We start from the raw sequence: 70,998 nt of genomic DNA, 5'->3' as shown, positions 1-70,998 counted from the left end.
GTGGTGCCCCAGCTCACCGCAGCCTTGACTTTCCAGGCTCAAGCAATCCTCCTGCCTCAGCCTCCAAAGTAGCTGGGACTACCAGCTCACACCACCATGCCTGGTTAATTTAGGGGGGAGTATTTTTGGTAGAGATGGGCAACCATGTTGCCCAGGCTGGTCTCAAACTCCTGGGCTCAAGCAATCCACCCACCTCGACTTCTCAAAGTGCTAAGATTACAGGCATGAGCCACCCAGCCTGGCTGCCTCCCTTAATTCTTACAAGGAATCATGACATAGGACTGTTATACATCAGTCAGAACGAATCTAACAGCAGATCACAGATCATGCATTAAGTGGATTGAACAATAAAGACAATGTATCTTCTCCCAGAATGTGATGTCCGGTGTCCATGCAGTCCCAGCTGAGACCAGTGTCCCCATAAACTCTTCAGGGACCCAGGCTCTTTCCATCTCTGTGCTCCCCCATCTATGCCTCCAACTGGAGCCCTCGTGGTAACAGGGTGCTGCTGCAGCTCCAGGTATCGCATGCAGTCTGAATGACATGCTGGTGGAAGGTGTCTGCTCCTGGACGTCTGTTTCTTAGGGAGTGAGCTTTTCTCTGAAGCCCATGGTACACAGGCCGTCAGGTCTCATCTGCTAGGATTGGGGCATACGCCTCGACTCGGCCTTACAGTTCACTAGAAAGAAATTAGCCAGAGCACTCATTTTCCATGGTGGGAGTTGGACTGACTTTGCAGGCGAAAAAAGAATGGGGAAAGGCAGCAGTGGGCTACTTTTCCAAAATGCACACCCACATTTTACCAGTTGAAGCACAGGGATGAAGAGTATGCCCAGCATAACACTGCCGCAGGTGGCAGCTGGAGTGACTCACAGCCGGAACACACAGCCTGACCACTATCGTCCTCACCTTTCCTACCTGGAGTATTTACGAAATCCTTCTCTCCCCGAAAGTCATATGCCAACATTTTCGTTTTTGAAGTTTTGGTTTTCATCCATAGAAGAAATCCTTCCTTCCCCAAGAGTCATATTTTCCAACATGTTCTTTTTGAAGTTTTGGTTTTCATACACAGGTGTTTAATCCATCCTGAATTGAGTGTTGGGCATGATATACGGCTGGAATCAATTTTTTTAAGGTATGGAGAAATAGTTGTCCCAGCATTATTTTTTGAATGACCCATTCTTTACCCTTGTCTTCAAGGCCACCTGAGTCATGGAGCAAGTTTCCATTCTGTTTCATTCATCTATTTCTCTATCACTATTTCAATATCGGCCTCTCTCAATAACTAGAGCTTTGTGAACAACTCGATGTCTGGCATGCCTTCCCTACATATTCTTCTTAGACAAATATTCTTTGGAATAATTGTCTAAATTATTCTTCGTCTCTATTTTTCCATATGAGTTTTGGAATCGGTTTGTTAAGTTTCACTAGGAATGCAACATCCTGGCTGGCCCAGGATGTGCCATGGTGTTTACAACTAATTGATCACAGCTGGTTACAGATTTATGTGTTCCTTCCCCACTCCCACTGCTTCACTTGACTGGACTTAAAAAGAGAAATGCAACATCCAAAAGTAATTGTTGCAATTTCACTGAACTTCAGTAAATGTGAATACATTCTTATCTTTATAATATTGAGTCTTACATCCATGAATATAGACACATAGCTCCATTTATTCTGATCTTCTTTCATGTCCTTAACTAACATTTCATGATTCCTTCGATACAGGTGTCATCAATATTTTCTTAGCTATGTTCCAAAGACCCATATTGGCTTGAACAGGACCTTAACAACTGTGTGATCCAATGGTCCTACTTACAGGTGGGAGACCTAGACAGCAGTTGGCTCTCAGTAGAAGATTCCATCCAAGTGCACACAGGAATGGTGGTGAGTCACTGGGAGCTGTGGGCATGAGAGGCAGGGGTGGTGAGGGTGCAGAGGACCTCATAGACGAAGTCATCCCCAGGAATGAGCAACACCCATCAGGGCAGAGGATGGGAGGAGGCATTCGAGGTGAGGGTGCAAGGGCCTGGCGTGGGAGATCACAGGCAATGGATGAAATGAAATAAAACTGTGGCATTCTCAAATTCTAGGGAGGCAAAACTGAGTTGACAGTTAAAATCCAGGATTGTGAAAGGGGGTGAATGTAACCTTTGGCCAATACAGCCAGATCTTTTTATCAAATTGATGGAAATGGACAGAGAAAAGATGTGAACAGAGTTTGAGCATGTAATTATAATGACAAACATTGTCATCACTACTGAAAGACAAAAACCAATAATAATAATAATATGAATAGCAATCATGATGGCTAATGTTTATGAGCACTTAATATGTGCTAGGCCCTGTTCTAAGCTTCTTGCATGTATGAACTCACTTAGTCCTCATAATAATCTTGAGGTGGGTACCTTACCATCAGCATCTTACAGAGAAACTGAGACCCAAGAAGATGGAGAACATGCCCAAGGCTACCAGCTAGTAAGAGGCAGAACTCAGGTGTGAATCAGGCACACTAGCTGCAGATTCTATGCCATTAACCACCAGGAACCAAAGTGAGCTGTCTGTAACTGGGAATGGGAGTTAATCTCAGGGACTCTGTTCATGACTGCTGGTCTCGTCTGCTGGGATTGGGGCATATGGGATTGAGGCCCAAACCAATCTTTTGAAAGACATGTCAAACTGACTCCCCATCAAACATGGTAGAAATAAAAGCAAGTGATCACTGGAAACCCAGTGATTGTGGGACAGTCATCCCAGAGGTCTCCAACAGAGGTTTGGTGACTGCTTCTGTCTGCCTGCTATTTTCTTTCCAGAAGTTACCCTGTCTCAACAAGATGCTAATGAGTTAACTGAGGTCTGAATTGCTGACTTTTGGCTCTCCTTCCAGACACCTGTGACTTGTTTTGGCCAAGAAAATGTGCATGGAAGTGACAGGTGTCACTGTGTGACTTACCACACTCCCTTTCCCCTAATGCTGTGACTGCAAAAGTACAAATAGAAGTGGAGGCTGCCTCAGCCTGGGTGTCAGAGCTGACAGTGCTTCTTAAACTACTTGCTTGATAGAAGAGCTGGGACTAGCAGACAAACCCGAGTGACAGGAAACGTGCAGGGATGCAGAGTGGCATTGGGATAATCGAGTTCAAAGGGTTGCCCAGCTGCCAGCACCACCTCTACATGTAGGGCTAATAAAATAATTACAAAGTACGTGGATATGGTTTTCAAGGTAGTCAGAAGAAAGCAGTATGGGTGATGAAAAGGACACTGCTACCTCCAAACAGAAGCTCAGGCAATGATTCCCACCTGTGCCACTAAATCAGGCAGCACTGAACTTTATTTAAAGACCGGTGGGCTGAGCACTTGCATAGGGCACACAGAGGGAAATTCACAGTCCTTACAACAAGACCATAACCAAACCTACCAGACCCACTGAACTCTGTTTTTATTCAGCAGCAAATCAGGAGTTCCAAAGACACCAGTAATGAGGGTTTCTACTTTGAGAACGCCCGAACTCTTTGAAGATGAGTCAAGGAAAGTGGGAAACAAAGTCATAGACATACAAAGTTCCTTGCAGACCCCATTACATGAAGCTCACACCTCTTTTGCTTCTCCTGATTACAAAACAACCTCTACCTTATAAAATAATTTAAATATTTCAGAAATATGTAATGCAGAAGGCGAAGTCCCCAAAATCTAACCTACTAATGTGGTGTGTGACACAACTGCCTTTTTCAGCCAAAGTCCCCTCAGGCAATACAGTGGTTTTGTTACCAGCCGTAGAGTTTTCCATTGCAGACACAGAGAATTGATTGAGTCAATTTTGTACTGTATTGGCGAATAACTGTTTGCAATTTTTTTGCTTTTCCAAATAGTGAGGCATGAACAATATTGTGCCAACTTTGATGGACCTCAAACACTTCAGAAGAGATGTTTGGCGCCACCAGAGTCCTCAGAAATGATGGTTTCTCCCACTGATGGAGCACTCAATGCATGTCTTTACATAGTTGATGCATTTAGCCCTCAACCCTATGAGTTAGGAATGGTCATTATTCCCATTTCACAGATGAGAAAACTGAGGCTCAGAAAGGCTGAGAAAGATGCTCTGGGGCACAGAGCCAGTAAGTGGTGGGGCTGAGACCCGAACCCAGGCATCTGTGGAGGAATCCCCTGCACTCTTCTATGTGATTGTTGCAGCAATTCAGAGAAAAGGCAAGGAGTCGGTGGAGCGTGACAGATAGAACCCAGGGAGAGGTTAGGGACAAGCCTGGACAGAAGTACAAGCATTCACAGGAGGAAAACATTAAAGTTCGCCTTCTTTTCTGGGCTGGAAAAACAGAATGCAATAAACTATTAGGCAACAAGGCAATGGCTTGCATTGTGTCCCCATCAAGAAGCTTCATACAGTCACAGCAGAGGAAAGCGGAGCCTGCTGACTTGCTGAGGGGCCCTGGGCACAGTGACAATGGAAATTAATGCCTCTTTTGCAATGCTCTGGACGTACAGGTCAGCAAAAAGGTAGGACAGCCTTGTGGTTAGTGTTTCAGCCTCCAGATCTGGAAGACCAGGGCCTCAGGTTTTCCTGGAGACTAGCAGCACCTTGGAAAGTGTCATCACCTCCAGATTCGTCCCCTGTTCAATGGGGATTCCAACAATGCTTGTGACCATAAGAAGGTGCATGTGCCTCCCTTGGCACTGTGCCTGGCACCCAAGAACTAGAGATACTTTTATTATTTTCTGCCACTGGTGCTCTGCCCTCTGAAAATGCTCACCAGGCCCTGTCTCCACTTCCGTGCTTGGACATAGTGACCCTGCCCTCTTGGTCATAAGCGACTGGTTGCAGGGCACCTCAGAGGTGGGTCAAGAGGTTAGCTCTGCCCACTCACTTGCTGTGTGACCTTGGGCAACTGTCTCAACCCCTCTGAGCCTCAGTTTCCTTATATGGAAAATGGGGGTCATATAGACCTACATCCCCCACAGGATTGAGACAAGGATCAAATGAGTAAATGCACGAACAGCTCTTAGCATGGCAGCTGGCACGTGGTCAGTAGCCTTCGATATTAACTGTTCATGATGCTCTTGATTCATTTGACTAACACTTATTTGAGTGCATATTGAATGCTGCCAGGCAGTGTTCTAAATATTGCAGGCAAACCAGTGAACAAAACCAAAGTCCTGCCCTCAGGAAGACCTTATTCTAGGGGGAAGCGAGGGGACAACAGCTAAATATCCATACTGTCAGGTGGGGAGCAGCGTAGGAAAGGCATTAAAGCAGGGTGGGACTGCTTATTTAGAGTGACTAAGAAAGGAGGTGACACTGAGCTAGTCACTCATGTTTTTGGCTCTCCTCCCAGACATCTGTCACTGTGTCACAGACAGGTGTCACTGTGACTTGCCACACTCCCTTTCCTCTGACACTGTGACCGTGAAAGTGGAGACAGAGTCTGCATCAGCCTGGGTCTCAGATCCCCCTAGAATGAGGTTGGAGGTGCTGTGTGTATGAGAGATAAACATTTGGTGTGTCGGGGCATGGAGGGCTTGGGTTGTTTGCCGCTGCAGCAAAACAGAGCCTGATACAAGTCCTGTGTTTTAAGGGAGCATTTGAGCAGAAACCTAATGGAAGTGAGGGGCAAGCCACAGGGCTGGGGTGGGGAGGGTGTCACAGGCAGTGGGAACAGCAGGTGCGCAGGCCCTGAGACACAAGCATACCTGGTGTCCTTGAGGACCAGCAAAGAGGCCCATATGGCTAGAGCTCAAGCAGAGGAGATGTCATGAGAGAATCATACATGTGCCGGGGAGAAGGGGACCCTGATAAAATCCTTAGGCTATTGCAAGGTCGATTGTAATGATTATTGGTGTTTGGGGAGGGGAATCTCCAAGCCAATCAGTCCCTCTCCTCCCAGACCTGTTTCCAGTACTGCATTTTATTTATATGTATATATACTTTTGTTTTGTTTTGTTTTGTTTTTGAGATGGAGTCTCACTCTGTCGCCCAGGCTGGAGTGCAATGGTGCGATCTCCGCTCACTGCAAGCTCTGCCCTGGGTTCACGCCATTCTCCTGCCTAAGCCTCCCGAGTAGCTGGGACTACAGGCGCCCACCACCACGCCTAGCTAATTTTTTGTATTTTTAGTAGAGATGGGGTTTTACCGTGTTAGCCAGGATGGTCTCGATCTCCTGACCTTGTGATCCGCCCACCTTGGACTCCCAAAGCCAAAACTGCATTTCCAAAAGAGCAAGGGGAAAATGTAAGAGTCAGTGCGCACCCCCACCACCCCTACAGGCTGGGGCATCCTGGGCAATCCCCCAGCCCCAGTGGCCCCACGGCTCCAGGGCGCCTCATCCTTGCTGGTTGGGGAACCCAGATGGCTTCACGCTTGGCTGCAGGCCTCGTTTGTTTGGGGCTCAGACAGACTTTCTGAGCCGCGTCTGTTTACAAAGGCGACTGTTGCATGTGCCTCCCAGGGCTGCTCCGTTCGTCCAAGCATCTGTTCAGCTGATTTTCTCTATTTATTTCTCCAGTAAACAACCAGGTCAAAGGCAGGGCTCTGTCATATTTCCACAAGTCCTGCTGCCTGTGCCAAGACCTAATAGGATACAGAGATAGGGGGGTGACCTGAACGCAACAGAGCGCGATGCTCTGGAATCTCCAAGCCGTATCTGAGTGCAGGCACCCACGGCACCTGGAGGTGTGGACCAAGCTGGCCACTCTCAGGGGCATCTGCTGCTTTGACCACCAGCATCTGCTTCCTCTCTTGCTGCAGGTGGCACCCGAGTGACCCCATAAAGGACCACTCTTCACTTTCACAGTCCAGGGGGTTTCAGGGTGGGCCTGGAGCCCTCTGCCCTGCTTGCCTCCTGGAAGAAGTGCATGGCCCAGGCCCAGCCATTAAATGTATTCTCCCCACGGCTGACCACCTTTTGTGACTGGCTTCACAGTGACCTTGTGACCCAGCTGGGCTAAGGCGTGTCATCTCTAAGACTTTTAAGAAAGCCATTGAGAGAAAGGTGGGGGTCTTTCTGCCTGGATCACTGGGATGGCAGGGTGAAGGCCAGAGTTGCTGGTGACCATCCTGGCCACCGTGTGGGGAGCCCACCTGAAAACGCAGACACACAGAAGAGAGCGAAGGGCAGAGGCGGAAGGACACAGATTTCTGAAAGTAATGCTTGAGTTCCTGGATCTAGCTCACCCTGAAGTCCCTGGATTTGGAGGATAAGTACTTTCTGCTGGTTTCCTGTCCCCTGCAATCAACAGGGCCTGACTGACTCACATACACACATCACTTGATAGATGGATAAACGTAAGGAAGTGGGCTGCGGTGGTGGAACAAAAACTGGGCAGGATGGAACCTGCGAGAAGGCGAGTGTGTGGCAGAGGGCCAGGCGGTCTGAGAGTCACACATTTCTGGCAGCTTCCCGCCTCCCTCGGCATAAAAGCCAAAGTCCTCACCACAGCAATCAGTCCCTCCCAAGCCTCATCTCCTCCTTCTGCCCCTTGTGTCCCCTGTCCCAGCCACACAACCTCTATATTTGTTTTCTATGCTGTGTAACAAATTGCCCCAGATTTAGCAGCTTAAAACAACACCTGTTTATAAGCTCATGGTTCTGTAGGTCAGAAGTCTAGTGCAGTGCGTCTGGGTTCTCTGCTCAGGCTGAAATCACATGTTGCCAGCTATGTTCTTACCAGGAGCTTGGGTTCTCTTCTGAGCTCATTTCTCTAACTGCAGGATCCAGGTCCTTGTGGTCCCCATTTCCTTGGTGGCTTTCAGCTGGGGGCAGCTCTCAGCGCCTGGAGAGGCCACCTGCATTACTTGTCTCGTGGATTCCTCTATCTTCAGCCAGCAAGGGTCCCTGGAATCCTTTTTGTGCTTCCAAACCCTCTGACTTCTCCTGCGCCAGCCAGAGAGGATCCGCTGCTCTTAAAGGGCCCCTCTGATTAGATGAGGCCCATTAGGATCATCTTCATATCCTAAGATCAACCAACTTGGGACTTTCATTTCAACTTCAAATTCTTCGCAGCAGTCCCTGGATTCCTGTTTGGTTGGATAACCAGAGAATGAGAATCCAGAGGCAGCTCTAGAGTTCTGCCTACCAAGGCTGCCTTGGTATTCCTCAAACTTCCCAATCATGCCACCATGCAAACTTTGCGTGTGCTGTTCTCTCTGCCAAAAAAGCTCTTCCTGCAGCTGGCCACGTGGCTCACACCCTCACTACGTCCCTTCCTGTATGAATGTCCAGTTCTCTGTCCAAATGTCCCTTCTTTGAGAAGCCTCCCTTGACCTCCTCAGACAAACATCACCCTGCAGCCCCTTTTCCTGCTTGATTTTTCTCCCAGAGCTTATGTAATGTTGCATATCTATTTGCTGTCTCCCTACACTGGACCAGAAGTCCTGGGAATAGGGACTTTATTTTGTTCACAGAGCCTGGCACAAATATGTATTTGTTGATGGAAAGAGTGAATGTAGTTCTTCAATTTCTTGGCAGTCTCAGTAGTCACTCTGGGGTCTTTTTCATGTTTATTCGTCAGCTCAGGCCCCAAGGAGGCAGAGTAAAGCTCAGGTGGAGAGCCTAGGCGTTGGAACCAGACTGCCTGGCTTCATGTTTCATGGGCCAGCCCTTTACTTCTCAAAGTCTGTTTCTTCCTCTGCAAAATGGGTATCATATGGCTGGGCACGGTGGCTCATGCCTGTAATTCCAGTACTTTGGGAGGCCAAGGTGGGTGGATCACAAGGTCAGGAGTTCGAGACCAGCCTGGTCAACATGGTGAAACCCTGTCTCTACTAAAATACAAAAATTAGCTGGGCGTGGTGGCGAGCACCTGTTGTCCCAGCTACTCAGGAGGCTGAGGCAGGAGAATCACTTGAACCCAGGAGGCGGAGGTTGCAGTGAGCTGAGATCATGCCATTGCACTCCAGCCTGGGCAATAGAATGAGACTCTGTCTCAAAAAAAAGGATCATATTAGTATGAACCTCACAAGGTGTCTGCAAGTGCTAAATAACATAATCCAGATAAAGCATCTGGCATCCAAATCAAAACTATAAGGTGGCATTGTGTCACACCCACCAAATGGGCAAAAAGAAAGAAATTATCAGGGCTCAGCAAAAATGGTGTGGTGAAAACTCTTCCACTGGGAGTGTGCATTGGTTCAACTGCCTTAGAGATTCAGTTGGCCAACTCCAATGGAGGTGAAGATGTGTGTATCCTATGTCCTGCCCAGGAGACAAGCACAGGATTCTTTATCACAGCATTGCTGGCAATTGCATCTACCAATCCATATACTGCTTACATGAAGAAGATCTCACAATGCATACTCACAGATGCCACTAGCAACAATACGGCTTCAACCAGTTGACCACTAGGACCACAGCAAGCACTTTACATAAATAATCCCATTTCATCTTTATTCCCATTTTACAGGTGAGAAAATGGAGGCTTAGAGAAGGATAAATCGCCAGGCACGGTGGCTCAAGCCTGTAATCCCAGCACTTTGGGAGGCCGAGACAGGCGGATCACGAGGTCGGGAGATCGAGACCATCCTGGCTAACACAGTGAAACCCCGTCTCTACTAAAAAATACAAAAAACTAGCCGGGCGAGGTGGCGGGCGCCTGTAGTCCCAGCTACTTGGGAGGCTGAGGCAGGAGAGTGGCGTGAACCCAGGAGGCGGAGCTTGCAGCGAGCTGAGATCCGGCCACTGCACTCCAGCCTGGGCAAGAGAGCCAGACTCCGCCTCAAAAAAAAAAAAAGAGAAGGATAAATCACTTCCTCAAGATCGAACAGTTGGGAAGAGGCAAAGTTCTCATTGGCATCTAGGAGTACAGGGGGAACATGGCGGGAGAGGAAGGAGAAGAGGGGGAAATGGCAGAGCAAACCAAACAAAATGCCAACATCCACAAACCTCAGAGTGCTCTCCTCTGTAAAAAGCTCAACACTGAGCTCACCATGTGACCCAGCAATTCCACGCCTAGGTGTCTACCCAGGAGAAATAAAAACATGTATCCACACTGCAACTTGTACATGAATGTTCATAGCAGCTTTATTTATAATAACCAAAAACTGGAACCAACCCATGTCCAGCAACTGATGAACGCATGAACTAAATGTGGTCTCTCCCTGCAGTGGAATAGCATTTGACCATGAACGAGGAATGAAACACGGATCCATGCTACATGGCAGCATCTTGAAAACACTACACTCAGTGAGAGAAGTCAATCACAAAAGGCCACATACTGTATGACTCCATTTATGTGACATGTCCAGAACAGACACATTCATAGACAGAAAGTAGATGAGTGGTTTCCAGGGGCTGGGGGAAGGGAGAATGAGGTGAGACTACTAATAAGTACAGAGTTTCTTTCCGAGGAGACAAAATGTTCCAAAATCAGATTGTGAGGACGACTGCACAACTTTTTCAATATACCAAAAACCATTGAATTGTATACTTTAAAAGAATGAATTTTATGATCTGTGAATTAGATCTCAATAAAGATGATTTTAAAATGTTTTCTGAGGGTCTGGGTACAGTGGTTCATGCCTGTAATCCCAGCACTTTGGGAGGCCGAGGCAGGTGGATCACCTGAGGCCAGAAGTTTAAGACCAGCCTGGCCAACATGGTGAAACCCTGTCTCTACTAAAAATACAAAATTAGCCAGGTGTGGTTGTGCACGTCTGTAATCCCAGTTGCTCAGGAGGCTGAGGTACGAGAATTGCTTGAACCCCGGAGGTGGAGGTTGCAGTGAGACGAGATCACACCACTGTACTCCAGCCTGGGGGACAGAGCGACACTCCATCTCAATAAATAAATAAATAAATAATAAAATGTTTTCTGAGGATCTCTGGTTTTCGGAGTGTTCAGACAATTGGTGGGGGTGGGGGACGTGTCATGAAAATATAAGTTTAGGGAATGCAAGCTAAGCAAGTCCAGCAACAGTTTTGTTGCAGGTCTTCTCAGAGACTTCAATTTGTGGATATAACCAGTGATACTCCCAAAACGAGTATGTACTAATACCAGATAATGCTTATTGAGTATTCACAGTGTTCTAGTCATCTACTAGCTTATTTATATGTATATTAACTAATTTACTCCTTACATTAGCCCTCTGAGATGGACACTATTATTCCACTTTACAATGGAAAAACTGTGGCACAGAGAGGTTGAGAATCCTGCCCAAGATCACACAGCTAACAAGAGGCAGAGCCAAGATCTGAACTTAAATAGCCTTGCTCTGGGATTCATGCTAGACTGCTTATCTCAGTATAGTGTACAACATTTCCAAAACGTGTTTGACCATAGCTTACTTGAATAGGAACAATCTCAAAACATCCGCCTTCTCTCCATCCTTGAGGTCCGCCTCCTGGAACTAGAAGCATCTCTCACTGAGACGAGTGCAATGTCTCCCCATTTCCCCACCTCCACCCTCCCTCCCCACACTCCACTCTCCTTTTTTAACACACACGACATCCTTCCTTTGCTTCAGATCCCCCAGTGACCTTCCACCACGCTTAGACCAGGGTTTCTCAACCTCAGCACTATTATATCCGGGATTGACGAGTTCTCTGTGATAGGGGCTGTCCTGTGCTTTGCAGGACTTAGGCAGTATCCCTGGCCCCTACCCACTAGATGCCAGGAGCAACTGCCCCCAAATGGGTGGCAACCAAAAATGTCTCCCAACATTACCAAATGTCCTTTGAGGGGCCAAATCACCCCCAGCACTAAGGAATCACTGCCTTAGAACAGAGACCTGTTTCCTCACTGTGGCCAATAGACCCCCTGCCCATCTCTCCAACAACATTGGCCTGCTCTCTGACCTTTAAGTTCTCCCAGTGAATCTCTCTGCAGGGGCTTTGCATAGCTCCTCGCTCCCTCTGCCTGGAGCTCATCCCCTCAGATCTTCTTCATAGCTAAGGCTTTAGCTCCAAGGTCCTCACCTGAGACAGGTTTCTTCTGCCCTCTTCTCTCCCACCTTCACTGCACCTTCCTGCCCAGTCACCCACTTTCCTACCACCCAGATCGTTTTTCCCTCTAACACATCGTGATTGAATTTAAATTGTGTATTTTTTTTTCTTTCTTTGTTTTTCTTTAGAGATGGGGTCTCCCTCTGTCACCCAAGCTGGAATGCAGTGACTTGATCATAGCTCACTGCAGCCTCAACCTCCTGGGCTCCAGTGATCCTCCTGCCTCAGCCTCCCAAGTAGCTAGGACTACTGGCATGAGCCACGATGTCCAGCTAATTTAAAAAAAAAAATATTTTGCAGAGATGGGGTCTCAATGTGTTGCCCAGCCTGGTCTCAAACTCCTGGGCTTAAGCGATCTTCCTGCCTCAGCCTCCCAAAATGATGGGATTACAGGCATGAGCCACCACTCCTGGAATTTTTTTTTTTTTTAATCTGCCTTCCCCAGCAATGTGTGTGCAGGAACTTGGTGATGCCGAGCTTGGCTGAATCTCCAGTACTAAGAAGGGCCCTGGGAACCATGAAGGTGCTTAAACCATTTGTTGGATGAATCATAAACCTGCCAATGTGTAAATCGGACAGCCCTTCTGGTGTGTGCCTGGGAGTGGAAGAGACAGAGATGTGGAAAGGAAAACACCTTTGGGGTTTCATCACCTTGGGTTTGAACACTGGACATGCCTTCTGGTCCTTTGCAAAAGGGTCTCTTTCTCCCAAAACCAGTTGCCAAGAAGTCTTTAAAAAATGGAAAACAAACAATAAAAAAGAAAAAGAAGCAGCGAAGGGAAGAGAAGGAAAATTACTTTAGAGTTTTAAAAGTCTCCTTAAATCAGAGCAAGTCTCTGTTTAATGTTGACTGATTTTCAAATAAAGCAGAGATGAGGTTTTGGAGCTGGCTGGAAAACACTTGTGATGGGGTGTCTCTAGGTCAGGGCCTCAGGATTCCAACCAAGGGGGAGGGTGGAGGAGAGCAATTAGCAGCTCAGTGAGGGTGTGAGGAGGAAAGAAATAAAAAGCAGAGAGGATGAGTCAGGCTGGGCTGTGGCACATAGCCACCCTGCGTGCTAGCAAGCAGAAAGCGAACCAGGTCGGGGAACCTCCCCTGCAAATCCCCAGGGCGACTCAGGGCAGCAGAGGGAAGCTGCTTTTTCTAAAGCCCTCCTCAGCTTTCTCCGTCTAGGTCAGTAGTCTGTGAAGGGATTTTGCAGGCTGCAGGGATTTTGCTGAGCGTGACTTAGCCTCCCGGGCTTGGCTGCTACTTCAGTGAATGAGAGGCTGAGACTGAGGCTAGCTCTGAAGTTCTCAACCTGGAAGTCCCAGCCACAGAAGTTCTGGAAGGTTATAATGGAGGTTCTAAATATTTCAAACCTAGGCCAGGCATGGCGGCTCATGCCTGTAGTCCCAGCACTTTGGGAGGCCGAGGTGGGCGGATCACCTGAGGTCAAGAGTTCAAGACCAGCCTGGCCAACATGGCAAAACCCCATCTCTACTAAAAATACAAAAATTAGTCAGGCGTGGTGGTGGGTACCTGTAATCTCAGCTACACAGGAAGCTGAGTCAGAAGAATCACTTGAACCAGGAGGCGGAGGTTGCAGTGAGCCAAGATCACACCACTGCACTCCAGCCTGGGTGACAGAGCAGGACTCCGCCTAAAAATAAAAATAAATATTTCAAACCACCTATGACATATTTTTATGAAAAAAAATCAAACCAGAAACAGCTAAGCCTCCAAATTCAACCCTCAATTTATAAGAAACATCTGAAACAGAAAAACATAGTAAATGATATCACAGGGATGCAATCCCCAAACTCCCAATTGCACAAAACTCTCTGGGACGAATGACTCAGTTTCTTCAACAAGTAAATTGCAAGGAAAGAAAAGTGGAGACGAACCTACAGAATTAAGGAGGCTTAAGAGTCATATCAACCAACAGCCATGTGTGGATGGACCTTATTCGCATCTCGATGAAAACAAACTAAACAAACATAACAAATGCCGAATGGTCTCGCTTATAAGTGAAATCTAAAAAAGTCAAATTCATAGAAGTTAGAGTAGCATGGTGGGCAACAGAGGGGGGCTAGGAGACTGGGGAGATGGGGTCAAAAGATATAAAATTCCAGTTGGCCGGGCGTGGTGCCTCAAGCCTGTAATCCCAGCACTTTGGGAGGCCGAGACAGATGGATCACGAGGTCAGGAGATCGAGACCATCCTGGCTAACACGGTGAAACCCCGTCTCTACTAAAAAAAAAAAAAAATACAAAAAACTAGCTGGGCGCGGTGGCGGGCGCCTGTAGTCCCAACTACTTGGGAGGCTGAGGCAGGAGAATGGCGTGAACCCGGGAGGCGGAGCTTGCAGTGAGCTGAGATCGCGCTACTGCACTCCAGCCTGGGCGACAGAGCGAGACTCCCTCTCAAAAAATAAAATAAAATAAAATAAAATAAAATAAAATTCCAGTTAGACAGGTTGAATAAGGTCAAGAGATCTATTGTACACCATGGTGCCTACAGTTCATGACAAGGTACTGCATTCTTGAAAATCGCTGCGAGTAGATTTTAGGACTACCTGTGTGTGTTCTGTGATAAGTATGTGATGCTAAGGTGTATGTTCATTAGCTTGATTTAGCTAATTAAGCTAAATATGGATACAGATTTCAAAACAACATGTTGTATAGGATAGATATATACAATTTTTATGTGTCAATTAAAAATAGATAAATTTTTTAAATGAGAAGAAAACAATTGCTGAAAAATTGGGGCAATTTCAACAGACAGAATACTTGGTGATGTTAAAGAATGATTGTTAACATACATTTTAGTATGATAATAGAATTATAATGTGTTTAAGAGTCCTTATTTTTTAGAAACATGCTGAAACACTTATTAATAAAATAATATGATTCTTGGGATTGGTTTCAAAATAATCTGGTGTGAGGGTAGGGAAGGGGGTGGATGCGAGTGAAAAAATGTTGGCCATGAGTTGACAGTCATGGAAGCTGGTGTTGGGTCCATGGTGGTGCATGACAGCATTCTCTAAAAATAGGTGAACATCCTGCTTTTGTTAATAAGATGACCCATAGGCTTGCAAATATTTTGGTGTCTTCGTAACATTATATTTAATTTTATTTTATTGATCTGCTTTATGTCACATCCTGGTACATGATGACTGGCTACAAGAACAAGCAAATTAATTCATCAATACTAAGTTACCTTGACTTTGAGGCAATATCGTATAGCGGCTTAGATCAAAGAAACCTTTCCTGTCAGCACCTTATCACTTGCATCTTTATGAAACCCAGCAATTTCTATACTTCTCAGTACCCAACTTTCTCTGCTGTAAAATGGAAGGGGGTAAATGAGATTTTGTGCATGAAGTACTGGGCCCAGTGTCTGACTGTCAGCAAACCTCAGTTCCTATTATTATCAGAGGCAGCAATACCAGTCTGCAGAATGAGGTCTTACTCTAGACACGTTGCTAATTTAGGCATGAATAGAGAAATGCCTGGGATAAAATACAAGGAATAGGTAACACAGGTAACTGCATGGGGAATCATTCATTCAATCCTTCCATGTGCCATGTGGAACTGTCGGCACATGGTAACCAGGAGTCAAGACACAGGGGTATAGCCCAGGGAGATGTTCAGAGGGCGATCTGAAGGCTGCAGGAGAGTTAGCCAGGTTGGATTTGGGAGGGGAAGGGAAGAGAGTAGGGGAAGAAAAAGGACAAGGAGTCCCAAGCTGCTAAGGGAAAGGCAAGTGCAAAGGCCTTAGAGCAGGAAGGAACCATTCCAGGATCCAAAGGTTACAGCGTAAAGAGCAGAGCAGACTAGACCAGAAGCAGTGGTTCACACCTGTAATTCTAACACACTGGGAGACTGAGGCAAGAGGATCGATTGAGCCCAGGAGGTCAAGGCTGTAGTAAGCTATGATGGCGCCACTGCACTCCAGCTTGGGTGACAGAGGGAGATCCTATCTCAAGAAAAAAAAAGCAGGACCCATGAAGGTGGAGCCAGTGCAGCTGCAGTGATGAGGAGCGGGGAGGTCTCTCTCTCTTTCACTCACACCTCACACACTTCTGAATTATGTCAGTATCTTATGAGAAGCATGTAGCAATCTTATAATTTTTTTAAAGCTAAAAAATGCAAAGCAAAAATGGTTGTAAACCCTCAAGAAGAAAATATTATGGCATTTTCTCTACTTTTTGTCTAACAAGAACGTACAATTTTTTTTTTTTTTTTTTTTTTTTGAGACAAGGTCTGCTCTGTGACCCAATCTAGAGTGGCAGTGGCATGAACCTCAGCTCACTCTAAACTCCACCTCCAGGACTCAAGCAATCCTTCCACCTCAGGCCACCACACCTGGCTAATTTTTGTATTTTTTGTAGAGACATGGTTTCACCATGTTGCCCCAGCTGGTCTCAAACTCCTAAGTTCAAGGGATCTGCCCGCCTCGGCCTCCCAAAGTGCTGGGATTACAGGCATGAGCCACCGCACCCTGCCATGAATCTACAAAATGTTAAAATTCACTTATATTAGCTAAAGAAGCCACCTTGTTTAAATGTAAGAAGTACGCTATCCTCTCCTGTCTGGTTTGTTGAAAGGGCCTCCCCATCCTTGCCTCCCTTTTTTCCCTTTTGGATGTGTTAGAGGTGGAATAGATCTTTGCACCTAATTTAAACAATACTCCTTTCCAGCCTGCACAAAGGTTTTGGCCCTCCAAACAGCCCTTCTGGGACTGTTTGGAGGAAACACCGGCTAGTAGGCTTTGGGGGGAAGCTTCCTGGCCCATAGGGAGAACTCAGTATTGAGACTGCCCTGCAAGCTGGCATTTGTCAGTTTCATTTGCAATGTGTTGCTAGGAGCAGAATATGTTTTTCTGGTTCCTGCTCACAGCCTGGGGCTGGGACTGTTGACTTTGATGTGAAGGTGGTGCACACGCTGCTGGGGGAGGGCCTGCAAGTCCTGCCGTGGAGCAGGATACCTGCAGGGCACAGGCAGAGCCATAGCTGCTGGAGGGTGAGCTGCCCCCCTCCTGCTTTTGTCAGCGCAGTGGGAACCCCAGCCAAGTCCTTTCAAGTCGCACCTTGCGGTTTCTCCTCTCAGGAATGCCAGTTTTATTACGGGTTTGTTCACTTCACTGTTTTGATCCTCTCCTTGTGCCCCCACCCAGCTCAGGACCTTTCCCTCTGTGTCAGATCTAGCAAGGCTGCTGGCTTCCGGTTGAGTCTCATGCACAGGCTCTGTCCTCAGGGGACAGGGAAAAGTGGACAGAAATGTTTCTAGTCCCAGAAGAGAGGCACCTTCCAGCAGACAAGCCTTGACGATGTCATTGACCTCCCGGCCTGCAAGAGCTTTTCATTTGTTTGTTCCTCTTTGGGGATGATGCATGAGAACCCACCTGCCGCAACACCCTCATTTCAAAGATGAGAAAACTAAGATCACCGCCAAAGAAACTCCCACAGAATGATGACACACTCCAAGCCAGATCCCCACAGGTGCCTCATATCCGAGTGGTTAAGAGCATGAATTTGGAGACAAGGTTTAACTCTCAGCTCTATCATTTACTGGAGGTCCAATCTTGCACAAATGGATTAATTTCTCCAAACCTCAGTATCTTCATGTGTGACCTGGGTGTACTATTTTTCACCTCTTAAAGTCATTGGTTTATTTTAAGTGCATTTCTTACCCTGCCAACTTAATTATGTAAGAGTACATCTGGCCAGGTGCAGTAGCTCACGCCTGTAATCCCAGCACTTTGGGAGGGCGAGGTGGATGGATCACCTAAGGTCAAGAGTTCAAGACCAGCCTAGCCAACATGGTGAAAACCCCTCTCTACTAAAAAATACAAAAACCTAGCCGGGTGTGATGGCACTCACCTGTAATCCCAGCTACTCAGGAGGCTGAGGCAGGAGAATTACTTGAACCCAGGAGGTGGAGATTGCAGTGAGCCGAGATTGTGCCACTGCACTCCAGCCTGGGAAACAAGAGCGAAACTCCGTCTCAAAAAAAAAAAAAAAAAAAAGAGTTCACCTGATTGCCCTTAGTTCTCCCCTCCTTTTAGGCTCTGAAATCCTTAAAAGGAAGGGGTTTACCTGCTTTGTTCACAGTTGTGTCCTCAGTAATAAACCTTGCCTGGTGCAAGGTAGGCAGGGAGGAAGTATTTGTGATAACAGCAACATAAGGCCATCAATACAGTGCTTGGTACACACAGAACAGCCATCAACACAGGCAACCATCCCAGTGAACAGAGGGAGTCCATTATTTATGATGGGAAACCAGTTTTAGTTGGAAAACTATCAAATTACCAGGAATGGAAGGAACAAAACAGTTCTCCCGAGTGGCTCTTCTGGGGCCAAGCCCCCAGCACCCCACCCATGCAGGACCAGGCCCCCAAAGGCCTTGGAGCCGCCTTGTTCTAGGATCTCGCTCCTCTGTCCTCTCCTCCCCAAAGTCAGGACTCGTTTCCTGGGGCGTCAGAATTCCTATCTTCTGCTCTAGAAGGCTTGGAACAAGTGGGGGAAAGGCACCACTCACCAAGTCTGTGAGGGGACGACATGGTAAGGAGGGAGAGGAGCTAGATAAAAAACAAGATGCCAGTTAAGTTTGAACTTCACATAAACAATGAAATAACGTTCCTTTCTCTGCCATCGTGGTGTGTGCTTGACTCCGCTTCTTGCCATGTCTTCTCACAAGACTTTCAGGATTAAGCAATTCCTGCCCGAGAAACAAAAGGAAAATCGTCCCATTCCCCAGTGGATTCAGATGAAAACTGGTAATAAAAACAGGTACAACTCCAAAAGGAGACACTGGAGAAGAACCAAGCTGGGTCTATAAGGAATTGCACTTGAGATGGCACACACATTTATACTGTCTGAAGGTCACAATCATGTTACCACATCAAGGTGAAAATGTCGCCACTCTCTGGAGAGTTGGACATGTTTTATTGGGAATATATTTTTTCTCTCTGAACCTGTTATGAACGTGTTGATTGGCTGGGTTCAGTAATAAATATGCGAGCCCTTTCATTTAAAAAAAAAAAAGAACTAATTTTTTTTTTTTTTTTTTTGAGAAGGGAGCTCCCTGTTTTGCCCATCCTGGAGTACAATGGCTATTCACAGGCATAATCCTAGTGCACAGCAGCCTCCAACTCCTGGAGCCTCTAAATCCATCCTCCTGCCTCAGCCTCCCTAGTAGCTGGGACTACAGGTGAGCACCACTGTGCATGGCTATGAAATAACTTTCTAGTGAAAGTATATACCAAACATTATATGAGACGTAGTTACCCTAAAAAAAAAAAAAGTATTTGTTGTTTATCTGAAATTCTAATTTAACTGGTTGTCCTGTATTTTCATTTGCTAAATTCGTCTGCTCTACAGAGTTGGAGGGCTGGGATTTTAACCCAGGCCTGTCTGCTCTGAGCAGACCTTTCCTGGCTCCCGCAAATTAGGATGACACATTAGGAACTTTCTGGGGTTCTTAAGGGAATTAGAAGAGGGACCTGAGTGCAAAGGGCTTTGGAGGCATTCAACTGCTATGAAACGTTAGTAAGGACAGAGATTGCACTTGCCTCAATCACAGCTGAACCCAGTGCCGAGAGCTGTAATCCCATACAGCTGGATCTTCACCGTAAAATCGCTGATATTGCTGTCCCTAAACGGCCCACCCCCAAAATAATTAAATCATCTCAAGGGACTCTGGATCCAATATCCGCAGCAGGCCACACAAACATCTCTCAGTTCAGCCACGCGGAGCCCACGTCTGCGCGACCGAAGCTCAGGGAGGCGCCCGCCTCAGGGCCTCGTAGGTGGGACCGTGCCTGGGAGCCCTGCGCTTGCGCACTCCACGCCCTGCACTACGCACAGGCCTGTCCAGCCCCGCCTCTGGGTGTGGGACGTGCGCACGCGCTGGCCGCTCAGAACGCGCGGGAAAGGCACGCAGCCTCGCCCCAAAGGCGCAGCCTGGGACAGGGGCTTCTGGAGCTTCTGGCAGCCCACCACCCTCATGGCCTTTGCACCTATGGGGCCCGAGGCCTCGTTCTTCGAGGTTTTAGACCGACACAGAGAGTCCCTGCTGGCTGCCCTGAGGAGAGGTGGCCAGGAGCCCCCCAGTGGGGGAAGCCGCGTGGCCTCCAGGTACAGGAGCCGGTGCTGAGGCGCGAGGCAGCAACTCTGTAGAGACGTCGGGCGTTCTTCCCGGCGCCGGGCTGCCTCCTAGTGTTGAGGCTGAGGAGGCACCCCTTGGAGGGCCAGCCTGGAACCCCCAAAAAGATCCTTCCTAAGTACCCGCCACCTGCTTTGAACCCTTATTTTGAACTCAAAAAGAAAGCCAGGTGTCAACCCCCCTTCTGTGGCTTCCAGGATGTTCCCTTCTGGAATGTTCCAGGAGGCTCTCTGCAGCTGGTTTGGAAGATTTCCTAAAGATCCTTTATAGGTTGGGGAGTTTGGGGTACAGTTAGCTTTGTATTTTTTAAACGTTTTTTCAGATAAAATTTTAAGTTCAACTTTAAGGTTTTTTTGTTTTGTTTTTGTTTGAGAAAGAAATGAGTGTTGTATGTCGTCTCTCAGTAAGCGAATGGTTTTCTCAGAGTTAACAAGGACATCAACACATTTTAAGTGGTTTATAATAAGACAACATGTTTTATTGTTTTGGAAGTGGAGACAAAGTATGTATTTTAAATGATGTATTTAAAATCAATTACAGGAACCCTTCAGCTACCCATGTTGGAATTAACCACGGAAAACATGGTTACGTGATTGACCATTTTCACTTAAAAATACTTTGTTTTGTTTCCTTGACCTGCTTTCTTGGTTGATTGCTCAGCAAAGTTTTTCAGCCTTTTATGTTTAAGCCCAAACCAACCACCAAAAAATCTGAAAAACCTACAAGCAAACCAATTTTTGCAAAAGAATTTAGTTTGAGGGAGAACTTAGGAGAGTGAGGGAAAAGGAGAGTGGCAAGTCCCTTGTTAATAGCGCAGACGTAAATAAATCTGATTGTATCTTAAAGTTGGTTACAGTATTATCCTGCAACACTTTTTTTCTCCAAACTAGGAAAAATGAGTATTTGGGTCAGTTGTTACCTCCCAATATTAGAATAGATTAAAAGTTTTAAAATTCATTTTCTGATACACAAGTTTTCAGTAAAAACTCTGAAGTTCCTGTGGAAATTAAAGCTCTCAACATTTTGCCTGTTTTCTAGAGTGCATTTGATTTCTCTTCCTAGACAATAAGCTTAATGGTGTTTATAACAGAACAACATTTTTTGAAGCTGATGGCTTGTGAAATTAACAGTCAGCTGACAGAAAACTGGGCTTAGTCTTCGCGTTTTGCTGTAGAGTGGCGTAATCGCTGCCAAGTCACCGTTTGTTGCAGAACTCACACTTTATTCTTTTTTCTTCTTTTTTTTTTTTTTTTTTTTTTTTGAGACGGAGTCTCGCTCTGTCGCCCAGGCTGGAGTGCAGTGGCGCGATCTTGGCTCACTGCAAGCTCCACCTCCCGGGTTCACGCCATTCTCCTGCTTCAGCCTCCTGAGTAGCTGGGACTACAGGCGCCCGCCATCACCCCGAGCGTGTGTGTGTGTGTGTGTGTGTGTGTGTGTGTGTATTTTTAGTAGAGACAGGATTTCACCGTGTTAGCCAGGATGGTCTCAATCTCCTGACCTCGTGATCTGCCCGCCTCGGCCTCCCAATGTACTGGGATTACAGGCCTGAGCCACCGTGCCCGGCCTCACGATTTTTTCTTTCCAGGGTAGTAATTAAGCGTTTTCTTTTTTGTATCACTAAATTTCAGAAGAGCCGATTTTAAGGCTTGAGATTAACTAGGCTAATGTGCAACCACAAAAGGTGTTTCTTTTGAAATTTTTGCATTGCATTTTTGGGAAAGAAATTCAAAGCCAGTATTGTATCACTTTTTAATTAAAACATTTATCAGTAGTATGTCAAATTTGTATTAAAGTTCAGCTAGATTATGGTAGGTTAATATGAAGTGTAGATAAAAATATAGTTGTAAATTTAGTCATTAATGTAAAAGGGAGACCTTCAATTGGTAATTGCTTGAGAAGTAAAATTACAAGCAAATGAAATTTATTTGTAAATACAGTTGCTTTAATGCAGTAGTAAAGGTTTAATGGGAGAGATAATTATTGACATGGATTACCTAGTCTTTCTCTTTTTTAAAAAATCCCTTCCCAATTACCTAGTCTTAAAAAAGAATAAAATAAAAAGTTACTTTAATATTGATCTGGGAAAATCTTACATATTATAAAGTCAAAATTTATGATTAAGATGGAATCATGCTGTGTTTATTGTTTCAGTTCTGAGGTTCTTGTATCTATAGAAAATATTATCCAAGACATAATCACAAGCTTGGCAAGAAACGAAGCACCTGCATTCACGATAGACAACAGATCAAGCTGGGAAAACATAAAGTGGGCATTTTGCATTTTCATTTTTTAAATGCAGTATCTATGTCATTATTTGAATTATTTGAGTTAGAGTTCTGGTCATTTTTTTTTTCATTGTATTGCCATTACCTTGCCAAAAAAAAAAGGATTTAGGAAGTTTACATAATACATACCATACAGAGAGGTGATGTAAACTAGAAGTAGGTGTGAAAGATGAGGCAAAGGGAAAAAAAATGCTAGCACCAACAGAATGGAGCACCAGAAGATGTTAGAATTCCAAATGCGTGTGGTAAAGTCTCATAATTTTGCTAAAAATAGACACTAAACTTGGAGCTATGCTTTCTAGCAGACAGAGGGGGAGATGTCATGGGTGCAATTCTCATATATACCACAAAAGCAAACCACTTGCTCACGGGAAGTATAACCAATCCTGATACCAGACCAAAATAAAAGTATCCTGAACATATAGCACATTTAAGCCTTTCTCCTAACAGACCTTCTACCCCTGCTAAGTCATGTGTCCAAAAAGGGTAAAATCAGCAAACAGCTTTATCAGAATTATTGAACCTGGTTATACAGGTTTTTTTCAGCCTCTCATATTTTGTAAGAGGTACAGAAACAAAATGAAAGGAATTTTGAGTCTCCTTCCTCACTATTGTTTTATGATCTATATAAGTAATATAAGCTGTATACTTTTCAGTCATGTTTTGAAAGATGGGTTTTACCTAGCTTTGAAGCAGCTTACACCTGACATATCCACCTGGTGCCTTCTGCCACCTTTAGGGGAAGTTTGGCAGTTCAGCTTAACAACCTAATAAAATTGCTATTTTATGTAGTGTAATTTTGCAGGTAAACCAGAAATGAAACATTTCAAAGCTTATTAAATTGAGTAAAATTATTAAATGAGTAGATTATTAAAATGAGTAAAGTACTAATTGTGAAATATTTGAAAACGTTTTACGTATACTAAAAATGTCTTCCCAGGAAAAAAGTATGCACACACACACAAACACACTCCCACACCCCCTAATCAAAGGTATTAGCTCATTTATGTTAAATGGTTTATCTTGGTGCCTCTGTTTGTCACAAATCTAATTTCCTAGTTATCACCTGGAATGATCTATGCTTTCAAACCAGTTGATCCTAAGCTTCAGTGCTTAAATTGAGAAGAAGTGTGGGTTTTAAAGACCATAAGTATATATTGTTTGGTGTTTAGAAGTTGTCTTTTTCACTTTATTCCTTTGCTTTAAACAAAACGACAGGTTTGAAGATTCTGTAGGTCTTCAGATGGTATCCCATTGCACCACAAGAAAGATCAAAAGTGATTCACCAAAATCAGTTAAAAAATTTGGTAAGTTAATTGTTCTTAGCTTTTGGTAATAAAGGATAAATAAATTTAGTTATCTTCTTAATTTTATTTGTTCCTAGTTAAATAATTTTACTTGTTTTAATAGACCACTTTTGTACATAAAATAAATTTCTAGAATTTTTCATTGTCAATAACTATGGAAGTAGGTTATCAACATAAACATATTTTTCAAGGTATAAGGTTCAGTGCAAAATCATCCTCTTAGTTTTGCTGTCCATAGAGCAATTAATTTTAACTGATTCCTCAGGTAATTGTTCTGTACTTAACCCTCCCATTTTGGAAAGATAATTTTTTAAATGTTAACTGAAGTTAAGTTAAAATCCTTGATAGCAGTATCTTTTGAATCAATAAGAGAAATGATGAGCAACTTATTTGTTGAATCTTATTTTCCAGCTCTAATCCTTAAAATATTGTCCATGATTTATAAGTTAGTACAGAGCAACACTTATGCAACCAAAAGGTAAATATATTGTTCTAGTAAATTACTCTTTAAAATGTAATGTGAGAATTACTTGGATTAACTTTTATTATATACTTTGAAAAGTTACATAAGACTAAACTATGGCTCATAATTTCCTTTTTTTACATGTTGTGTTTTCATCCAGTTAAAGCTTTCTTCGGTTAACACTCTAATACTTGTCATATTCAAAGAGAATATGGTTAACTTAAAATATGTATTTTAAATTTTCACAGAGACATATATTACACTGACAGCCAACTCTTTGGCAACCAGACTGTTGTGGACAATATTATCAATGACATTTCTTGTATGTTAAAAGTGTCAAGGAGGAGTCTGCATATAGTAAGTAGTACCTAATACAAAACATTTTATTTTAAAACAAAATGCTTGCATAAAACATAATTTTAAAACATAATATAGCCTGGATATTATTTGATGCTGCATTTTTCTCAATATAAATTTAAATAATAGATTCTCAATATATTCCTTTGGGTGAATGGACCAAACTGATGAATTACCAAATATTTTAAATTCCTAAATACCTTTACATATTTTCTCTTTCGTCTCTTAAATTTCAATCCAAGTGAAAATACCAATAATTTAGCAGATGAACATGAGGAGTGACTTAATAGCATAAAACATATTCGTGAAACAGGTTTCAAATATGTCTATTATTTTTTGCAGTTATCTACATCAAAAGGTTTAATTGCCGGCAACTTAAGGTATATCGAGGAAGATGGCACCAAAGTGAATTGTACCTGTGGTGCAACAGTAAGAAGCATCATCGATGTTTTCACAGCTTTAACTCTTTTAGCTCCTTCAGTTTTGAAGCCTAATTGTATTTCTTGCTTTGTTATGTAACCTAGAGCTTAAGATTTCAAAATAAAACTGAAAGATGAATAGGAATATGCTTTACAGTACTGTACATTACGTAGTTTCAAAATATGCTAATTGTCAAATGTCAGATTGAAATAAGCATACATATACAACTCTTTAAAAATGCACCATTATTTTCAGATAAAGTGTAGCTTGATCATTTTAGCGTGGTTATTTAGTAATCTTCATTAAATGTTCTGGTTCTGAAAGCGATATTTTTTATACTAAACTATTTGTTGGGCTTAGATACAAAGACAGTCCACAATACTAAAGCTAGTACCCCTGTTGGGAGAATTGCTGTGAGTCATATGCCGGTTTTCTCACTGAGGGGTAAAGCTGTTTTCTACTATTTTTTAACAGAGGAATAAGTCTCTGATGATTGGTATGGTCAAAGAAAAATAAAAACAGAGGGCTTTGTGATAAACTAAAAAATGTGGTTTTTTGCTTTTTATGTGAGATAAAAACTGTTTTCCTTTTGTTTGTTTGTTTTTGTTTTTTTAAAAGGCTATTGCTGTGCCATCTAATATTCAAGGAATTCGGAGTATCCTTTAAGTGGGAAAACTATTTAAACTTTTGGAATGTTCATTCATTCATTCATTCCTTTGGTAAGCCAAGCCTTCATAATGTGTAAGGAACAAGTTAGACCCTATAGCAGTCAAGATGAACACACCATGGTCCTTTCTTTAGGGCTCTTTTAGGAGCTCAACATCTAGTGGAAGAGACAGATATCTGAATATATGAATAGATATGTTTATATGTTTGAAGGTACAAATTAAAATGTTGTATCTATAGCTGCTTTTGAGTTATCTCTATGGCACCTTAATTTAGTTGGTGATTAAACTGAAATACTCTTGCTTTCAAATTATCAGCCTTAACTTCACAGATTTAGTTACAGATGCAAAGTTTGTATTAATTGTAGAAAAAGATGCAACATTTCAGCGGCTCCTAGATGACAACTTTTGCAACAAATTGTCTCCATGCATCATGATTACGGTATATTATCTAACTTTACTATAATTCCAATACTAATATATACTGTTATGGTGATTGGTAAGAGGATTTACAATATTATCTACACAATGTCCTGTTTTCAATATAATGCATCCTTTGGGATCATAGAACAGAAATTTCCAAGGCATTTATTTAAACATCCTCAAAGCTGGCTGTCACCTCAAGTTCATTTTTTTTTTTTTAATAGAGACAGGGTCTCGCTCTGTTGCCCGGGCCAAAGTACCATGGCATGATCATAGAGCGCTGTAACCTTGATAAGTTCATGTTTCTAAAACTACACTCAAAAGCTTTCTTCCTTGAAGAGCTGAGTGTTCCTGCCACTTGTCCTGTGGCTATCAATGCAGATACTGCAATGAGGTCCACACATCAGAGTCAGTTTGACTTACTGCTCACATCCCATGGTCAACAAGTCCTTTTGAATTGGCCTTGGGAATCTCTTTCATTTCAGCCCTTTCCCCTTAATCCTTCCCCTTTCATTCTGACACAAGACAACCACCTGGTAGCCTCCAGACAGGCCCCCGACTTCAATTATCTCTCACTCTACCTAACTGATTCCCTGCCACACCAGACTTGTCATTTCCCTCCTCACCAGTTCAAAAAATTTTGGTTTTGTCTGATACTTCTGCTCTAAACCTGGATGCCTCTGTGGAAATGGTCAGCCCTTCTAAGACTCCATTCCGCCTCCTCTCCAGGGCAGCGCTCCTCGCTGCCTCCACAAACATCCCTCACAAATGCCTCTCAAGAAGGGGCTGGGACTCGAGCGCCATATTAGGAAGAGCCATTTTCCACCAGGTCCTTTAGTACTGTTTGACTCCTCTACTGTGTTCATGTGCTATTATTTTTCCCAAAGAACATTGTGAAAATAAAATACACTAAGTACCCATGATGAGCTAGGAGCCCTGCTAAGCACTTGACGTAGTGAGAGTTCACATTTACTGGTGTTTATCACATATCAACTTGTAAAGGCTCTCAACAGCCTTAGGAGGTAGGTACTAACATCATCGTCACCTTAATAATGGGGTACTGGAATGCAGGAAGGTATTTTTACCACATCTCGATGGCTATTCAAAACCAGGACTGGATTTGAATAGTTGAACTCCATGTCACTATAATGCCATCACTTGGTGTGACAGGCATATTTATGCTGAGTTTATAGATAAAGCCATGGCCTAAAGAGACTAAGAAACTTGCTCAACATCACACCACTGATGATGGGCAGGGAGGGAATTCAAACTCGCAGCGGTAACCCAAAGCCCATTCTGAATCTCTAGGGCTACTCTGCGCTCTTTCTCTGCTCCCTGTTTCATTTGGTTTTCTGCTTTTCTCTAACATTGTTGTAACACTCTTCAGTTTACTTTTCTACATAATTATTATTTTAATGACTTCATAATACTATCGCACCAGTTAAGTTTTATTAAACCCTAAATTTAAGCCAGGTACTCTTCTAAGTGCTTTATGATTATTAAATAATTTAATTCTTATAATAATCTTATATGTTGTCACAGAGCCCCAGACCACAGAGTGGTTTTGTTACTCATTCATGTTCATGTTGCTAAGAAGTAGCAGAGCTGAGATGCAAGCTCAGGCTGCCTGGCCCCGCAACTGGTGCAGATCAACACTGCACTATGCTGCCTCTCCACATCCCTGTTGTTAGATATTTTGGCTATTTGTATTAGTTTTTGCCATTTTAAATAACACTTCAGTGAGCATCTTTAAATATGTAGGGTGTTTATTATTTCTGTTTTTGCTGAAATATTTCCTTAGGATCATTTCCTAGGACTGGCATAATTCCCAGTCCTTCACTCTGTTTGTATATAATGTACAATTTTTTTCACAGTCAACACCAGGCTTTCAGCACCTGAAATCCAAGGTAGGAAGATGTAACCTTTTTTTTTTTTTTTTTTTTTGGTGCTGTGACTCAGATATGAACCAGGGTTGCTGTGGCCACATGCAGAGTACTAACCATTGTATGAGCATAACTTGTAATTTTTCCATCATTATTATTATTATTTTGAGATAGAGTTTCACCCGTTTTGCCCAGGCTGGAGTGCAATGGCGTGATCTCAGCTCAATGCAACTTCTGCCTTGTAGGTTCAAGTGGTTCTCCTGTCTCAGCCTCCTGAGTACCTGGGATTACAGGCATGTACTACCACACCTGGCTAATTTTGTATTTTTAGCAGAGATGGGGTTTCACCACGTTGGCCAGACTGGTCTCAAATTCTTGACCTCAGGTGATCTCCCCACCTCGGCCTCCCAACGTGCTGGGATTACAGGCGTGAACCACTACATCCAGCCTAACTTTTAAATTATTAATAAGAGTGTAGTTGTAACCATTTTATTCTTCTGAAGTTAAAATTCTTAATTTTCATCTTGCTTCTAGGGAAAGGGAGTTCCTGATCTAAACACAAGACTTTTAGTCAAGAAACTCTGGGATACGTTTCATGTTCCTGTTTTCACTCTTGTAGATGCTGATCCACATGGTAATTTATCATTGGACTATTTACAACAATAGTCATAACTAAATCATATTTGTAGTTGTGGCTTTTTTTGTTGTTTTTTGTTTGTTTGTTTGTTTTTGAGATCGAATCCTGCTCTGTCACCCAGGCTGAAGCGCAAAGGCGCGATCTCGGCTCTCTGCAACCTCTGCCTCCCGGGTTCAAGTGATTCTCCTGCCTCAGCCTCCTGAGTAGCTGGAACTACAGGCACATGCCACCATGCCTGGCTAATTTTTTGTAGTTTTAGTAGAGATGGGGTTTCACCATGTTGGCCAGGCTGGTCTCGAACTCCTGACCTCAGGTAATCTGCCCACCTGAGCCTCCCAAAGTGCTGGGATTACAGGTGTGAGCCACCGTGCCCAGCCTGTAGTTGTGTTTTCTACTCTCAGGACACTTTTATAAAACATTTTAAAAGAAGATAATTACATTAAAATTAGGTCTATAATTATTTGAGACAATTTATTGTTATTTTGTCATATTAAACTGAGAACGATAAATTTTTCACTGGCGATGTCCACAAAATTAAAATTACAGATAGTAGATAAAATTTGAGAGTGCAAATTAACCTGTAATATGTAAACTTTCTTTTAACAGGCATAGAAATAATGTGCATCTATAAGTATGGATCTATGGTAAGTATAGAAAAGCAGTTTTCCTTTTTTATTATTTAGATATTTTATATTCACCGAGGTGATTTCTGCATTTACTGATCACCCCCAAGTAGGCTGAGAGTACCCAAAGTGTACCAGAGGGCCTAGTATCCTATTCTAGGAGCAATCTGTGTGTTGGCGGCTGTGACTCCGGCTTCCAGTATGACCAGTGCAACCACAGATGACAGAGTGGGATTAGCTATGGGCAAGTGGCATTATTATCCTGCACTCTCTTGGCATACTGAAGGAACTGTGGGGCTCTGGGGTAATAACAACGCTGTCTAATCACCAAATATACTCTAAATATTATATAGAGCCTTGAATTCTGACTTTTCTAATCCCTTTTCTCCCACTATAAGGAGAAATGGAAACAATAAATGTCACTGCCAGTGTCTACAATTACCATATACGAGTGGCCTCACAGTGTGGCCCGAAGCCAGCATCAGCATCATCTGGAAGATTCTTAGAAATGCAAATCTCAGTTCCCATCCAGAACTACCGAGCCAAAATCTCTAGGGGTGGGATCCTCCAAGGGATTCTGATGCATGGCAAAATTTATAGCAGATGAAAAGGATGGTGGAGCAGGGTGTAAGATGGGGAATCATGAACAAAAAGAAATGTAGGTCAGAGAGCTTCATTTATAGTTTGCTTTAGAAAATTAATTCAGAAACACTACATAGAAGTTGTTGTTGTTGTTGTTGTTGTTCTTTTGTTGCTGTTTTGAGACAAGGTCTCACTTTGTCACCGAGGCTGGAGTGTGGTGGTACAGTGACAGCTCACTGCAAACTTGGACTTTTGAACTCAAGCCATCCTCCTGCCTTGGTCTCCCAAAGTGCTGGGATTACAGGCATGAGCCACCGCACTTAACCCAGAAAGTTTTAACACCTTCACTAAAAGCCCAGCTTAGCATAGCTCCTGATGGTTTTCTTACTTCTGTGGCCTCTGGGCATGTGAAGCCAGCTTTAGTACTTGTCCTTCTTAATAAGTGAAAAATTTGACTGAAAAACAAGAATGCTAATTTTCTGCAATTTAGCCTCACCTAATATACTTTTGTTTTTTATTTTAGTCTATGTCTTTTGAAGCTCATCATCTCACAGTTCCAGCTATTAGATGGCTTGGTCTTCTCCCTTCTGATCTGAAAAGGTTAGATAGTATAGCAGAGCTAGGATATTTAAAATGACAATTCATTGTCATATGTAACAATAAGCCTGAAAAGTCACTACAAGGAAAAGCTCTTAATGTTTTTTCTTTATATTGTCCACAATGACTTATGATTATATAATTATGAATTAAATTCAATAATGTTTCTGTTTCAACTAAAATACTTAACACATGAATTTGGTTAATGTGTTACACTTTCAGCTAGCTAAAAACTGTTTTTGTTTTACTCTTATGGTGAAGACATTTTATACACTGTTTGTACTTAAAAGTACAATACATTGTAGGCTGGGCACATGGCGGCTAATGCCTGTAATCCCAGCACTTTGAGAGGCCAAGGCGGGTGGATTGCTTGAGGCCAGGAGTTTGAGACCAGCCAGGGCAACATGACAAACCCTGTCTCTACTAAAAATACAAACATTAGCCAGGTGTGGTGGTGCATGCCTGTAATCCCAGCTACCGGGAAGGCTGAGGCACAAGAATTGCTTGAACCTGGGAGACAGCAGTTGCAGTGAGCCACAATCGCACCACTGCACTCCAGCCTGGGTGATAGAGTGAGACTCTGGCTCCAAAATAAAAAAAAAAAAAAAAGAACAACCAAAAAAAAGGTACAATACAGTAAATCCAATTAAATTGTAACCATTGACAACATCATTTGCCATATGAGTCAATTTTGTCGTAGATTTAAATTTTTAACTTCAAAAGAAAAATATCATTTTAAGATTGTTAAAATTTGGGAACCTCAAGTTTGGCAAGTTTACTATATATGTTCATTATAGAAAAAAATATTAAGTAACAAGTTAAATATCACCTACATATCAGCAGCCTTACCTTTGTAAATTTTTTTCTGTGCATATCCGTAACTTTTTCACAAAACTGAGATCATACTCTGTTATTTTGTAATCTGCTTTTTTTAAAACACAACACAATGTGATCACTTTTCCATGTCAATAAAGTACATTTCTTATTTTAGCGTCTTTTGTTGCTGAGTTTTAATTCTAGATGTGCTAGTGTTTATTCAGCCATCCCCTCATAGCCATTTAGGTGGTTTCCAAATCTCTGTTCTGATAGGTAGTGCTTTGATGGAATCTCTTGTAACTAAATCTCTACGCACATCCTTAATTAGTCCCTCAGGCTGAATTCCCAGAAGAACTGGTGGGTCAAAGAGGATCCCCGTAATCAGGGTTTGACTGCTGTCTGGATAGATTAAGTATCTTGCTTTCTCTGAAGAGTAAGAGTCCACCTGTCCCTCAGCTTACTGCATTAACATTTTTTTTCACCTCTGCTAATGTGATATTTTTAAATGTTTTCTTATTGTTGTAATTGGTCAGTAAGAATGAATTTAAACATGTTTATTGGATTTCTTTAAGTGGTGAGCAATCCTTGATCACAGGTGCTTGTTTCCTAAATATGGAATGTGAACAGGTTTTGGGTGATCAGCCACTTTCTACAAAATGAGGGTCCAAGAGGAAACATTTCATTTTTTATTTTTGAATATTTACACTCCAGTGAATTAACGTGTTCAATTTAGTACATGTGTGTCATGGTCAAAATCCCTTGGGGGTGATCTGTTTGTGTAAAAACAATTTTAACACAAATTCAAGACATATGATCTGATAATTATTAAGGTGAATGGCTTCAAGAAACTCTAGCTGCATCTCATAAATTCTATCAGTGCACTAAAAAGCCATTCCAAATGAATATACGATCAAAGGAAAAACACTATGGTAGCTACAGAAGCGGGCTGCCAGGGAAATCCTCTAGGCCTCCCTTTCAATCAAATTGTCACCCCTATCCAAGAGCTGCCCCTGGCAAATGGTCATAATTATGGACACATTGAAAAAGACTCTCCTGGGAAATCTAGGATTTGTGACTTCAAAAGGTAGACCACGCCATAAATCCAGGACCTCTCATGTTCTATTTTTAAAACACATATCATAATAAAGTTATATTCCATGTTTTTCAAATTTAAAACTAGATAGGTAAGAATGTGTTTGTGTGTGTGTGTATGTGTAAAGTGATAAAAGTGAGAGTGTTTGTGTGTGTGTGTGTGTGTAAAGTGATAAAAGTGAGAGACTAATTTCCATGGCCCAGAATCTTCAATGAATTATGAAGAATTAAATACTCAATGGAACCTAAAGTCCCTCAGTGAATCTCAGCCATTGGCCATGCATATTGGAGCTCACTGCCAGAAGAGTGTGAGGCTCTGAGAGGCCTAACTGTACATTATTAAGCTGCCCTGGTGTCTATATACATGATGGTAGTGCTATTGGCATTTGTTTAATAACCAATATCAGTCTTCCTGTCATCCTGTCATCATCCCACGAGTCTGACATGAAGGAAAACAAAAACTTTAGAATCTTACTGTGGAAACACAAACTTCCACTATGAACTTGGAAACTTGCTGGTCTTGAGACATGACAGATCCCCTCAATCCTGGATGTAAGAGGTAGATCTGTACTAATTTTCTTATTTCTGAGTTTCTTGAAGTAGTACAATAAATACAGGCAAAAATACATGACAATCAAGTTACAGAAACACTTTTTTTACTGATTTTTTTCACCTACTTTTTTCCAGGTTAAATGTACCTAAAGATAGTTTGATTCCACTGACAAACAGGGACCAAATGAAACTTGACAGTATCCTGAGGAGACCTTATGTTACCTGCCAACCATTTTGGAGAAAAGAAGTATGTTTCTTTTTACAATTCAAGTGTTGCATGTTTAATTGTTTTTACTTTAGTAGTGGCTATTCACATCATATTTTGAAAATAATCCCTCTTGAAATTTTATATGACACGACTAACATAAGTGTTGCTTGGCGGTAAATAGTTGTTGAAATTGAGTCATATGAATGCTAATAGATGAGATCAGTGAATGCAGCTGGCCTGTTTTTATCCTTATCATGGTTATATACACATTCTTGATGGCTGTATCATAGTTTGTGGGATTAAAAAAAGGAAGAAGAAATCATAAAGATTCAGACTATCCCTAATTACTGAAGACAGCATACAGAGTATTCTCACTCCAGATACTTTTAACTGTAGCAGTTCTAGAATATTCTGGCTGACCCTTAAGGCTATTGTCCCTGGTTTTGGAGGATAACGCAATTCTAGATTACTAGTTTGTTGAATTGACAGAAATGCAGCTAAGAACTCTGGTATGAGTATATTTTACTTTTATTGACAGATGGAAATAATGGCAGACTCTAAAATGAAGGCAGAAATTCAAGCTTTGACTTTCCTATCATCAGATTATCTTTCCAGAGTGTACTTACCCAACAAATTAAAATTTGGAGGATGGATATAAAAATAAATCAGAAGAACTTCTGATTGCCAGAGGCTTTTCATTAGTTTTGTTTTGATTGGCAAATACTATTGTGGAAAGAACATGTATTATATTCTTAATTCTTAAAGGTGAAATAAAATAACTTTCCTTTAATTATTTATTTTTGTCAAAACAAATGCTGTACTCCAATTTTCTTTAGAAGGCCTTATTCTATCCTCTGCAGAGACAGATTTCTATCCTATCTTCTAAAGTAAATTATAAAAGAATATGTTATTTTGACCTTTATGTTTGAAAAAATAATATTTTATACATGTCATCAAAGTCTACAAAATACTTTATTTACCTTCTACGATATAACTAATGTTAAGGCATAAAGTATCTTACTGGTAACAGAAATCATAATGATCTGAATTTGAGATGTTGCAAATGAACTGTGGTGTCCAGTAGTTTCTTCTTACATTTTCCTTTGCCTTTATACTTAGGGGTCTTACTCCATTAATTCATTTGTTAAGTTAGTAAAATTTGGCATGAATAAATATTTGGATTGATATAGTCTTCAGTGTTTTGCTTTATTTTGTATTGAGCCTACTTTTTATTGATAATATTATTTATTTGAAAAGTTAGTCCAAGGTCTTGAATGCTTCTCTAGTCTAGGTCTGTAGAACAAAAAACTTCTTCAGTTTTAAGATCTACAGAAGTCTCAGATTTTAATAAGGTACTTCTCCAACAGTAAATATGTGACCTTTTCCCTCCATAAACCTATCTTAATTTTGCCAGAGATGAGTTTTATGATTTTATTCTGTGCTTTCAGTAAACCTTTAATTGCACTGAAAGTTTCTTGTGCTTGCAAGCAAGAATAAGAATTTATAGAAGCACAGAAATATTAAGTTAGTTATTTTGTAAAGAGAAATGGTAACAATAGTAATAATATATACCATTTCTGAGAACTTATATGTGCCAATCACTGCTGATTCAGTGTCTCATTCAATTCTCCCAAGGACCTTGTAATTACTCAGTCACTACACCATGGTTTACAGGTGAGAACACTGAGGATGCTATTTGTCCAAAGCCACAATAATACCAGGGGACAATACTACTACTTACCTCAAGAAAATGTGGGTCTCAATGCCAAATGTAAATGTGGGATCCCTTTTTATTAAGAATTTCAAGATGATAGCAGCAGAGAATTAAACCAAGCACAGGCCCTTCTTAGCCTGAGGTCCTGGGTGACTTCACAGGTTGTACACCTGTGAGGCTGGGCCTGCCCAAGAGGTTGTATGTAGTAAGGACTAAATAAGGTAATATAAAGGAAAATACATACGTAGCACTTGCTATGCGCTAGGTATTTTTGTAGGTGCTTTGCAAACAATAATTCACTGCATCTTCACAGAAACCTTATAAGCTAGGTACTTTTAAAAAAATCCACATTTTACAGGTGAGAAAACAAAGGTACAGAAAGGTTAAATAACTTTCCCAAGGTCACAAAACTAATAAGCAGTGGAGCTGGGACTTAAACCCAGAAAGTCTGGGTACCATGGTGCTAGTACAGGTAAAGTACTTCATGTGTGGTCTGTGTGCACACTGCGGGAAAAGGTCTGCAAGTCTTATTGTTGGCTAGGGTCAAATCAAGATCCCCCGATACCATATGTACAATTAACAAATATGTTATATTCCCTGGTCACATAGGAACCAAACATTTCATTTTGAGAACATTCTGGTATGCTGTTAATTTTACTTACTCGTGAGACTGTCAAAAATTGTAAAAACATTTTTATAAATAAGAAAAAATTTCCTCTGAATTTATACCATACTTACTCCTTTAACATGTAACAGTGTCACTGAACTTTGGTATGCTTTGTAAAGGGAGAAATTACTAATTTAAAAATATGTTTAACCCACAACACATCTGGCTTAGGATATACTATCAAAATGGGAAGGACTCACAAATCTACGATAGTCATTCAAATTTAAAAATAAATTTGAAAAAGACAGATCCCTCCAGTTTGGATAATTAAGTCATCTTAAGTTTATTATTGCAAATTTACTTAAAATAATTTTCAATTATTTGGGAAACAAAAATGGAAGGAGAGCACTATATATAGTTTGACGTTACTACCTATCTTTATTAGATGAAAATGAAAAATTAATGCTAGTAGATATTTGGGAACCATCTAGAATTCTAATTCTAGAGATTTCTTTCTAAAAAGGATTACCATAATACTTAGCATTTAAAATGGTAACTGATAACAGTCATCCCATCTACCATCATCTACTGTATCTAATTTGGATATTTCCATAATTTTAATCAAGAAAGAACATTAGATTGGAATCTTTGTAATTAAAGTTTTTAAAAACGAATGCAACAAGGTCAGGCATGGTGGCTCACACCTGTAATCCCAAAGCTTTGGGAGGCCCAGGCAGGAGGAGGATTGCTTGAACCCAGGAGTTCAAGACCAGCCTGGGCAAAATAATGGGACTCCCATCTCAATTTTTAAAAATTACTTGGGCATGGTGGCACACGTCCATAGTCTCATCTACTTGGGAGGTTGAGGTGGAAGGATCACTTGAGACCAAGAGTTCAATGCTGCAGTGAGCTATGATCGCACCACTGCACTCTGGCCTGGGTGACAGAGTGAGACCTTGTTTCAAACAACAATAACAACAAAAACCAGTACAATAAAAAGGTGCCCAGAAACTCTTAGTTTTCCCTGAAGAGCTCATAATGACCCTAACAAAGTAAAAGCTGCTTGTAATACCCCCCGTTTTCTGAGAAATTAGATTATAATCATTGGTGATACCAAGTGATTTCAGAAGTTATGAGTTCATAGGGAAGAAAAACCATAGTGCACTTTACAAAAATAAGGAAAATCCTCCAGGGTTTCCATCTACGAATTCCTTACTGAGTGTCTCAGTTGAGCCGCTAGTTTGATGTAGATAATCTGTTCAGTGCTGCTGAAAAGAACAGACTTTCTAAGCTGTATATACATGTACATTAAAAGATTTTCAATGGAATGTTTTTGTAGTGAAATACTGAGAAACGTGTACTTCTGTTTGCTAAATGAACTTCTGTTCACTGTTACACAGATAGGTATCCCAAGTAAACAATCCTGTAGAAACAAGCCAAGGTCGCCCTCTGCTGGCAAATGCTCACTGTGCTCTCAACTCCTTCCACTATTTTGGGTGGAAATTTATTTGAAATATTTTCAAGTCATTGTCTTAAGGAATGGGGTGAAAGAGTCTTGAGTCACAACAAAAGAGTTTGGGGAAAACCAAGAGGGTTTCTGTGTGACACACTCAACAGGAATCTGCTTTGTTAATCCACTTTGGATGCCCCAATTCCCGGTTAAGCCACACTTAATGTGTGCTTCTTTGCAACCAAGCTGTTCACAAAACTGTAAGCCAACATAGTACATCTCTTATTAAAAATTCACAATGAAAAGTAACTCATGCTAAGAATATAGGCATGTTCAGTTTCCATTCATCTAGCAATTAAATAGAAACTGTACTTATTCATAAATATTCCCTGTGTAAAAATGGCAGAAAAGTTTACCAGTTTGAACGATAGTCACTACCAAAATTTAATTATTTTTCTATTGTTTAATTATTTTCACCTACATTGTATGGATCAATAATCATACAATCATACCCATGGACAAAATTTTATTGATCTCACAGGGCATGGTGGCTCACGCCTGTAATCCCAGCACTTTGGGAGGCCAAGGTGGGCGGATCACAAGGTCAGGAGTTCAAGACCAGCCTGACCAACATAGTGAAACCCCATCTCTACTAAAGATACAAAAATTAGCCAGGCGTGGTGGTGTGCACCTGTAATCCCAGCTACTGGGGAGGCTGAGTCAGGAGAATTGCTTGATTCCTGGGGGCGGAGGTTGCAGTGAGCCGAGATTGTGCCACTGCACTCCAGCCTCGGCGACAGGGCGAGATTCCATCTAAAAAAAAAAAAAAATTACTGCTCTCCCTTTTTGTTTCCAGTAGGGAAAACATAAATCCGCATAATCTGCCACCTGTGGAAGTGTAGAGTTCGGTTTTGGGGCAGGCTGCTTGCATTCCAATTCTGCCTCTACTCATTGCCTCTATGGCTGGGACAATTTACAACCTGATCTCAGTTTCATCAACCATAAAATGGGAGTAACAACAATAATAATGACTTGGTAGGGTCATGGTGAGGATTAAATGAGATTATTCATGTAACAAGAGTCTTGGAATATTAGCTATAATATTTGGGCGAGCATACTGCTCCTTAGTGGTTCCACTGATGGTATATGCAAAAGCAGTTTGTCAACTATATAACCCTAGACAGTGTGAAGAGTTTATAGAGTATGCTGAATAACCAGGATTACAGAGGAGTCTGTATCATAATAGAGACTTCTGGAAGATACCTTGGCCATTGAACTATAAAATGCAACTAGTATTAATAATGAACACGTGTAAGATACTCTGCTTGGTGCTGCAAAGCATATACCATGCAAATACCATGGAAGTAGATACAAGTTTTAAATCTGGGAATTTAGACAAGACAAATACACTATTTAATGAGGCAGAATATGCCTTGAAATCCTGACAGAACTTTGAGAGGGCTTTTGAGAGTTTAAAGGAAAGATAGTAAGAGGAGTTCCATTGAAAAAAGGATAAGAAAAGGTAGTTGAAGAAGAAGCATTTCTCAGAGATGAGTCCAAAGCTTTGCTGGTAGGAGGGTCAGGCACAGGACAGATCTCATTGGACCTACTGTGTATCAGCTGTGCGAGCTCTGGTAAGTCACATCACCTCTGTCAACTTCACTTTCCATATCTATAAAATGCAGGTAATTGCAATACCTCTCTTTTAGGGCTGTTCTGGAAACTACAGAAGATGGAGCATCTAAAGCACTTAGCATAGGCTGATGCTCAAAAGAGCTATTATTACCATCATCGTCTAGACTAGAGGTTCTCAATCTTGACTGCATCTTAGAATCACCGGGGGAGCTTTTAAAAAATATTAATTTCCTCTGTTCTAGCCCAGACCTACTAAATCAGAATCTCTAAGGGTACAGTCTAAGCATCACAGTTTTTAAAAAGCTGCCCAGGATTCTAAATGATCTACAGCCTTGGTACAGAACTGTGGTTTGTGGCCCAGCAACCTCAGCTGGAGACTTGGTAGAAATGTGGATTCTCAGGCCCATCCTAGACCTACTGAATCTGCATTTTATAAGAAGATACCCCAGATCCTAAAGCTTCCTAAGGAGGCCAAGGCACACAGACCACACTAAGTAGTGAAGGAGAGGATCCATGGTACCTACGTAACCTCACGAAATCCCTTCCTTGTGGTCTTTTCTTTCACTTTCTTCTTCAGACATTCCTAAAAGTGGGGGTTGGGAGGAACCAACCAGCTCAAACATTTGGAGTGGGCATGTGCGTGAGTAGTAAGAATCCCTTAACATTTCTACGGAATGTTCTATTAGTAAGAGTAGTTCACTTGTGATTTCACTTGACCCTAATTAGGAACAGCCCTGGCATCATTTTCCCCACCATGCAGCAGGAAACTGAGGCCCAAAGAGCCCCGAGGTGGGCTCAGGGTACCCCAGTGGGCAAACAGAGAGGCCAGGGCAGGAAACTCCCAGCCAATCTTGCCTCGTTCGGAGGCAGCATTAGAGCAGCTTCTCAGAGGATGGCCTTGGACTTGAATTGGCAGCAATCAGAATATTTTAGATGTTTATACATGATAAATGCAATAATTAATTCACAAGAGAAAACAGCTGGCTACCTTGCGCTAGCCCTAGTTACAGACTGATTGACTGATTTGAGACGGAGTTTCACTCTTGTTGCCCAGGCTGGAGTGCAATGGCATGGTCTTGGCTCACTGCAACCTCCGCCTCCTGGGTTCAAGCGATTCTTCTGCCTCAGCCTCCCAAGTAGCTGGGATTACAGGCACCCGCCACCATGCCCGGCTAATTTTTGTATTTTTAGTACTGACGGGGGCGAGGGGCGATTCACGATATTGGCCAGGCTGGTCTCGAACTCCTGACCCCAGGTGATCAGTCCGCCTCGGCCTCTCAAAGTGCTGGGATTACAGGCGTGAGCCACCGCGCCCGACCAGTTGCGGATTTATAAAAGCAGTCACTTAGCAACTTGCAGCGGCTACACCAACCTTGGACCAATTCGCAAACTGCTGGTGCAAAGCGTTTTTGCGCATGTGCTGTAGCCTTGCGGAAAGGAGCCTTTTTCATCGACGATTTCCGGGCGACGCAGGAAGTGGCTCCAGGGCGCAAGCGCGTTGTTTCCGCGGTAGTCAGGGCAGTTTCTACCGCCGGCTTAAGGAGGTTTCGGGCTCCTGGGATTTCTCTCCGCGCTCCTCGCCCTCGTCCTCCGCGCCGGAGCAGGTTCGCAAACTCCTCAGACCCTCCTGCTCCCGGCCGCCGCTTTCCGCCGCGGCGAGATCCCCAGGTAGGCCCCGTGCCGCGCGCATCCCGTTATTACCCGCCACCATGGCGCCCGCAGAGGCCGAGTTGCCTCCGGGGAGCGCGCTTCTGCGGGATGCTGGGGCGCGAGCGGGACTGTTGACTAAGCTTCGTTGCTGGATCCTGGAAGCGAAGTCAGAGCTGAAAGTGGCCTTAGGGGTCACCTAGGGTCTAATCCATCGTTTTTCTTGTGGGGGAGCTGAGGCCCCGGGAAGGGTCACATTGCGTTAATGCAGTGTCTGTCGCCTCCGCCCCTCCCCCTTACACGTCTGACCTCTCGTCGGATACATGTCAGCTCCTCGGAGAAGCTTTCCCTGGCCGATTTGCAGAAGGGCATCCCCTTTTAGCCTCTTCCACGTCAACCTGCTTCATTTCTTTTGTAGCAGTTACCACTCTGAAACTAAGTCTGTTTCTGTCTTACTCCTCCAACTATTTATTGTATACGTATATAGGTGCAACTATACAGGCAGTACGTCTCCCCGCAAGTATTATTAAACACCAGCCGCCCTGGGCCAGGCACTGTACTGTGGGACCGAGCATGCATTAAGGGAAGAATCCAGGCAAGTGGCTGCCCCCTTGGAGCCTGCATTCTGATGGGGAAGAGATTGAGTATAAACAAGAAATTCCAGGTCATGACTGGTGCTGTGAAGAAAGCAAGGGGATGTGATGGAAGTTTAGATATGTTAAAGTTGGCAGAGAAGCCTCTGAGGAGGTAATTAAAGAATACGTATGACAGCTTTTTTGAAGTATAACTTACATACCTTTCAGCCATTTAAAGTGTAGGTTGTGAGTTTGGAAATTTTATGCAGTTGCATAAACATCACAACTTCAAATTTGGGACATTTTCATGACCCCAAAAAGTTCGGAGGAGGCAACTTTTGCACTGGGATGTGAAGATTAAAACGAAGGTAGCTGTGGGGAAGGGGAAACAAACCATCCCAGGCTGAAGAAACAGGACTAGGTTTGCTCCAAGGCAGGGATGAACTTGCTGTGTTCAGGAGAGAAAGGAAGCCAGCAGAGCTAGGAGGGCTGGGGTGCAGCAAGGCAGTAGAGAGCGGGAAGAAATGATTAGGTGGGTCCCACAGACGCCTGTGCCTTCTGAATTTTGGAAGTTTCCCAGTGTGGAATAAAGTGTGGTCCACACTGACTAACACGAATGACTCTCACCTACCGTGTTCTTTTCCCTAAGTTCATCCCTAATGGCAGAGATGTTCTCTCCCAGCTTGAAGGTTGAGGTAGAGGAATAGAGTGAAAGTAACATTTATTAAGAACCTATTGCGTTTTAGGCACTGTGTGTGTGGCTTCAGTTAGTTCTCATAACTCTGAAGTAGGTATCAGTGTCTCTGTTTTACAGATGAGAAAATCAAGGTTAAGCAACCTGTCCAAAGCCATGTAGCCAGCACCTGGACTGATTGCAGAAGCCTTGTTTTGCCTTTGTCCGTTCATACAGTTAACTGGTGTTTCAAGTACCTCTACGTTTGAATGCAGAAATGTGGTCGGCAAGCACCACATCCCCTCACGTTCACTAAAACATACATGTGCTTGTAGCTGTTGCTCTCACCTTTTGTTCTGCACTTATTTTTCATGAAGCTGAGGAAACTCAAATGCCTTCCCCAAATTCCTTGCAGTTTCTCCGGTCTGTGTTGTCTTGTTAGCAAGGATGTCACTCAGCCATTTGTCTCCCTTTGGAGAAGTGACTTGTATGGAGGACTTCTCAGTGTAACGGGTAGCAGGATTGAAATGTGGCTTCAGTGTATGTAACTCCTCGGGGAGTTGGAAGAAAGAAAGGAAAAGTCATTTATTTACCCGCTATGAACTAGACACTGCATTTTCTACATAATCTGATTTGATCCCCAGACCAGCCCTGGAGAAGGTGTTTATGTTCTCTATGTTTGCAGAGCAGGAAGATGAAGACTGGTGAGATCAGAGTCCCAACTCCTGAGTGGCAGAGGCCCTGGCCAAACCCTGGTGGGCCTGTTGGATTATGATACCCAGGAAAAAACCCAGGGTGGGAGAGGTTCTTGCTGGGTAAATGTCCAGAACACGATGCCAGACCTTTTTAAAACTTTTACCAAGAAATTGCTGATTTGCTGCCGGGACTGGTTGTTCTAGGTAGTTTCATGCAGATACTGACGTAAACCAGAATTCAGAAATTAGTAAGAAAGTGAATGCCCACTCGGTGGAAACCTGAAAGCATGAGGACCTGCCATCTTGTTTACTGTTGTATTCCTGATGCGCAGCTCAGTGTCTCTATGTAAAAAATGAGTGAATGTATTTTCTAGCTGGTGACTACAAAATAATCTGCAATGTATCCATATTGGTTTATTAATGGTAACAAATGAACCGTACTAATATGAGGTAATAGGGGAAACTGGATATGGGGTGTATGGGAATTCTATCTTTACTATTTCTGGAGACCTAAAACTACTCTAAAATAGAAGGTTTATTTTTTGAAAGCGCTCTGCTCATTGCATATATAAATCTTGTCTGAAAAGTGAACCCTGGCCTCAAGCCACTTTGAGTATTTCTCTTCTACCAGTTAATTATCTTACCATTGCCTCTCAGTGATATTAAGAGAAAACTCACCCTTAACATTTTTCATTATTTCTTAGGGTCAAAATGAGCCTGTTTGGAACAACCTCAGGTTTTGGAACCAGTGGGACCAGCATGTTTGGCAGCGCAACCACAGATAATCACAACCCTATGAAGGTACCACGAAAAGCTTCCTGGGGCTTGTAGGAAGAGTTTGGCCAGAGTTTCTCCCATCAAGGACAGAACCTGAGATGACTTGGGAGCCTCCTTTGGGCCAAAAGCTTTGAAACTTTGTCTAACTCATCTTTCTCAAACACTGGAGCACAGAAAATGTGTCCCCTCTACTAGTGTCCTGTTCTTCCTGGCCTGCCAGGTCTCCAGAATCACCGAAGGTGCAGATTCCAGTGCAGATTCCCAGGGCCTGGCCCAGGACTGTTGACTCAGAATTCCCATGGTTGGGGAGAAGGGAGGGCAGGTGATAACTATGATCTAGCACTGTGGGGCCAGAGTGAACTGGTCATTTAGAAAACGAGGCCGTGGGCATTTCATCAGCAGCTGCTGCTGCTAGTCCTGGTGGTGCTGGTGCTTTCTCCAGCTTATTTTTTACTCCTCTTTTTGATCATAGTAAGGAAAGGTCTAATTCAGTTAGTTCTTGAGCACAAGGGAAGGCCACCGTGAGGTAATTAGTGAGAAAGAAAACCATTTTGAATTAAGTTGTTTGAGTATGCGTACATTTTAACATTGACTTTTTCCCCCTAGGATATTGAAGTAACATCATCTCCTGATGATAGCATTGGTTGTCTATCTTTTAGCCCACCAACGTTGCCGGGGAACTTTCTTATTGCAGGATCATGGGCTAATGATGTAAGTGCTCCTTAAATACGTGTTCTATAAATCATCTCTCTTTGTATGGGCAAGGTTAGCTTTAGCTCCGTTGTTTCCCAGGTAAATGAATCAGTTAGACTTATTTATGGCCTTTTTTTAAGAAATCAATTTGGGGGTGTGAACCCTTCTGAATGGCAGACATTATTTGTTCTTACACTGGTTTTTATTAGGAAAGCACAAAAATGTGTTGCTCAAAATTTTCTACTGTAGTTCAATCTCTTAAAGTTTATTCCTAAATAAAATGTCATATTTATCCAGAGTGAACATTATACCCAGTGGCACACACCAACAAATTCCCCTTCTTGGCATCCTGACAGTGTTAAACTTTTTCAACATTAAATAATAGCACAGATCTGCCTAAATACATACTTATCGTGTACAAAAAGAAAGACAAAAAAATTACAATTTACTAAAAGAAAGAAAACTCTGGTAGAAAAATAAGCAAAGGGTGTAAAGAGGGGCTTCACAAAAGTAAGAATAAACCTGAACCATTCATCCATACTTGTAGTCAGAAAAATGCAAATTTAAGACTCTTTTTTCTATTAAGTTAACAAAATTAAAAGTTTAAAAGAATAATAGTGCCAGCAAGGATAAGCTGAAACCCTACATGTACGACTGGTAGGTATGTAAGTTGGCAGAGCTTTTCCACAGGATAATTGGCAATAGTTACCAAAATCCTTAAGCTTATACCCTTTATCTCATTGATACCCTTCTGGGACTTGAGTAGGAAACCTGATAATGTGCTTCATTTGCGTTGTCTAAATTAACCTTTATAACAGCCAAAGCACTGTGAACTTGGTCTCTATTTTATGGATCAGGATGCTGAGCTTAGGGAAGTAGAATAACTGGCCTCGGGTTGCGTATCTGAGTAAGTGGCAAAGCCAGAGGCTGCAGACGCACAGTAAGGCTCAGGGCCACGCTTCTAGTTAGCCAGTGCCTGGTACTGCCTCTCAAAAAACCATAATGCTAGTGAAAATTTTGAAAATGTTAATATCCAATAGTAATGGCACTTTATGGTGTGTTTGTATGATGGAATACCATTGTAAGTTTTTGGAAAAGTTTTCAAACTGTAGCCTACAGCACGGACAGCAGGGATTAGGAGAACAGGAGGAAAGATGGTAGTCAAGGTTGAGCAAGCTTGTGTTCTACATGTAATTTCTAGAAAGATTTCAGATGATTTTGCTGCTTCAAAAAAAGGATGTTTAAAGTTGAACAGGCTGGTGATGCAGGAGGAAAGCTGTAGCTGCAAAAGCGAAGATACTGTGTGATCTAGTGTCTTCCAGAAAATATATGTACATGGAAAGAAGACTAAGAGCACACAGAGCCATTAGCTGTGGTTGTATGTGGTGTGATTAGGGTGATTTTTATTTTTTTGCCATATTTACAAAATCTCTAAAATGTATTACTTTTTTTAACGGAGGGGAGATTATATAAAAAAGTATTCAGAAGGCCGGGCGCGGTGGCTCAAGCCTGTAATCCCAGCACTTTGGGAGGCCGAGACGGGCGGATCACGAGGTCAGGAGTTCGAGACCATCCTGGCTAACACGGTGAAACCCCGTCTCTACTAAAAAATACGAAAAACTAGCCGGGCGAGGTGGCAGGCGCCTGTAGTCCCGGCTACTCGGGAGGCTGAGGCAGGAGAATGGCGTAAAAACCCGGGAGGCGGAGCTTGCAGTGAGCTGAGATCCGGCCACTGCACTCCAGCCTGGGCGACACAGCGAGACTCCGTCTCAAAAAAAAAAAAAAAAAAAAAAGTATTCAGAAAAGAGGTAAGTTTCTACTTTGGTCTTACCATTCAGAGAATGGTAATGGGTAAGTGATATTCTACTTTAGAAGACATGTCTCATAGATGCAGTGAGAAAATTATCTGCAATTTTATGTGTAAGCAATAGAATTTATTTTAATAGCTTAGGCATAAGAAAACAGTTGTTTTCACAGATATTTTAATTCCTTTGTTCTTGAAGTTAGATAATTAGGTTGCTATGAGAAGTCTATGTATGGTTAAGGTGTACCCCATTAGTTTTTAGGTGTTAAATGCAAGCAATACATTGTAAATTGCTTTGTTTGCGTTGAATTTTTTTGTTACTACAGGTTCGCTGCTGGGAAGTTCAAGACAGTGGACAGACCATTCCAAAAGCCCAGCAGATGCACACTGGGCCTGTGCTGGATGTCTGCTGGAGTGATGTACGTTCCCTTCCGTTTCTCATGTACCCTTTTACTTAAAGTACAGAATAACTGAGAATATTTAATAATCCAAACACAAATAGCACATACGTGTTCATATTGTAAGAATTCTAAGTTTCTGAAGATAAATATAGTCGTTTGTTAACGTTCTTAATGTTGGCTTTAGTTAGCCACTTTCTTTGAAAGCTTTTCTTGTGTTAAATTTTGTGTGTGTGATTTAGGAGAGTTGAATGATTAAGTGGCATTTACAAAGAAGCCAGCAGGGAAGGTGAAACACCTGTGGCGAGCTGCAGTGGGTGGGGCTCCTGGAGCACAGCATGCGCTGCAGCTGTAGTGGGTCTTCCACCTGGCAGAGGGGAGCCAAGGGATGAACAGCTGTAGATGGGCCTTGGCCTGGCGAGGGGAGCCAGGGGTTGAACACCCCAGCCTCTCTCCTCTTCTCCTGCCATTGCTCCTGGTGGCTGAACCCAAAAGTAGTGCGAATGTTAAGGGGCCTGGTGACAGGCAGACACACTGCAGTGCTGAAGAAGCTAAGCCTTGAGGACCCTTTCGAGGCCTTGTACCTGTTCGTTTAGTCAGGTTTATTGAGTCTGATTTGCCTGCTGTAAAATTGAACCTTTTTGGTGTACAGCTCTGTGAGTGTTAAGAAATGCATAGAGTTGTGTTCAAAATATAGAACAGATCCATCGGCCTCCAGATTCTCATCAAATTCTTCCCAACTCCCAGCCCCTGGAAACCACTGATCTGTTTTGTTTTTTTCTTTTTTTTTGTCCCTATACTTTTGCCTTTACAGGAATGTCATCTCAGTGAAATCCTGTAGGGTGCAACCTTTGCACTCAGCATGTTGCATTAACGTATGGTGATTGTTTTGTCAGATATATTTCCTATGTTTGGGGTGGGATGCTGGAAATTAGGACAGTCATTGAGATATATCATCTGCAAAATGCTAATTAAGTGGTAGGAGTTTCTCATAAAAGATGTACAAGTTGGTCGTAGTGGTATTGGGGGTATGCCGTTCGAATTCGTAAGAAGAGAGTGGTTAGAAGGGTCTTGATAATGAAATTTGTGATACAGAGTTCTGGTGGATATACAGTGTGTAGTGCTCCTAGGAAAATAGTAGTTAGAGCATTTATTATGATAATATTCATATATTCTATAAAGAAGATGGCAAATGAGCCTGCGGCATATTCGATGTTGAAGCCTGAGGCTAAACTCTACTTTTGTTAGATCAAAAGGGGCTCGGTTAGTTTCTGCTAGTGTGGAGATTATCATATTATGGCTGGGGGCCATGATGGTAGGAGCAGTCAGAGGAATTCTTGTGATGAGTATGTATAAGTTAAATGAGCTGCTTATCAGTAGAACTGATAGCAGGATAATAGCTAGAGTGACTTCATATGAAATCGTCTGGGCCACAGCTCATAGTGCGCTGATTAGTGCATATCTTGAATTAGATGCTCATCTGATCATAGAATAGACGGCTAGGCTTGATGTGGCTAGTATAAATAGGAGGCCTACATTAAAATTAGAGGATCTGGTATAGGGAGGGGGTTTCATAAGAGGAGAGTGATGGAGAGGGCTAGGGTTGGAGCAGTAATATAAAGGGTATTGATAGTAGATGGTAAGGGCCGCCAGGGTTCTTTGGTGAAAAGTTTTATTGCATCAGCGAATGGTTGAAGCAGTCTGTAGGGTCCTACAATGTTGAGTCCTTCACGTAGTGGATATAGCCTAAGATTTTTCATTCGATGAGTGTAAGGAACGCTATCGCGATAAGAGTGGAGATGTTAGGAGCAGGAGAAGGTTAATTATAGGCATGTTGTTAAGAAGAGGAATTGAACCTCTGATTATAAAGTGTTTTATGCAGTTGCCAGGCTCTGCCATCTTAACAAACCCTACTCTTGGGTATAGTGTGTGATGATTTATTAGATTGAGATAGCATCATCTGTGGAGTGAGGGCACGTTATGAAGTGGGCCCTATTTCTCTTGTCCTTTCTTACTAGGAGGAATGTTAAATAGGTAGAAACAGACCTGGATTACTCCAGTCTGAACTCAGATCACACAGGACTTTAATCATTGAACAAACGAACCCTTAATAGCGGCTACACCATTAGGATGTCCTGATCCAACATCGAGGTCGTAAACCCTATTGTCGATATGGACTCTAGAATAGGATTGCACTGTTATCCCTAGGATAACTTATTCTGTTGATCAAATTATTGGCTCAGTGTGTAATAACTCACTTAGACTAGTGTGGTCTTAGTTTAGGTTGTTAGGAGATTGAATTATGTTCCGAGGTCACCCCAACCAAAATTTTTAATGCAGGGATAGGAGGCTAGGGCCTGTAGGCTTGTTGGAGTTTTTATTTGCATTGATAAGTTAAAGCTGCGTAAGGTCTTCTCGTCTTACTTGTTTATATCCGCCTCTTCACGGATAGGTCAAGTTCACTGGTTGAAAGTAAGAGACAGCTGAACTCTCATGTGGCCATTCATACAAGTCCCTATTTAGGGAACAGTGATGATGCTACCTTTGCATGGTCAGGATACCACGGCCGTTGAACATATGTCACTGGGCAGACCGTGCCTCTGATACTGGTAATGCTAGAGGTGATGTTTTTGGTAAACAGGCAGGGTAGGATTTGCCAAGTTCCTTTTACTTTTTGTAATGTTTCCTTAGAGCATGCCTGTGTTGGGTTAACAGTGCAAATAATAGGTGTTTATTATATCATTTATTAGTATTGGGCTGTTAACTGTCAGTGGGTTACTCCGGTCTGATGTAAGCTTATGCAATGGAGAATGCCTTCATGTTACTTATATTAACGTTGTTGCTTCTATTAAGTAATAGTTTAGTCCGATGTGATGTTAAGAGTTCAGTAGACTGGTTAGAATTTAAGATAGTTAGATACTGAGCTTAAATTCTTTCTTAATTAGTGGCTGCTTTTGGGCCAACTGTGGTGGTAATGTTTTTTACTCTGTAGGAAGAGTCTAAAGAGCCGTCTCTCTCTAGACTAACAAACTTACAGGGAGATTAAGTAATTCCATGGGTAAGTTTAAAGTTGAACTGAGACAGCCAGCTATCACCAGGCTGGGCAGGCTTGTCACTGCTACTCATGAATCTTCCCGCTATTTTGCCACATAGGTGAGTGTGCTCTTTCAGGTATTCTTGGGTAGCTCGTCTGGTTTTAGGGGACTTGGCCATTGTTCTCTATGTAAAGTCATTTCTAGTTAATGCATTATGCAGAAGGTATAAGGGCTTGTCTTTGCTTTTTATTCCTTGATATAGTTCTTTCATCTTTCCCTTACGGTACTGTCTATTGCACCACGATAGAAATTTCACCTATACTTTTGTTTAAGGTAAATGGTTTGATTAAGAGAGTTTGATAATATTTTTCGCGAGGTTTGGGGCTAGAGTTGGCTCAGAGTGGTCAGGTCATGATGAAATCTTCTGGGTGTAAGCCGGATGCTTTGGGTTAAGCTACACTTTGGCTTGTCCAAGCGCACTTTCCAGTATGCTTACCATGTTACAACTTATCTTCTCTATACCTGTGTAGAAAATTAACAGTAATAGTGATTTCTAGAGTAGTATTTGAGGAGGATAATGGGTTTTGTGTGCGTGCTTCATGGCCTTATTCGATCAAACACTGCTCTTGGTTTACTGCTCAATCCTCTTTAAGCCCTTAGATTTCATAAAGGCTGTCGTGAGATTTTCTGGACATAGAAAATGTTGCCTATTTCTTGCCACCTCATGGGCTACACCTTGACCCAACGTTTTTATGTGTGTACTTGTGCTTACTCTATAACCTTTTTTAGGGCGTGCTGCAGATGGCGGCATATAGGCCGGGGGCAAGAGACGGTGAGGTGTATCGGGGTTTATTGATTATAGAACAGGCTCCTCTGGAGGGATATAAAGCACTGCCAAATCCTTTGAGTTTTAAGCTGTTGCTTGTACTACTCTGGCGAATGGTTTTGTTAATGTAACTATTAGGGTTTAGAGCTAAGCATAGTGGGGTGTCTAATCCCAGTTCTTGTCTTAGCTGCTGTGTCTTCAGGGTATTAAAGCTACTTCTGTAGTATATTTTATTTCAACTGGAGTTTTTTACAACTTAGATGGAGTTTAGCTTTATTGAGGGCAGACCTTAAACACTCTTTACGCCAAGTTCTATTAGCTTGGGTTAACTCTATGGCCACAGTGGCTGGCACGAAATTAACCAACCCTAAATATTAGTATAGCTTAGTTAAACTTCTGTTTATTACTAGATTTAACACTACTGTTTCCTGTGGGGGTGTGGTTGAGCCAAGTGTTTTGAGCTGCATTTGTGTGTGCGTGCTTGATACCTGCTCCTTTTGATCCGGGTGATCTAGAGGGCGTTTTCACTGGGGTAGGGATGCTTGCATGTGTAATCTTACAAATAACTAATAAAAAGGCCAGGACCAAACCTATCTGTTTATGGGGTTGTGTGGACCCATCTAGACATTTTCAGTGTCTGGCTTTGAGTGGTTAAGCTACATTAACTGCATAGAATACTTAAGTGGAAAATTAAAGTATGAGAAAGAAAGAAAGAAAGAGTTGTTTACAGTTCTGGAAGTTCAGGGTCTTTAAAGGTGAATTGGCAGAGGTTTGGCTAAGAAGGTTATTCATAATTAGAGCATGGTTGACTTAGGGTTATGGTATATTGGGGCAGCACTTTCAGAGGGCTATGCTCAAGGTATTATATTGGTATTAGGGCAGAAGTTTAGTTAATATATTATACATAATGGAGGATTTATTTGGTAGGGGGGTCTTAAGATTTTTTAGAAAATTACATCAATCGAGGGGTAGCTGTTGGGGTGTTTGTGGTTAAAATATGTCTGGGTTCTGACTGGGTTGCATTTTAGTCTCTTGTGTTTGGGGTTTGGCAAAGGTGTGTTTACCCAGGCTGATAGTAAAGTCAGATTAGGGGAGGGCTGCAGATTTAATCAGAAATAATTCTTGAAATTGAGCGTATGTGCAAGCGTGAGCATCTGTTGATTAATTGTTATATCCTTCAACCAGAATTAACACCTTATGGTTGTTATGTCAGTCTGGAATATTCAGTATAAGTTCAACTACAATGGGTTTGGCAGGAATCAGGCTCTTGCCATGCTGAGTCACAGCATCCCCAAAGTTAAATACCAAATACATGATAGTGCTCCCGTGACTGGCTAATAGGGTGGTCTTTAGTCCATCAGGATGCCTTATTTAAAGGGAACGTGTGGGCCATCTTAATTTTATGGCCATACGTTAATGCAGGGGTCCCCAACCCCCAGGCTGTGGACCAGAACAGGTCCATGGCCTGTTAGGAACTAAGCTGCGCAGCAGGAGGTGAATGGTGGGCCAGTGAGCCTTAACTCCCTGAGCTCCGCCACCTGTCAGATCAGCGGCGGCATTAGATTGTCATAGGAGCTCGAGCCCTGTTGTGAACTGCGCATGTGAGGGATCTAGGTTGTGTCTTCCTTATGAGAATCTAATGCCTGATGATCTGAGGTGGAACAGTTTTATCCTGAAACCACACCCTCACCCCACCCCAGTCTGGAAAAATTGTCTTCCATGAAACCGGTTCCTGGTGCCACAAAGGTTGAAGACTGCTGCTTTAATGTGATCTTATTTATCTCGTATATAAGAAATAATTCTGTGTATAAACATTTTGACATAGTTTAGGGGCCACAGTTGCTCCCATTTCATTCATTAGCAAGGATAGGCTTCTCTAAGGCATTTTTATCATCTGTAAAATGTCTTCCTGACATACCTGATCAAAGATATGACACTGCATTAATAGATACATGAAAAGTTTGAAAAGTGAAGCATTCATTTCATATGCAACTTATTTTTAGTTTACGCATGGAAAAGTAGCAGCATGAGTAGATTTGAAACTTTTCTAATGTATTTTGCCTGTCTTTACTGATTGGGCAACGGGTCAGAATTAGAAAGTTTCTCATAAAGTATGGCAAGAAATAGAACTAACTGATGCAGGAATCCTTTTGCTCAAATGTTATCTAATGGCTATTGGAATTTATAAAACTGAATCTAAGTTTCATACCATCTAGTGGGAGGATCAGACATGGGAATGAGAGTTGTACGTTCTGAGGGAGGTAAGATGAACTGGTGCCGGGGGGGAAAAAGAATACATAAGGCAACTGTAAAGTTTGGAAAGGCTTCTGTGAATGCTTTATAGAAAACAAGAATAGAGCTTTTTTTTTTTTTTCTTTTTTTTTACTGTTGCTCTGTCACCCAGGAATGCAATGGTGCGATCTCAGCTCACTGCAGCCTTCGCCTCCTGGGTTCAAGTGATTATCCTGCCTCAGCCTCCCAAGTAGCTGGGATTACAGGTGCCCACCTCCACACCCAGCTAATTTTTGTATTTTTAGTAGAGACGGGGTTTTGCCATGTTGCCGAGGCTGGTCTCGAACTGCTGAGCTCAAAGTGATCCACCTGCCTCGGCCTCCCCCAAGTTCTGGGATTACAGACATGAGCCACCACGCCTTGCCAGTAGAGCTGATTCTTGAAAAGTAAACTACATGCCTATAGCTTTTTAAGCATTGTCTCATCCAGTTGAGGCCTGGGTTCAAATTTCAGCTCTGTCTCTTCCAGGCTTTTGACTTTGCCAAGTTGTTTAATCTTTCTAAATTTGTTCTCTTGTTTAGAAAGACAGGGTTGTTGCCAGGCTGGAATGCGGTGGTGTCATCATGGATCACTGCAGTCTTGATCTCCTGGGATCAAGTGATCCTCCTGCCTCAGTCTCTGAAATAGCTGGGACTACAGGTGTGCACCACCATACCCGGCTTATTTTTCTATTTTTTGTAGAGATGGGGTCTCCTTATGTTGCCCAAACTGGTCTCAGACTCCTGGCCTCAAGCTATCCTTCCTCCCAAGCCAAACTTGGTAAAGTTGAGTCTTCGGTACTTTAAGGACATGGTTCAAACTCTGTGGCTAAAGCAGGTAGACTTAGAACAGCTGGTGGAGCATACACACATACTCTTTCTCTCCCCAGTGCTTTGCTGGATTCTCCTTTATGTCTGCACGTGTCCACTGAGATTGGCATGCTCTGCTCCACAATGCTGATGACATGTGGTGGGGCTGGTGGTAGGAGATTGAGAGGCCAGTGTTCACTTGGATTCAGGGCAGCCCTCTCCATACACTCATACCTTTCCTTTGCCGTGTTTTCAAGGATTTGTAGAATTACAACCTCATTAAAAGCATGAGGAGCAAGTTTTATCTCTTCTTTCAAATGAAGTCACTTCAGTGGAACAAGTTTTTGCTAGAGGAGAATGGTGGTCAATTTTTGAGCTCTGAAACCAAAAATGAAATAAATAGACTAGGCCAAGGTTCAGCAAACTATGGCCCATGAGTCAAACCTGACCCACTGACTATTTTTGTAAATAAAGTTTTATTAGAATGCAGCCACACTCGTTGATTGACATAATATGTCTGGCTGCTTTCGAGCTGCAGTGACAGAGAAAACCTACTTTGAGTTCTTTGTGTGGATATTGTGAAACCATCAGACAGTGACCACTAATTTTTAAATCTATTTGACAGGTTAGATAGGACCAGTGACTGTTGTAAATTGGCATAGCTTTATTGCATGTACTTCGAAGTGTTACTAGATAGGGACTAAACAAAAGTAATAGTGATTATAGAGTTATGTGTTTTATATAGAGAGAGAAAGACAAATGTAACAAAATGTTTACAATTGGTGAATCTGTGTGAAGTGCTTATGGGTATTTTTTGTATTTTTGCAACTTTTCTGAAGGCTTAAGATTTATCAAAATAAGAAAAAATTTTTAAAGTGGCCCATGGTTGCTGCTGACAGGAGACCTGGGATCAGGGACAAGAGAGTTTGTTTTCACTAGTTTGTGATTTCTCATTTTTAAAATCCTGTTTGTATGTTCTCGCTTAGAAAAGTAAGTCAATAATGAAATAGATTAAAATGAGTTTTTTGTATGACACTGTAGTTTGCAGTACACTGGTCCCCAAACAATTGGAAAAATAAAGATTGCCAAAGTTTGCCTCAATATATTCAACTTAGTATCTAAATGTATATAGAGATTTAATTTTCCTTAAAATGCAAAATTTTCTTCATTTTATTTTAGGATGGTAGCAAAGTGTTTACGGCATCGTGTGATAAAACTGCCAAAATGTGGGACCTCAGCAGTAACCAAGCGATACAGATCGCACAGGTAACAGAAGCCTCTGCAGAAAGGCTGGGCACAACTGGTACCCAGGACTCTCATGGCTCTTTAAGTGAAATAATTATTATAATTATAATAAAAGGTGCAGTTAGACTCTGTCAGATCAATTAGACAATATAGCAGAAACGTCTTGAGCACAGAAATAACAATTTTATAACCATTCTCATTCTTAACTAGTGTTCACAGATCGTCTTGTCATGGGTCTTCATATATGTATGGATAGAGTCATAAGGAGTTAGCGACATTAAAATCTATGAAAGATAGGTCATAGGTGATCCGTGACATTCACAGGTTGGACGTTTTGACCTCATGCATGGCTGGTCTTCTGCCAACTGCATTTGGTCGCTTACTCGTTCAGCAAGTGTTCTTTGTCTAGGGGCCAGTAATAGAGCAGCGAGTAAGAGGGGCGTTTCCCCACACATGTGGAACTTTTACCATTACTCAGGGGCCACTGGCAGGTACTGTGTGAAGAATGCCAAGGGCAGAAGTAATGAAGATAAGAGAACCTAGAACCAGAGGGTCCAGCCTGCTAAGGGGGCTTCAGGAAGAGCACAATGCTGAAACATTTTCAGGAAGGCGCTGCGTACTCAGGTCACAGTGCTGCGTACTAGAAACATCTCCTTGATCTCTTAATTCATGTCACCTTAGTGAGTAAAACTGGTGGAATCCCCTACTTGTTATTTCTGAATATCTCCCTAAGGAGGAGCTTACTTTCACTCGCACATATGTCTTATGAGTAAAAAAATTAAAGTTTGCTGGAATGGAAGGTAGATGTATGTTCTTGTGTTAAATTGACTGTTTTGATCAGGAGTGTATTAGTCCCTTCCTGCATTGCTGTAAAGAAATTCCTGAGACTGGGTAATTTATAGAGAGAAGAGATTTAGTTTGCTCATGTTCTGCAGGTTGTATGAGCATGGCGCCGGCATCTGCTCGGCTTCTGGGGAGTCCCAAGGGAGCTTTTATTCATGGCGGAAGGTGAAGCAGGAGCAGGCACATCACATGGCAAAAGTAGGAGAGACAGCTGTGGGCGAGAGGAGATGCCACACCTTACAACAGCCAGATGTTGTGAGAACTCACTATCGGGAGGACTGCACTAAGACAGGAGGGATCCGCCCCCATGACCCAGACATCTCCCACCAGGCCCCACCTTCAACACTGGGGATTACATCTCAACATGGGATTTAGTGGGGACATGCAAACTACGTCAGTGAGGAAAGATTGGTAAAATGCTAAATATCTTTTGATTTTTATTTGCTATGACCTCAGTATTTAAATTAGTTTCTTCCCTTTGAATTGCCACAACTAAAGCCATTCAGCACATTCTTACATTTACCTTGGCCTGTTTTGTTTTTGTCTTGTTGAAAGCATGACGCTCCTGTTAAAACCATCCATTGGATCAAAGCTCCAAACTACAGCTGTGTGATGACTGGGAGCTGGGATAAGACTTTAAAGGTATAATGTGCAATTGAGGCATTGTTTGGCCCCGTCAGGATTGTCGTTTATTCTTGCACCATTTTGACTTCTACTCTGAATGGTCACATACTGGCATCTCTTTTTTGCTTTTAGTTTTGGGATACTCGATCCTCAAATCCTATGATGGTTTTGCAACTCCCTGAAAGGTGTTACTGTGCTGATGTGGTAAGAGATTTTAACTTAACATGTATTTACTTTTAAAAAAACAAAATAAGTATTTCTCACCTTGTGGTATCTTGCAGTTGGCGGGTAATGTAAAAATCCTGCCGACTTTAGTAATAGATATAAAGGATAGAGTTCAGATTGCCTCAGTCGTCTTCAATTGGGAGATTTTTGTACTGCGTTTCTTTGAGAAGTACTTAATACTGGATGTCAAATTTTCCTGCCACTTGTTTGAACATATGCAGCTAGCTACGTGCCATCTCTAGTGTGACATCTATCATGTCCTTTCCATGGCAGTAGGAAAACTTGCAGTAACTTTGTGAGGTGGTACCAGGTCTTTGGGGACTGTCTCTGAGTGGGATAGAATTGAACTTTCTCGGCCAGGCACCGTAGCTCATGCCTATAATCCCAGCACTTTGGGAGGCCAAGGTGGGTGGATTGCTTGAGGTCAGGAGTTTGAGGCCACCCTGGCCAACATGGTGAAACCCCATCTAAAACACAAAAATTACCAAAAAAAAAAAAAAATACAAACCCCTCTAAAAATACAAAAATTAGCCGGGCATGGTGGCACATGTGTGTAATCCCAGCTATTTGGGAGGCTGAGGCATGAGAATTGCTTGAACCCAGCAGGTAGAGGTTGAAGTGAGCTGAGATCACACCATTGCACTTCAGCCTTGGTGCCAGAGTGAGATTCCGTCTCAAAAAAAAAAAAAAAAAGAAAAGAAATAAAGAGATGGAATTTTCTCCATCTGTTTAGTCACGTCTTAAAAGTTTTGTACCAACAGTCCCGTAATTCCACTTTTAGGAATTTATTACAAGAAAATAATCAAAGATAGAAATGGTCTTTGTTTTTGTGTGTTTTTTGTTTGTTTGTCTGTTTGTTTTTTGAGACGGAGTCTCGCTCTGTTGCCAGGCTGGAGTGCAGTGGCACGATCTCAGCTCACTGCAGCCTCTTGCCTTCTGGGTTCAAGCGATTCTCCTGCCTCAGCCTCCCATGTAACTGGGACTGCAGGTGTGTGCCACCAGGCCCGGCTAATTTTTGTATTTTTAGTAGAGACAGGGTTTCACATGTTGGCCAGGATGGTCTCAATCTCTTGACCTCATGATCCACCTGCCTTGGCCTCCCAAAGTGCTGTGATTACAGGCGTGAGCCACCACACCTGGCTGGTCTTTGTTTTATGTTATATAGTGGAACATTGGAAGTGGTCTAAGGGGCCACCAAGACACAGATAAATAAACCCTTTGGTAGGTTCATTTGAGGGGATGTTAGACAGCCGCTGCTAGTACTTGAAAAAATATGTGACATGGACCTTATGAAACATGTTTTGAGTAAAGGATATGAATTGTACAGAAATATCCAAGTATCATGCTGAGGACAAAGACTGAAATAAAATATACTATACCGTTAGCCAATTATTGAGAGCAACTGAAGGGGTGGTGTAGGGGATTTTTATTTATTCTTAGTTCCTGAGTATATTTTCTAAATATCCATATATTTTATAGTTAATTTTAAAGCACAAGACTTTTTAAAATATATGAATGTTCTACTTTCAAATACTGTTTCTCTAGGTTTTAGTGAAACATAATCACAGGATTATTAAAATCCAGACTTAATTTTGTAACCAAAACTTAATCAAACACATTAGTATAGAAACAGCATACTGCTTCACCTGAATCGCGTCTCTGTTTTCCTCTATTCCCTAGATATACCCCATGGCTGTGGTGGCAACTGCAGAGAGGGGCCTGATTGTCTATCAACTAGAGAATCAACCTTCTGAATTCAGGAGGATAGAATCTCCGCTGAAACATCAGGTGCGTCATTAGTCAAATCAAGAAGCATGTATTTAGCACCTGCTGTATGCAAGATTGTGCTCACATCTGGAATACAGTTGTATTTTGAAAAACCTATAAGTATGTTCAAAGGAGGGTGAATTGAAGGATATAAACACAAATACTTAGTGAGTGAATACTAAGTAATACTAAGGTATCCCTGGATGAACTGAACTTACGTCTTCTCCAAACATGCCCCGGATGGCTGAGTGCAACTGAATTGTAGGGACCGAGGGAAAACTTCTCCTTTGCTTTCTGAAGGAGTTTACTGAAAACCAGCTGGCAAAAGACAGATTAATAGGAGAAATGGCATACAAATTTATTGATGTGCACAGCATCTTACAAAGATCTTAAAGGCAGTGTGGTTGATGCTTTCATACCATCTCGAAGTCACAGCAAGAAGGGGGCTCAGGGCATGGCCCAAAACAGGTTCTCATGGTAAATCGGGTTCTCGTGACAAGATAGGTTATGGGAAGAAGAGAAGAGAAGTTCTGTGGGGCAAAGGTGGTCTTGTTAATGTGGAGGAAGCCCCTCAGGCAGCACCCTCGGAGAGGACTGAGATAAGGGCATCAGACGGCAGTTAATCTTCCCTGAATCAGTACAAGGGAAGGGCCTCCGAGAAAGCCTGGCTGCACCAATGCCCATTTTTCTCTGCAGATGCAAATCTCCCCACAAAAGATAGCTTTTCAGCTATTATTTCCAGCCCTTCTGAATAGCCATCTTGAAATATGTCAGAGAAGTCTATTTTGGGGCGAAATATTTTGGTTTCCTTGAGAATAAAATTACACATCTGGATGGGTTGGTTCCATTGTAAATTCCTAGCTTCTGACTTCAACTCAGCTTGCATCACACCCAGACAGTTGCTAGCTTTTTCTCCTTCGCTCAGGCCTCCACTTGCCACAGGGCTGCTGGGCCTGCATTCTTGTCAGCTTCTCCATCCTTTAGTCTTTGTCTCAGGCAATCAGATCAGCTCTTGCTCAGAGAAAAAAGAAGCTAATGGGAACTTCCTCCTCTTTCTCCTGCCGGATCTAGAAATTTGTCTGTGCTTGCCTCCTCCCCTGCCTTTTCCCCCATGAGGTGGAAACCGTCCTGCTAAGGCCAGTTTTGTGGCGGGATCCCATGCCCTCCAGACTTCTCGGGAACCGTATGCAGAGTATCACCTCTTTCCCATTCCCCCATCTCTGCTGCCGCGTAGTACTTCTCCATTAGCACTGACACTTGCTCAAATCTAGTTGATCCTAGAAAACACACCTCCCTTGACCCCCACATCCTCCTCCAGTACTGCCTGTGTCCCTTTTCCTTCCGCAGTTGGGCATCTTGCCTGAAATGTCCTTTGTTCCCTTACCTCCCACTCATTTCTCACTCGTGAGACCTTTGCCCCTGTTGATCCGTCAGAACGGTTTTTGGCATGACCACTGGTGGCATCCTCATTGGTAATTCCAGGGGACACTGGACAGCCATCCTCTTACTGGAACAGAGCACCACTCACTGTTCTTACGAGACACATTTCCCCAGCTGCTGTCTTGCCAGCCTCTTACCCGCTACCTCTGTGGCTGCTACTCCGTCTTTGCTGGCTCTTGGCTGAATGTGGAGGTTCCACAGATGTCTCCCTAAGCTGCTGCCTCCTCCACCCAAGCACAACGGATCTCCCATCCACTGTTGCTCGGCCACGCCCTGTGGACTGGAGACTCAGACCTCATTTCTGTGCTCCTGACAGGGACACCCAGTCAGACAGCTCCTTGGTGTGTCTCCCAGGCGTCTGAGCCTGCAGTATCCCACGCCAGACCCACGACTACATTCTGTGGCTCTTTATTCAAATGTTACCCTTGCCTCAGGATTCTCCCTTGCCACTGCCAGCAGTACCATCTATTTTATACGTATGTATGGATATCATATACATACTAAATATTTCACTTCTTTTGCCTACTAGAATGTAAACTCCATGAGAGCAGAGATTTTTGTTTGTATTTGTTGCCACCTCCCAGCACTTGGAGCAGGGCCTCAAGTGTAAGATGCTCTGTAAATATTTGCAGAGTGAACACTGGATCTGAACCTGCCCCTCTCGGCCACCACCAGCCTGTTGCTCCTGATGTGCTTCACGGCCCATTCAATGGGACCTCCATCTCCTTTGGTAGAGCCAGAAATCTTGAGGTCCCCCCTGATTGAACTCTCTCCCTCCTGTCTCACTAATCCTCAGTCTCCTCCCCTCCATCCTGAAATTATTTGGGAATCTGTTCATTTTTCTCCCTCCCTCCTGCCACATCTAATTCAAATATTGGAAAGCACTTAGATCAGAACTCTATGACATTGGTCTTGGCAGTGATTTATTGGCTATGACACCAAAAAGCACAGGCAACAAAAGCAAAAATGGCCAAGTGGAACCGTGTTAAACTAACAGCTCCTGCACAGCAGAGGGAACCATGAAGAGAGTGAAAAGGCAGCCTGTGGAATGGGAGAAAATATTTGGAGACTATTTCTGACAAGGGATTGATTTCCAGAATACATAAGGAACCCCTGCAACTCAATAGCAAGAAAACTGGCGACACGAAAAATGGACCAAAGACTTGAATAGACATGTCTCCAAAGAAGACCTACAAATATCCAGCAGGTGTATGGAAATGTGCTTAACATACTAACCATCAGGGAAAGGCAAACGAAAACCACAATGAGATACCATCTCCTACCTGACAGGACCACTGTTACCAGAAAGCCCAAAGATAGCAAGTGCTGGGGAGGGTGTGGGGAACCTGGAACCCTTGCGCACTATTGGGGGGATGCAAAATGCCACAACCGTTGCAGAAAACTGGAGGCCTCAAAACATGAAAAACAGAATCCCCATATGATCTAGCAGTTCCACTTACGGGTCTTGATTCAAAAGAATCAAAATGGGTATTTTGAATAGACCTGAATAGACCTGTACTCCTAGCGTTCCTTGCGGCGCTGTTCTCAATAGCCAAGTGAACAGATAAAGAAAATGAGGTGTATACCTGCAGTAGGATGCTGTGCAGCCTGAAGGAGGAAATCCTGCCACTCGTGACAGTGTGGGTGACCATGAAGGAGATTATGCAAAGTGAAATAGCCAGACACAGAAAGAAACTGCATGATTCCACTGAAACGTGACATCCAACATAGACTCACGGAAGTAAAGGGTGGAATGGTGGTCATCAGGGGATTGGGGGAGAGGGAAATGGGGAGCTACTTAATCAATGGGATGAAATTTCATTAAGCAAGATGAGAATGCTCTGGAGATACGCCGTACAACATGGTACCTGTAGTCAACAATAACATAGAAATGTATTAAGTGGTGGCTCTCGTGTTAACTGTTCTTACCACAATAAAATAAGCACATAGACCTTGGCTCTCGTTCAAGGCATCCTCCCGAGGTGAGGCAGCGGCTCTTGTAAGTGGCACCACTGGCCTTGCCGGACTGCGGCCTAAGCCCTTCCCTGCCTCCCCATTTCTTTTTGGGTGAATCCCCAAAAAACCGGGTCCCATCTGGCTTCACTTCCTGCCACCTGGTGGTAGCGCCCTGGCCTCTCCGTTGTCGAGGACTGGTTGTCGTCGGCCTTTGCACAGGGCCAGTGCGTGTGGCTCCTGGTGCAAGTGGCACCCCTGGCGTTGCGCAGTTCCTGGTGTGTGCCACACAGTAGACCCTGTGCTGAGGACCAGCCATGGCCTTTTCTGTCGTCTAAGAACTTGCAGATGTTTGTCACTTTGCTTTACTTTTTTTCTTTGTACTCACAAAAGTAATGGTCTGGCAATTTTTAAAAAGGTGGGGGAGCAAACAGTACAGCAATGAAAGAGCAGGCCGTTTTCCTTCGTACTTAGGAAACCTGCATCCCCAGCAGCTGTCACAATGCCAGAGGCTGCTTCTCCCTTCGTCTTGCCTAGCCCCTGCCTGGGTCCTGCCGGGCTTCCCCTGAACTCACACAGAAGCTCAGATGGCCAGCTCGGGCAGGGCAGGTGGCCCTCCGGGCTTTGGGCAGGTTGCCACGACTGGAAGGAAGAAGTGGTATCTCTGAAGTTAGCTTTTCCTCAGGGTGGTCGGCTTCTCTGCCCAGAAGGCTGGGTAGTGGAACCTCTGGGTTCTTCTGTAGAGTGGAGACCCGCCCTTGGGCCCTCAAACTCAACACTGGGCGAAGTGCAGCGTGTTGCTTGTGTGTAGCATGGCCACTGCACCCACTGTCCCCTTCACCCTGTTTCCCTGTGAGTCTGGTGCAGCAGAGCCTGCATCCCTCCTCCAGCTGGGGAGGCAGAGGTGCAGAAGCATCAGGTGACCTCCTGAGGGGTGTCTGCCTAGCCAGGGACGTCTCCATTCCCCACGGGCATTCCGCCTCGCAGCCCATGGGGCTCTGCTGGCGTGAACGCGGCCTTGTAGCGTGGCAGAGGGAGAGCGAGCAGCGGAGGCAGGGAGGGGCACGGGGTGTGCAGTTTGGTCCTAAGCTCACGGCTTAGACGGAGTTATTAAGGAGTTAGAAAGCAATGCTTACTGCTGTATCATATTTAAGTGATGTTCTTCTGGTTCTTCTCAAACCTAAACATGGGGTAAAAATGACTTACCTTCATGTTAGTCATGAAATCTTATATCACGCTGTGATTATGTCTCTGTTTTGTTTTAACTGTAGCATCGGTGTGTGGCTATTTTTAAAGACAAACAGAACAAGCCTACTGGTTTTGCCCTGGGAAGTATCGAGGGGAGAGTTGCTATTCACTATATCAACCCCCCAAACCCGTAAGTGTGACTCTGTCAGCTTGCAGATTTCACCTGACTTTTTTTTTTTTAACAAAGGAAGACTTACATGAGCCTTTGTTTTTCAGTGCCAAAGATAACTTCACCTTTAAATGTCATCGATCTAATGGAACCAACACTTCAGCTCCTCAAGACATCTATGCGGTACGTTTTTAGACACTTTAACCGTGGTGATACATCTGGAAACCAGACTTGGAGGTGGCTGAGGAGTTGTGGGATCAGAAAAGACTCATCATTGAAGAGCTTGTGTGTGTTCATATCTGGAGATAAGTGGCTTATGTTGTAGGCTTCAGGTTTCTGTGGGTTTTTGTTGTTGTTGTTGTTGTTGCTGTTTTTGAGACAGAGTCTCACTCTGTCGCCCAGGCTGGAGTGCAGTGGCATGATACCAACTCACTGCAACCTCCACCTCCTGGGTTCAAGCGATTCTCCTGCCTCAGCCTCCCAAGTAGCTGGGACTACAGGCGCCCAGCTAATTTTTGTATTTTTAGTAGAGACGGGGTTTCACCATATTGGCCAGGCTGGTGTCGAACTCCTGACCTTGTGATTCGCCCGCCTCGGCCTCCCTAAGTGCTGGAATTACAGGCGTGAGCCACCGCGCCCGGCCTTGTTTTCTGTGTTAATGTGCCCCCGACTAGCAGCGTTGTGTATTTGTTTCTGAACGCAAGCTTAGGATGTTTTGCCAGAGTCTTCTCCCTCCCTTAGGAGTGCTGGTAGACAGCTCACACACAGAGCTCACACTGAGAAATCTTTTGCTCAAAAGAAACGTTTTCGTTTTCCTGAGGTCTGCTCCTTGTTTCTTGCTGTCCACATGCTCACTTTCTCTGGTGTGCAGGCCTTACAGGAGGCAAGACTGGGTTCTGGGCTGGCATTTGATGGAGGAAGTCTGGATAGTTTCTTTTGCGATCAGCGGGCGGCAGCTCCAAGGAAATGTACCTGTGCGCTTTGTTTCCTAACTCAAGCAGGAAGTGTGCGTGGGTGGAACCTTCTCCGCGCCCCTCTGCCTGGCTTCTCATTGTGCATTTACCTTGCAGGTAAATGGAATCGCGTTCCATCCTGTTCATGGCACCCTTGCCACTGTGGGATCTGATGGTAGATTCAGCTTCTGGGACAAAGATGCCAGAACAAAACTAAAAACTTCAGAACAGTTAGATCAGCCCATTTCAGCTTGCTGTTTCAATCACAATGGAAACATATTTGCGTACGCTTCCAGCTACGACTGGTCAAAGGTGAGAACTCCCGGGCGCTCCAAGGGAGTAGAGCCAGGTTCTGGGTTCAGAAGGCCTAGGCCTGAGTTGTGACTCTTCTCAGGACTCACATGTGTCCTTGGGCAGGTCACCGTCCCCTCCCTGTAAGGGGAAATTGCAGGACTTCCTCAAATGGTTGTGGGAATTCAGTACAGCCTTTGGCCAGAACCCACCACACAGGAAGCACTCAGCCAGTGTGAGCCATTATGGGCTGCTCTGTTCCTGGGCACAGAAGCACAGGCAAGCCGGGGGCTGCACTTCATGAAGGGGGTGGCAGGGCGGGTCATGGAGCTTTCGCCTGGGTGGTGTTGGTTGGTTGGTTAGCTGGGTAGTTTGCGTAGGGGGAGTTAGGAGCTGGCAGGAGCGGGGCTGCAATTTTGAGGGCTTTGGGAGTGATAGTGAAATGTGTAGACTCGGGTACTCAATGCCCAGCCCCGTGGGAAGTGTGTTGGCTTTCAGCCAGCCTGCGTGTTTCTCCACTGCTCAGCTCTTCTGGAGAGGTTGTCATCATTGTATTTGTGGTTTTCATCATTCTCCTCCCACCCTACTCTGCCCTTTGCTCCACAGCAGCCTTCTAGACTTTTCCCTACCTACCCTGCCCTGGCTTCCGATGGGGAGGTCGCCTGCTTCACATAGGAGGGGCTTCTAGTGGCCTGCAGTGTCTTTCCCGCTCACATGTCCACCTGTGCTGACCCCACCTCCTTCCACCCTCACGGCTCTTTTCTGGGCCTTCTCCCACTGTCTTCTGTCCCCGTTCACCAGCTCCTCCCCCTGTCTAAGCACGGAAGCCTCGAGGAGCCGTTTCCCTGTATGTTAAGGCTATCAAGAGAGAGTGGTGTCAGCGCCTACCCTCTTGGTTCCCTGTGCTCGGTCTCCTCCTCAATCCACTGCTAGGTACTTTCTGGCCTCTTAGAGCTGTACTCAGAGTCCCCGTGGCCATGTCCTCCTTGTCCAGTCCAGAAGCTTCCTTTCTGTCTGTGCCGGACACTCACCTGTCCCTTCCTCTTCCACACAGCTTTCCTCGCTACTGCTTGGCCATGTCCTGGTTTATTCTGCTTCAGGCTGTGGTTTCCATCCTCCTGCCAGCTCCTGTCTCTTGGCCCCTCTTGCCTTGCTGACCTCTCGCCGTCTCAGCCTGGGGGGCCACCACAGGGCTCTAACCAGTGCTTTGCATTCCCAAGACACCTGCTGCCACACAAGCCAGTGACTGGAGACGTCCCTTGGTTCCGGCCCTGGCCACTCCACCTTTAGTATTTCCCAGTCTCAGGAGTATGGCTGCACCTTACCTGAGGCCCTGAACATAGACACAGAAGTCCAGCTGATTGCCTTCCATCCCTCTGACCCTCCAGGCCTGCTGCTGCTTCTGTGTTTCCCCGTTTGAGGGTTTGCTGTGTGAGCCATGCAGCTGCATTTTTTTTAAAGCAACTTTATTGAGGTACAGTTGAAATGCAGTCATTGTTTAAAGTGTACAGTTTGATCAGTTTCAACATCTGTAAATACCCATGAAACTATCACCACAGTTATCTCCCCGAAAGGTTTTTGTGTGTGTTCCTGTAATCTTCCCATACGCACACACAAAACCATGGATCTGTTTTCTGGCATTATGGACTAGTCTGAATATTCTAGAATTTTCTATAAGTGGAGCCCTACACTACATTTTCCCCTTGCCCCAGCTCCTTTCCCTCAGCATAAGGATTTTGAAATTCACCCGTGCTGTTGAGTGAATCACTCGTCTGTTACTTTTCAGTGCTGCATAGTATTCCCAGGTAGGGTGTGCCATTTGTTTATCCGTTCACCTGTGTAAGCCATGCACTCAGTTTTGTGACGAGTGTACTTTTTTGGTTCTGCCTGGCTGAGGTTGGACAGGCTGTGGCATGCGTGGAGCCCGAGGCCTCAACTCCCACCTTGGGCTCTTTACTGAATCTTCTCTTTGCGTCCTTGTCCCAGCAGCTGCATCAAAATTCTGTATTTTAACTTAAATGACACGCGGGACTCTATACATTATAAGCATTAAAAAACGTAGTAATAAATTGAAAGCAGTGAGAAAGGTAATTGCTTTGAGTGCTGTTTAAAAATTGAAATAATCTAATTCATTTAAGCAATTAATGTCAGCTTATTGTGGAGGTTACATAAATTAGAATCTCTTTAGTTTAAAAGAGAAATTTGCTTCAGAGGTTTTTGATTGCTCTTAGTTCAAGGACAGTTATCTCTAGTGCAAAGTCATGATCACATATGATTGATGTTATTAGCTTGCTGCTTGAGTAACCGTTCAGAAAAACTACACTTTGTATATGATGAGAATTAGTGGTCACTGTTGAGCAAAACTTCTAGAGCTTTCTTGGCGTGCCTGTTGGGAAGAGAATAAAAACGTGTCATCACAGTACAGGTGGCAGAGTGCACCCGGCGCCATGCCCCACCTCCGTCTTCCAGGTCTTTGGCCCACCTGTGGCTCCTGCCTGCTGTCTCTCTTCCAGATCATCTGCCTGGCCCACCCCACTCGCCTCTCTTCCTAAAACTGAAATGTGATCACATCACTGACCTGCCTACGGCCTCCTTTTTCCTGGGGAATAACATTCAAAGGCCTCCCTCTGCCGTTCACAGCCCTGTAGTATGGCCTCATCCTGATTTCAGGGGTCTTTCGATGCTATATAGCCCTGCATCCCCTCCAGTGTGGGCCTGGGCAGACGTGCACACCTCCGCACACGCCTCTGGATCACTCGCCACCATGCATGCCTCTGCTGCGCTCTGTGTCTGTCGCTCCTTCTGTGTGGGGCGGGATGTCCTTCATCCCCATGATACTCGCAGGTCAGATGTCCTCCTTTCCGTGAAACATTCTCAGGTCAGAGCTAATGCTGAGCAAGGGGCCCAAGGCAGTTATCTTGGTGTTAAAGTCCTGGGGTGTTAAAAGGGGGCTCAGTGTCGAAAACACGAACCTGTGAAGACTCTCTCAGCAGGACATGGATGACACACTGGTACCAACACGTCCTTAGGCCTTTCTCTGAGGACTGAAGTTTTGCTTCACATTTAACTTTATCTTTGTTGTTTTATTTCTCTGAGAGATTATGCTTCCAGTATCGTAGCACAGGACTTCACCTAGAAAAAGCACCTACAAACGCTTTCTGTTGAATAGTAAGATCATTGGTGTTTTTTGTTCTCTTTAGGGACATGAATTTTATAATCCCCAGAAAAAAAATTACATTTTCCTGCGTAATGCAGCCGAAGAGCTAAAGCCCCGGAATAAGAAGTAGTGGCTGGAGACTCTGGCCCGGCCAGAGTTGTTCTCTCCACTCTGCCTCATCTCTATACGAATTTGGGTCCCAGCCTTGTTGGGTTGTCAGCCATGGACATGGATTTCAACCCCTGGAGAAAACGATGTCATTGTTGAGCAGCCGAGAGCCCAGGCGTCCGCGGCGACTTGCCGTCTCTCCATTCCACTGCCTGTTGCAGAGTTTTTCTGTAACTCTAAGGGGGTTGAGGTTACTATAGACATTAGATTGCGGGCACTGGCAGGGATTTTGCAGTGCTTCAGTGTACGTGTTAGAGAATATTGGCCAAGCGTCTGTGAGCCCCGTGCTGTATTTTGTAATAAAGTCTTTTGCAGATTGCTTTCCGAGCTTCCTTTGTCCTTTTCTCCGCTTTCCCACCCTGTAACCTCAGGAACGTGCGTCCTGCCCAGCATCAGCGTCGGGTTTTGAGTTGAGATTTCAGACAACCTCTGGGAAACGCAGCAACCTTAGGGGAAAGGGGTTCCCCAGCTGTGCTCACTTTTGCCACGCGGAGCGGCAGCCTCTGTGAGCCCTGGTGGGAAGAGTTTGAATGTGTTTTTCCTAGCTTCCCTCTTTCCCATCTTCAACATCCCCAGTGCTTTCTGGCCCTGCTGCTCAGATTTCCGAGTGACTCAAATGGGGACCGTTACTTGTGCTGGGTGACAGGCCATTTGTGGGTGACACTTGTGTGACTTTTCAGTTAGAACCCAGGTCCCCTGCATGGGAATTGCCCTGAACTCATACCCTCGGTAGTGGTTGGTTGGCTGTTGCTTTTGTATATTGTGTAATTTAAAATTCCTGGTTGGTAAGTATTCAAAGTGAAATTCAGCTTACCTTGTGACTTTTGGGTCTATCACTGTATTTTTCACCTGTGATCTCAAATGCTTCTTAGGCCTTCCTGTTTGGACTAATGTGTGAAGTCTGACTTGCTGAGTGTGAAATTCTAGTATTGATAATGTTGTAAGATGTGTTTGCCTACTCATAAAAAACAATGAAAATAAAATTTTCTACTGGAAGAGACCGTCTGCACTCTGGTTTAAATTCTTTGGTAGGTCACAAATGAATTCAGACCCACTCACTCTCCAGCCCTATTTTTTAGCCTAAAAACTTATTTTTTAGAGATAAAAAGGCAGGTGCACTAGAAAAATATCTAAATTTTCAGGTTAACCGTTTCCAGCTCATTTTTCTCTTCACTTTATGAATCAGACCTGTGGTCTTATCAACGTGGGGAAGATGTAGCTAGCAAGTAGAAGACTGCTGTGAGGGGAGATTGAAGCTTGATTATCTCAGCAGCCAACTTTCATATGAGGGGGAATAGACTTGTCAGCTTTAGCTTAGCCAGAGTTTCACTGTTTTTGCCAGCCCTAGTGACAGGCTAGGGTGGAAAATGAGTCTAAATTGCAGGCCTTTTAGAGTATGCTTTCCCAGGATGGGACCTTGCCACCTCCCTAAGGGGACAGTTTTTGTAATTGGCAAATATAAAATATTTGCATAAGTCCAAGATTGGACTTGGGCTGTCAGAACCTTGGGTCAGGGGGCTATTCGCTGCCACCAGGATGTGAGCCTTAGATGAGGCCAAGACTCATTTCTCCGCTGCCCAGGACCCAAAGCTTTAGCACACTGCATATTTGCTAATGAGGATCTAGGAAATATTCACTGAGATCATTAAGCTTCTTAAAATATTTGTTTTCATGTTTCCTAAAATGCATATGAAGACTTAGAGGAACGCTTCATCTTAAACTTCAACATCTCTACAGTCACCTGTAAGTTACATGCAGTAGGTGCTCATTAAGTATTCATAAGTTTGATGGCATCTTCTAGTTCAAAGATACACTAGTGTAATCGTGGCTCTTTGTTTTAATAAATGTCAAGTCATCCTGCCATTAAATATTTACTGCACACCCTGTTAGAAACAGCTGCTTTCGCTGAAAGTAAAGTATATAAACCTCATGGAGAAGACAAATTGTGTTCTTTCACTTAGTTTTTTCCAACATATGAAAATTTTAAAACATACAAGAAAGTGGAAAGGGTTTTGGCAATGGACATACACCTGCCATCTGCCGGCCACCAGGATGCCACCGTGAACACTGACCTTTCCCTTGATTTTCTGCTTGGTTTTGCCTGGCTTTCCTCCCACTCTTTGGTGTAACATCACTTCCCTGGTTCCTCACTGTGGGAACAGGGCCTGGTGGGAAGAACTTTGTATAAAGATGCTGCTGAAACAAGGTGGCAGGGATTTAGGGTGGGTACAGGAAGGTGCACTTGGTTCCTGTCATGTTTGGTTGGAAGCAGGATGGAGCTGTGATGGATGTGTGTGAGACACCGGTCTGGTCTGTAAGCCTGTGCTCACGTGTGTGGACGTGTGCATGTAAGCCTGCCTGTGAAAACCCTCTCAGTCAAAGGCGCCAACTGAACCCACCTGCCTCACCCCATTTTTGGGTTAGCTTCATGCCAGAGGGTCCTCTGGTAGAGGGAGAACAAAGGATGCAGCAAGTGCCTGGCCTGCTGGCAGTGAGCTCTCTGGCTTTCACCAGAAAATAACTACCAAGAGAAAGTAAACAGCAAGGGCCAGATGCGGTGGCTCACGCCTGGAATCTCAACACTTGGGGAGGCCAAGGCGGGAGGATCACTTCGAGGCCAGGAGTTCTAGACCAGCCTGGGCAACAAAGCAAGACCCTGTCTCAAAAAAATTTGAGTCATGTAGGAAATTTTTGTTTTTCTCATTCAACCAAAATTTTAGTCTCTTTTGAAGGAGAGACTCTAAAACATGAACTAAACACGTTCTTGAACACGCAGGAGCACCTAAGGCAGCCTTTTCCAGATTCACTCGTGACCCCTTCGTAGGTTGTGAAATGAATGTAGTTGTCGCAATGAGCATTTCTTTTAGTGAAGCCACAAAAAATTACAGAATATATGTATGTATAATCTATTTTAATATCCTGGGGTGTGATTTTTCTCTGTTCCTGTCACTTTTTATATGGTTTAGGATGAGTTCTTAGCTTTGGTGACCTCAAGTACTAGCCATAACTGCACTTGAGGTCTCTTGAAATAACCATATAACATTGCAATTGACATGGGGCTGGGTGCGGTGGCTCATGCCTGTAATCCCAGCGCTTTGGGAGGCCGAGGCAGGCGGGCCACTTGAGGCCAGGAGTTCCAGACCAGCCTGGCCAACAAGTCAAAACCCAGCTCTACCAAAAATAGAAAAACTCGCTGGGCATGGTGGCACATGCCTGTAATCCCGGCTGCTGGGAAGACTGAGGCATGAGAATTGCCTGAGTGCTTGAGCCTGGGAGGCGGAGGTTGCAGTGAGCCTAGATCTCGACAGAGCCTGTCTGAAAATACAAACGTGCTTAGCATTGGACTGCCCACCTTCAGTTCCAACTCTGTCACCAACTTTGCTAACATGTGATTTACTCTTTGTTTAAGCATGTGATTTAAACCTCTGAGCCTCAGTGACCTCATCTGTAAAATGGGAGACATTAAAAGCTATCAGAATGGTTGTGTGAGTAGTCAGAGTTAAAGTGTAAAAGTGCCCCCGTGGCTGGCCTGTGATGTAGAGTTTAAATGTAGCTCCTACTATAAGTGCCAATGAAGATGACGTCCATGAGAAGTCTCCTGCTCAGTGGGGCTGTGCTGTCGGTATACAGGCGGGACAAAAAGGTCCAGAGACCAAGCTGACTGGAGATCCTGCTTGTCTCTCAAGGTTCTTTCCCTGGGAGCCGGGTGTTGTGCTTAGGTCTGGCCAGCAGATGGCGCAAATGGCCTCAGTGCCAACATTGGAGCATTTGCTCTGTGTTCAATTTCACAGACTTTAGTTCATTAAAAGAAACGAAGTGTTGGCCACCCCCTTCATTTGCTGTTGCTAAACTTTTTTTTTTTTTTTTTTTTTTTTTTTTAATTTGAGACAGAGTCTCGCTCTGTCACCCAGGCTGGAGTGCAGTGGCGCGATCTCAGCTCACTGCAAGCTCTGCCTCCTGGGTTCACGCCATTCTCCTGCCTCAGGCTCTCCCAGTAGCTGGGACTACAGGCGCCCGCCACCTCGCCTGGCTAATTTTTTGTATTTTTAGTTGAGACGAGGTTTCACCGTGTTAACCAGGATGGTCTCGATCTCCTGACCTCGTGATCCGCTCTCCTCAGCTTCCCAAAGTGCTGGGATTACAGGCATGAGCCACCGTGCCCTGCCTGTTGCTGCTAAGCTTTTAAGATATTTGGGAAGTAGAATCAAAACATTGCTCTTGCTGTTAGAAGAATCGTCTTAAAAATAACACACTTTTTGTAATCCCAGCACTTTGGGAGGCCGAGACGGGCGGATCACGAGGTCAGGAGATCGAGACCATCCTGGCAAACACGGTGAAACCCCGTCTCTACTAAACAC

General features: G+C 43.5%; 2 protein-coding genes and 1 pseudogene across 4 annotated transcripts; all 3 read left to right on the top strand.

Moving 5' to 3' along the window:
* The first annotated feature begins 18,616 nt into the window (after window positions 1–18,616).
* Window positions 18,617–18,772, top strand: LOC112632554 (annotated as a pseudogene).
* A 1,064-nt stretch (window positions 18,773–19,836) lies between these two features.
* Window positions 19,837–34,194, top strand: SPO11 (SPO11, initiator of meiotic double stranded breaks). Of its 2 annotated transcripts, XM_025398766.1 has the most exons (13): window positions 19,837–20,070; window positions 22,250–22,363; window positions 23,602–23,690; window positions 24,102–24,168; window positions 24,402–24,510; window positions 24,853–24,939; window positions 25,549–25,585; window positions 25,928–26,037; window positions 28,436–28,535; window positions 29,145–29,182; window positions 30,267–30,343; window positions 32,936–33,047; window positions 33,547–34,194. In XM_025398766.1, exons 1-13 carry the CDS (start codon window positions 19,940–19,942, stop codon window positions 33,664–33,666), a joined length of 1,191 nt encoding a protein of 396 aa, XP_025254551.1. In that variant the 5' UTR covers window positions 19,837–19,939; the 3' UTR covers window positions 33,667–34,194. The 2 variants fall into 2 exon arrangements, with proteins under 2 accessions (XP_025254551.1, XP_025254552.1); XM_025398767.1 differs by lacking the exon at window positions 22,250–22,363 and having other exon boundaries at window positions 19,853–20,070.
* A 5,556-nt stretch (window positions 34,195–39,750) lies between these two features.
* RAE1 (ribonucleic acid export 1) lies at window positions 39,751–66,962 on the top strand. Of its 2 annotated transcripts, none has more exons than XM_025398764.1 (12): window positions 39,751–40,082; window positions 42,709–42,805; window positions 43,388–43,492; window positions 45,605–45,697; window positions 53,797–53,883; window positions 55,261–55,347; window positions 55,462–55,533; window positions 57,235–57,342; window positions 61,986–62,092; window positions 62,179–62,254; window positions 63,142–63,336; window positions 66,516–66,961. In XM_025398764.1, exons 2-12 carry the CDS (start codon window positions 42,716–42,718, stop codon window positions 66,600–66,602), a joined length of 1,107 nt encoding a protein of 368 aa, XP_025254549.1. In that variant the 5' UTR covers window positions 39,751–40,082; window positions 42,709–42,715; the 3' UTR covers window positions 66,603–66,961. The 2 variants fall into 2 exon arrangements, with proteins under 2 accessions (XP_025254549.1, XP_025254548.1); XM_025398763.1 differs by lacking the exon at window positions 39,751–40,082 and adding an exon at window positions 40,118–40,230 and having other exon boundaries at window positions 66,516–66,962.
* Window positions 66,963–70,998: the final 4,036 nt, after the last annotated feature.

This window comes from Theropithecus gelada, chromosome 10, assembly GCF_003255815.1.
Source record: "Theropithecus gelada isolate Dixy chromosome 10, Tgel_1.0, whole genome shotgun sequence".
Classification (NCBI taxonomy): Eukaryota; Metazoa; Chordata; class Mammalia; order Primates; family Cercopithecidae; genus Theropithecus; species Theropithecus gelada.
The sequence above is the reverse complement of the archived record's forward strand: the minus strand, read 5'-3'. Positions and strand labels throughout refer to the sequence as shown.

What these genes read in the sequence shown, in the direction of transcription:
- RAE1 (XM_025398763.1), top strand. Translation starts at nt 40,124, where the DNA reads ATGGCGCCCGCAGAGGCCGAGTTGCCTCCGGGGAGCGCGCTTCTGCGG. An exon ending in CAGGATCATGGGCTAATGAT is followed by an intron (nt 43,493 to 45,604) that starts GTAAGTGCTCCT and finishes TTGTTACTACAG; the next exon opens with GTTCGCTGCTGGGAAGTTCA. An exon ending in AAGCGATACAGATCGCACAG is followed by an intron (nt 53,884 to 55,260) that starts GTAACAGAAGCC and finishes TCTTGTTGAAAG; the next exon opens with CATGACGCTCCTGTTAAAAC.
- SPO11 (XM_025398766.1), top strand. Translation starts at nt 19,940, where the DNA reads ATGGCCTTTGCACCTATGGGGCCCGAGGCCTCGTTCTTCGAGGTTTTA. An exon ending in TCAAGCTGGGAAAACATAAA is followed by an intron (nt 22,364 to 23,601) that starts GTGGGCATTTTG and finishes ACAAAACGACAG; the next exon opens with GTTTGAAGATTCTGTAGGTC. An exon ending in CTCCCTTCTGATCTGAAAAG is followed by an intron (nt 30,344 to 32,935) that starts GTTAGATAGTAT and finishes ACTTTTTTCCAG; the next exon opens with GTTAAATGTACCTAAAGATA.